Source organism: Eschrichtius robustus, chromosome 16, assembly GCF_028021215.1.
Source record: "Eschrichtius robustus isolate mEscRob2 chromosome 16, mEscRob2.pri, whole genome shotgun sequence".
In the NCBI taxonomy this organism is placed as follows: domain Eukaryota; kingdom Metazoa; phylum Chordata; class Mammalia; order Artiodactyla; family Eschrichtiidae; genus Eschrichtius; species Eschrichtius robustus.
This window is the reverse complement of record NC_090839.1, coordinates 33,545,896-33,610,724: the sequence shown is the minus strand read 5'-3', so window position 1 is coordinate 33,610,724 and position 64,829 is coordinate 33,545,896. Positions and strand designations below refer to the sequence as shown.

The following is a 64,829-nucleotide window of genomic DNA, read 5'->3' as shown; positions in this document are numbered from 1 at the left end:
TCTCACCCCTGGGTTTGAGGGTCAATTGAAGTTTGGCTGGTGAAGCTGGAATCCAGGTTCTGGGCGAAGATCGGGTCCAGGTCTGCTCCACGTTTCCTGTACTCTTTGGACTTGTTACCTAGGGTGTGTTCTTCTCAAGGTGAAGGTCAAAGGTCCCAGGTGGCCAAGCAGAAATACACAAGGCCTTCTAAGGCCCAGGCTTGGAGCTGGCACTCTGTCATATCTGCACTTCATGGAGAAGACATGTCAGATGGTCAAGTCCAAAATCAATGGGGTGACGAAGTATGTGCCTCCTATGGTGGGAAGGAGTAGGAGTGACTATTTGCTAAACAATCATTCAAGCTCTCACGACCACCAAAAGTTGCTGGCATTCCCTCCATAACTATTACTTTCCATCTTATCATGGGGAACATCACCAATTTAATTCTAAAGGACTCACTGGAGCAATTAATAGTCAGTCAGTGATACAATATGTGTAATGGAGAAGTCAGTGTGGGCAGCTATAAGCAGGAAAATGCCATTTTAAGGTTTTTTTGTTTGCTAGTTCTGTTCAAACCTGAACTCTGAAGGATGGGGAGGAGGGAATTTTTGCATCTGAAATTGATAGCTTCTTGCCCAAAGATGAAGGGTTAGTCCTCTTTTCAGATAGAAGTTGACATAGCCAATCTGCCCAGAGATGGATAGGGTCTTCAGGGCTCCCAGGAAGATGCCTCTCCCATAGAGAGCTTTGAAAACAAGCTATTCTCCTCCTCCTCCTTTGAAAGTACCTGGGGAGGATTCCCCAGGAACTTGGGGAGAGAAGGGGGCTTAGGGCTTCAGTTCTCGTTACAGAAAGATGCTTTTTGTCTCAAGGTTGGAGGGAGAAGCAGATGCCTGTACCACTTCTAAACCAACTCAAACATCTTGAAAGAACCACAATTCTTTGGAGAGAGAGAGGAAAGGTGGGGAGGGAGGGAGGGGTGGAGGGGGGAGGGAGAGAGAGACAGAAAAAGAGACAGAGATGAGAGGAAAGGAAGGGGGGATGCATGGGATGATGTGCTGGAAGCAGATGTTCCGGCTCATGGGAGCAGATTATTAAATTTGCAGAAATTTGCAAGCCAGTTGATGTCCTGAATTAAGCCATGGTGGGAATATTTATACCATGGGGATTTGCAACTGCTACAAATCAGGGCTTTCCTTCCTGAAGAGTAGACTGTTAACTATTTATGAGCACATCACTACCTGCATGGGGTATAATGTTCTACCTTAACTACTGGGGGCAGTTAGGTAGAATGAATTATTTGCCCCCCCACCCACCACTGCTGTGAGTTCAATACCACATGGGATCAGCTGCATTGTTTGCGAGGCTGGGCTAGAATATGTGGCAGGCCCTATACATGGCCTGAATTCCCACCTCCGAATTTCCAGGTAGAGGAGCTAGAGAATGCACACCGCTACTACCCTTTCCTGGTATGCTGGGGGAGTCTGGAGGCACAGGGACTAGTCTTTCTTGTCACTCATGGGCTCAGGGGCAAGGCAGAGGTATCTCATCATTGCCCTGTTTCAAAGTGTGTCTCTTCCTGAAAGTTGATACCTGAAGGTGAAGCCAAAACCGGCCTCTGTACCCTGACACCAAATTAAATCTCAGAGATAGAGTTTTGGGTGAAGTAGAAAATAGCTTTATTGCTTTGCCAGGCAAAGGGAGCCATAGCAGGCTAATGCCTTCAAAACTGTGTCCCTGGGCTTCCCTGGTGGGGCAGTGGTTGAGAATCTGCCTGCTAATGCAGAGGACATGGGTTCAAGCCCTGGTCTGGGAAGATCCCACATGCCACGGAGCAACTAGGCCCATGAGCCACAACTACAGAGCCTGTGCGTCTGGAGCCTGTGCTCTGAAACAAGAGAGGCCGCGATAGTGAGAGGCCCACGCACCGCGATGAAGAGTGGTCCCTGCTTGCCACAACTAGAGAAGGTCCTCGCACAGAAACGAAGACCCAACACAGCCAAAAATAAATAAATAAATAAATAAATTTAAAAAAAAAAACAAAAAACAAACCAAAAAAAGTTTGCCTTTGTTCATAAAAACAAAACAAACAAAAAAAACTGTGTCTCAACTTGGAGAGGGTAGTGAGAAGTTTTATAGTAATAGTTCAAAGAGGGCGTGATCAGCTTGTGGACATTCTTCTGATTGGTTGGTGGTGAGATAAGTGGTAGTCAGCATCATCACCTTCTGGTTCCAACTGGTCTGGGGTCTACTTGCTTGTGGGCAGCACACCGTCATTAACCGTTAACATCTCCCACCTGGTGGGGGTTTCAGTAACTGCAAAACAGCTCAAAGATATTGTTGTGTGTATCCCTTGATGGGGAACCAGGACCTTGCCCCAAGGCTGCACTATTGTTTCTCTTGATTGTTTCTCCCTTGTCTCACATCCCCTCCCTTCCCTAATTAACAACTGCTTAAATCTGCCCATTGGAACTCAGAGAAGTTCATGGAGGCTGAATGAAACCTATTTCTTGTAATGAAAGAAATGCGGAACACAGAAAGGCTTTTGTGCCCAGGAGCCCCACAGGGCCCTGCTCAGTATCAAGGGCCCCATCTATCAGGGAGAGACACCTGATACATCTGACTAAATGCCTCACTATGGAAACAGGTAGGAAGGAGTACAGGTATTTATCTTTAATGTTCAGTTGAAGTTAATTTCAGAGCATTGGCATATATATTTTATCTGATTTTTTCCAATCAAAAGGAATCAAAGGATGAGGGTTTAGTTTTATGCATTGTAGTGTCAATCACTAAAATTAGCCACTCATGAATTATGTTACCAAAGATCCTTAGTATAAAAAGGCAGACTGGTGTCACTTAACTGACAACCACAATGACAAAGATGACAATTAACATTTATTAAGCACTTTCTGTGAGTGGGGTACTGTGCTTAGCACTTTGTATGGATGATCAATTTAATTCCTATAGCCATGAATTATCTATTAGCATGCCTGCTTTACAGATAAAAATCTGAGCCTTGGGGAGATTACGTACCTTGCCAAAGACACAGCTAATAAGTGATGGAGCTAGTTACTAATCTGGGTATTTATAACTGCTTACATGTCCATGCCCCTGAGATTTTTGCTTTGATTCCAAGTGAAGTTGTCTGTGTTTAGAGGGGTGTGTGTGTGTGTGTGTGTGGTGGGTATGGTGTGGGGAGAGGATGTTAGGAGACAGGTGAGACATTTTAATATAATAGGGTCTCAGCTAATATTGTCTTTAAGTTTCTTGCTTATTCATTTGTTCTTATGTTAATTTTTCATTTCCCCAGTAGAATGTGAGCTCTAAGATACCTATAACTCAATGTTTTCTTTCTTCACCCCTCTGTCCTGGTTTTAAATTTTCCATCCACTTACTTTCCATTCTCATTTTGCATTAGTTTTCTCTGCCACCTCACATCATAATTATCCCTCTTTTTGTGGGAGTTCTTGGGGAGGGTGGTCATTAGATAGATGAACCCAGGGATCTAATTCCTGTTTCTGATTTCAAGTGCTTAGCTACACCATTCTTCCTGGAGGAGGAAGGTGGATAAATGGTTGAGGGGGATTTGAGGTTTAGAGAAAGAAAAAAGAGGACTGGGGGGGGGTGGATGGTCACCTTGGAGAAATTCCTGTTGTTTTTAGTAACTCAGTGCTAGCACCAAGGGTCAGAAAAGCTATCTGTTCACAGTGGGGATTTGAACTGCTAATAGCATGAATTGCAAGTAAGGCTAATTCATTAGAGTCAGTATTTGTTGAATGTCTACTATGTCAGACATTTTGCTAGTCATTTGCTAGTCACTTCATATACTCTCTTTAAATTCATATCAAATCCATTGAGGCCTGTAACCATACCCTTATGTGAAAGAAAGCTAAATCAAATATCAAAATATTTTAGCTACTTCCCTAAGGTCATTCACACCAAGTCAGGGAAAGTAGATCCTGCTACCTTTTACTGTATCAATTCCATGTTATTTGTGAACAGTTTCTGGAGACCTTCGTGATGAAAGCTACATGCTGATGGTGTTTTCTTTCCATCCACTTTGACATATGTTGGCATCAGTGATTCTGTAAGATATGGCATCTTCCCCCAGGGAACACCTGTACTGTGTATCTGGAAAGAAAAGTGAGATGTGGTCTTAGCAACTGCCTTATCCATTTAAGTCTGGGTTTATAGCCTAATCAGAAATTCCATCCTGTTTACCCCACTGTTGTGAGCTGAAGGAAAACCCACATTTTGTTGGGTTTTGTAGAAGATGGTGTCACCCTCAAATGTGACAAATATCACATTGCACCACTGTTTATTTTTCTAACAAGTTGAGTGGATAGATGGCTTCTGAGAGCACTGGGCAGAGAAGTGTTAACTCAAAGGCAGATCTGTTCTAAGTGAATTCAGTAAGAATGTTTAGAAGCCTTCATGGTCACATGTAGGCCACAGTGCCATGGGCTCCTGTGGCCTTTAGAAGCCCTTCCTTGCCTAGCATGTTCTCATCGGTATGTTGTTTCTTTTGCCCCTGATTTGCAGCCCCTGATCACTCAGCCTAGCTTCCTCCAGGTGCAGATTGGTGAGAAACATCTCAGCAATGCATTGTTTCCCAGCATTTATCAAGAGCCTGGCTGAAAAAATTGCTGAGGCAGCACTAGCCAGAGGATGTTTGGGCTGCTCCTTCATCCAATTCCTCTCTGATCAGGTCCAAGAGCTGTGCACCTGGGCTGACCCACTGCTGCAGGCCCCCGAGAGGGCTATTGCTATACTTCCCTTCCTCGCAACTCTGACGCTTCCCCCAGTGATGCATTAAACAATCCAAGAAACGCTTCTCCTGTTTTTCCTATAAATTACTATCTAGGGATAGAGACATGATTAAATATAGGTTTCATATTTTTGAAAACACAATCTCATGGGAGGTGTTGTGTACTTTCATTAGGAGGTCCATAATTCTGGTTGTCCTTTTTTTTTTTGATGACCATTGCCTAGATTGATGTATGAATTTAAAAGCTTATTTTGACTGCTCTGTGGAGAGAGGCTTGGATAGGGTGACAGTAGAAGCTGAGGAGGCTCTGGCAGTCGTCTGGTGAAGGTAGTGGTGGTAGAGATGGGATGTATTTGAGGCTTTTTGGAGGCAGAATTGATAGGACTTAGGTATTGGATGTGGGGGGATTAGAGAAAAGAAGGAGCCAGGGACGATGGTCTAGCTTCTGGGCATAGTTACTGGCTGGATGGTGATGCTATTTCTTGAGACAACTGGGGAAGGACTTAGTTTGAGTATAAAATGAAGAATCTTCTGTTTGAACACCATTTTGAATGCCATTTGGTATACCTCAGTGGAAGTGTTGAGGAGGCAGTTGTATCTGTATCTAGAGCCCAGAGGAGAGAGGAGATCCACAAGATGAACATTTGGGAGACTTCAGCACAGATGGCAGTTAAAGCCTTAGGGGTATGAGATCACATAAGGAAAGTGGTGATGTAGAAGGGAAGTGGTCCCAGGATACAGTATCCTGAAGAAACCACAGCATGTGAAAGGAAGGAGCAGCCAGCAAACCAGGAGGAAAACCAGGAGAATGTGGTATTGCAGATGCCGAAGAGGATGATGTTCTAATAATGAGTGGTGCTAAGAAGTCAAATGAGATGGGGACAGAGAAAGGACCACTGGTCATTGCATCTGGCAACATGGAGACTACAGTGAACTTGTCAAGAGCAACTTCTGTGGACTAGGGAAGCAGAAGCCAGATGGGGAGTAGGTCAAAAAGAGAACCAGAGACAAGGAGGTGGGGATAGTGTGTGTAAACAACACCTCTGAGAAGTTTCATTGTGAAGAGGAACAGAGAATACTTTCTTCCTTCTTAGCAATTGGCTTCTTTTTATCATATGAGAATGGTGTTGACTGGGTTTATTCTCATGTTTGGTTACTAGAATGCAGCACTAAATTTGTGGCCCAGTCATAAAAAAGAGTTTAGACTTCATGGTGTACATTTTCAGCCCTGATTCAATTTTATGTCCCTACACTTGTTTTTATTCTGTCTTGACTCTGACTTTTAACTAAGTCCATCTTCTTGATTGATTGATTGATTTTTTTTGACAGATCCTGCCTCAGGTTTATCTGTACAAATAACACAGGAGGACATCAGCCCCATGCAGGTAGCAGCCCAGAGGTCATACCAGTCCTTCTGTCCTTGAATCAGCAGAGACCTCTACTTTGGAGCCTTCTTGGAGGCCTGGCCACCTTTGGGAGCCTGAGTCTGAGCTGAAGCCAGAGCAAGAGCCATAGCAGCAGCCTGGGCCTGGTTTGAGCCTTGAACTTTGGCCAGCAGAGCCTGAGACCCTTGGTAAAGCAGGCACAGTAATGTTTCCTGAGATTGGGGTGAGTGATGTAGGCAGGTTGACCAAGCTTGGGGCTGCTGCCCTTTGGGATTTTGGGCTTGACCTCCTTGGGTTTTACGAGTGCCTTGATAGCCTTGGCACGTTCACTCATGGCCTTGGCGTTGTTGGCTTGCATCTTCTTAGGGCCCTTCTTTGTACTTCTTGGCAAAGTCCATGTTCCTCAGGAACTTGGGGTCCACTCCCTTAAGAGATTCATATCTTTGTGACTGGGGCTTCTTGATGCCATTCCTGTGCCAGTTTTGGGAATGGTTGTGCATGGTGTGGTTTTTGGACTTGGTCATGTCTGCACTGAAGCCCGTGGATCTCACAGTGCCTGGGATTGAAAAAGAAAGAGCCATCTTGTTGATTTATGTACTATACCTTAAATATTTCCCAGAGAAATCTGAGCACATAAATAAATTAATAGGCTCTAAGGCACTGTCTGTGTCAAGTAGCAGCCTCACTAAGTTCAATGTACTTTTTTTTATTTTGATAGATAGTAACTAATCCAATTCTTGGCCCTAATTCCACTTTATGTCGTATCAGGGCATTAGTATCTACATTGTCATCAGAAACTGAAGCTTGTTCCTGCTATGGTGTTGAGTGAAGTTGGTGGTGAGATGTGAGCTAGAGACTGGGCCCATTGTGTCATTTGACTTGCAGCAGCATCTGCACACGTGAACACATCCACTCCAGAAACTCTAAGGGCTGAAAGTTAGCACCTCTCAAGCTTTATTATGCATCTGAATTGCCTGGGAATAGGGTAAAAATGTATAGGGGATCAGATGCCACCCCAAAATATGCCACTTTAGCATAAGGATTATTCTGAGCTGAAGACAGTTGAGAAACACCACATGCCAAACAAGCTCTTTGCCCTCTTCCTCTATTTGCTTAAGAGCAGGATTTATATTTCCATGTGTTAGGGTGTCTCCCTCTCTCAGCAGGAAGAGGAAGACAGTTCCAGACTCTTAGCAGCCCAGGAACAATACCAAGAGGAATCTACATAACAAACTTTACTAAAACAACCCTTATCTTCCATTAGTTTCCCCCCATATATATATACCTTTCCACAGCTTGCCCCCCTTAAAACCTCAAACCCCTTCTCCTTTGTCTTCTCACTTCTGTACAAATTTATTGCTCCTTATTAAGATGCTAATATAAGCCCCAAGTTCTATTCATCTTCTCAAGTCCTTCATCGCTGAGTTTCTCCTACATGCACAATGCATATGTTAATAAACTCTGTTTTTCTGTCTTAAATTGTCTTTTGTCAGTTTAATTTCCAGGGCTTCAGTCATAGAATGTAAGAGGGTGGGGAATAATTTGTTTTCCTCTGCTCCAATACAAATTCTGATTCAGTAGATTTAAGGTGGAGCCTGAGAATCCATTTTTTTCTTTTTTTTAAATTTAATTTTATTTATTTCTTTATACACCAGGTTCTTATTAGTCATCTATTTCATACACATCAGTGTGGACTGATGTCAATCCCGGTCTCCCAATGCATCCCACCACCACCCCCACCACCCCCACCACTTTCCCCCTTGGTGTCCATACGTTTGGTTCTCTACATCTGTGTCTCAATTTCTACCCTGCAAACCAGTTCTTCTGTACCATTCTTCTAGGTTCCACACATATGCGATAAGATGCAATATTTGTTTTTCACTTTCTGCCTTACTTCACTCTGTATGACAGTCTCTAGATTCATCCATGTCTCTACAAATGACCCAATTTCGTTCCTTTTCATGGCTGCGTAATATTCCATTGTATATATGTACCACTACTTCTTTATCCATTCATCTGTTGATGGACATTTAGGTTGCTTCCATGACCTGGCTATCGTAAATAGTGCTGCAATGAACATTGGGGTGCATGTGTCTTCTTGAATTATGGTTTTCTCTGGGTATATGCCCAGGAGTGGGATTGCTGGGTCATATGGTAATTCTATTTTTAGTTTTTTAAGGAACCTCCATACAGTTCTCCATAGTGGCTGTATCAATTTACATTCCCACCAACAGTGCAAGAGGGTTCCCTTTTCTCCACACCCTCTCTAGCATCTGTTGTTTGTAGATTTTCTGATGATGCCCATTCTAAATGGTGTGACGTGATACCTCACTGTAGTTTTGATTTGCATTTCTCTAATAATTAGTGATGTCGAGCAGCTTTTCATGTGCTTCTTGGCCATCTGTATGTCTTCTGTGGAGAAATGTCTATTTATGTCTTCTGCCAATTTTTGCATTGGGTTTCTTTTTTTTAAATATTGAGCTGCATGAGCTGTTTGTATATTTTGGAGATTAATCCTTGGTCCGTTGATTTGTTTGCAAATATTTTCTCCCATTCTGAGGGTTGTCTTTTCGTCTTGCTTGTAGTTTCCTTTGCTGTGCAAAACCTTTTAAGTTTCATTAGGTCCCATTGGTTTATTTTTGTTTTTATTTCCGTTACTCTAGGAGGAGGATCAAAAAAGATCTTGCTGTGATTAATGTCAAAGAGTGTTCTTCCTATGTTTTCCTCGAAGAGTTTTATAGTGTCCAGTCTTACATTTAGGTCTCTAATCCATTTTGAGTTCATTTTTTTGTATGGTGTTAGGGAGTGTTCTAATTTAATTCTTTTACCTATAGCTGTCCAGTTTTCCCAGCACCACTTATTGAAGAGACTGTCTTTTCTCCATTGTATATCCTTGCCTCCTTTGTCATAGATTAGTTGACCATAGGTGCGTGGGTTTATCTCTGGACTTTCTATCCTGTTCCATTGATCTATATTTCTGTTTTTGTGCCAGTACCATATTGTCTTGAATACTGTAGCCTTTGCAGTATAGTCTGAGGTCAGGGAGCCTGATTCCTCCAGCTCCATTTTTCGTTCTCAAGATTGCTTTGGCTATTCGGGGTCTTTTGTGTTTCCATACAAATTGTGAAATATTTTGTTCTAGTTCTGTGAAAAATGCCAGTGGTAGTTTGATAGGGATTGCATTGAATCTGTAGATTGCTTTGGGTAGTATATTCATTTTCACAATGTTGATTCTTCCAATCAAAGAACATGGTATATCTCTCCATCTGTTTGTATCATCTTTAATTTCTTTCTTCAGTGTCTTATAGTTATCTGCATACAGGTCTTTTGTGTCCCTAAGTAGGTTTATTCCTAGGTATATTATTCTTTTTGTTGCAATGGTAAATGGGAGTGTTTCCTTAATTTCTCTTTCAGATTTTTCATCATTAGTGTATAGGAATGCAACAGATTTCTGTGCATTGATTTTGTATCCTCAACTTTACCAGATTCATTGATTAGCTCTAGTAGTTTTCTGGTGGCATCTTTAGGATTCTCTATGTATAGTAATTATCACGTCATCTGCAAACAGTGACAGTTTTACTTCTTCATTTCCAATTTGTATTCCTTTTATTTCTTTTTCTTCTCTCATTGCCGTGGCTAAGACTTCCAACACTATGTTGAATAATAGTGGTGAGAGTGGACATCCTTGTCCTGTTCCTGATCTTAGAGGAAATGCTTTCAGTTTTTCACCATTGAGAATGATGTTTGCTGTGGGTTTGTCATATATGGCCTTTATTATGTTGAGGTAGGGTCCCTCTATGCCCACTTTCTGGAGAGTTTTTATCATAAATGGGTGTTGAATTTTATCAAAAGATTTTTCTGCCTCTATTGAGATGATCATATGGTTTTTATTCCTCAATTTGTTAATATGGTGTGTCACATTGATTGATTTGCATATATTGAAGATTCCTTGCATCCCTGGGGTAAATCCCACTTGATCATGTTGTATGATCCTTTTAATGTGTTGTTGGATTCTGTTTGCTAGTATTTTGTTGAGGATTTTTGCATCTATATTCATCAGTGATATTTGTCTGTAATTTTTTTTTTTTGTAGTCTCTTTGTCTGTTTTTGGTATCAGGGTGATGGTTGCCTCATAAAATGGGTTTGGGAGTGCTCCTTCTTCTGCAATTTTTTGGAAGAGTTTGAGAAGGATGGGTATTAGCTCTTCTCTAAATGTTTGATAGAATTCAGCTGTGAAGCCATCTGGTCCTGGACTTTTGTTTCTTGGAAGATTTTTATTCACAGTTTCAATTTAATTACTTGTGATTGGCCTGTTCATATTTTCTGTTTCTTCCCGGTTCAGTCTTGGAAGGTTATACCTTTCTAAGAATTTGTCCATTTCTTCCAGGTTGTCCATTTTTTTGGCATAGAGTTGTTTGTAGTAGTCTCTTAGGATGCTTTGTATTTCTGTGGTGTCTGTTGTAACTTCTCCTTTTTCATTTCTAATTTTATTGATTTGAGTCTTCTCCCTCTTTTTCTTGATGAGTCTGGCTAATGGCTTATCAATTTTGTTTATCTTCTCAAAGAACCAGCTTTTAGTTTTATTGATCTTTGCTATTGTTTTCTTTGTTTCTATTTCATTTGTTTCTGCTCTGATCTTTATGGTTTCTTTCCTTCTGCTAACTTTGGGTATTGTTTGTTCTCCTTTCTCTAGTTCCTTTAGGTGTAAGGTTAGATTGTTTATTTGAGATTTTTCTTGTTTCTTGAGGTAGGCTTGTATAGCTATAAACTTCCCTCTTAGAACTGCTTTTGCTGCCTCCCATAGGTTTTGGATCATCGTGTTTTCATTGTCATTTGTCCCTAGGTATTTTTTGATTTCCTCTTTGATTTCTTCAGTGATCTCTTGGTTATTTAGTAACGTATTGTTTAGCCTCCATGTGTTTGTGTTTTTTACGTTTTTTTCCCTGTAATTCATTTCTAATCTCATAGTGTTGTGGTCAGAAAAGATGCTTGATATGATTTCAATTTTCTTAAATTTCCTGAGGCTTGATTTGTGACCCAAGATGTGATCTATCCTGGAGAATTTTCTGTGCACACTTGAGAAGAAATTGTAATCTGCTGTTTTGGGATGGAATGTCCTATAAATATCAATTAAATCTATCTGGTCTAATGTGTCATTTAAAGCTTGTGTTTCCTTATTAATTTTCTGTTTGGATGATCTGTCCATTGGTGGAAGTGAGGTGTTAAAGTCCCCCACTATTAGTGTGTTACTGTCGATTTCCTCTTTTATAGCTGTTAGCAGTTGCCTTATGTATTGAGGTACTCCTATGTTGGGTGCATATATATTTATAATTGTTATATCTTCTTCTTGGATTGATCCCTTGATCATTATGTACTGTCCTTCTTTGTCTCTTGTAACATTCTTTATTTCAAAGTCTATTTTCTCTGAGTAGACTTTGAGTATTGCTACTCAAAGCAATGATTATTGCTACTCCAGCTTTCTTTTGATTTTCATTTGCATGGAATATCTTTTTTCCATCCCCTCACTTTTAGTCTGAATGTGTCCCTAGGTCTGAAGTGGGTCTCTTGTAGACAGCATATATATGGGTCTTGTTTTTGTATCCATTCAGCAAACCTATGTCTTTTGGTTGGAGCATTTAATCCATTCAGGTTTAAAGTAATTATCGATATGTATGTTCCTATTACCATTTTCTTAATTGTTTTTGGTTTGTTTTTGTAGGTCCTTTTCTTCTCTTGCTTCTCCCACTTAGAGAAGTTCCTTTAGCATTTGTTGTAGAGCTGGTTTGGTGGTGCTGAATTCTCTTAGCTTTTGCTTGTCTGTAAAGCTTTTGATTTATCCATTGAATCTGAATGAAATCCTTGTTGGGTAAAGTAATCTTGGTTGTAGTTTCTTCCCTTTCATCACTTGAAGTATATCATGCCACTCCCTTCTGGCTTGTAGAGTTTCTGCTGAGAAATCAGCTGTTAACCTTAATGGAGTTCCCTTGTATGTTATTTGTCATTTTTCCCTTGCTGCTTTCAATAATTTTTCTTGGTCTTTATTTTTTGCCAATTTGATTACTGTGTGTCTCGGCATGTTTCTCCTTGGGTTTATCCTGTGTGGGACTCTGCACTTCCTGGATTTGGGTGGCTATTTCCTTTCCATGTTAGGGAAGTTTTCGACTATAATCTCTTCAAATATTTTCTCAGGTCCTTTCTCTCTCTTTTTGCCTTCTGGGATCCCTATAATGCAAATGTTGTTGCGTTTAATGTTGTCCCAGAGGTCTCTTAGGCTGTCTTCATTTCTTTTCATTCTTTTTTCTTTATTCTGTTCCGTGTCAGTGAATTCCACCATTCTGTCTTCCAGGTCACTTATCCTTTCTTCTGCCTCAGTTTTTCTGCTATTGATTCCTTCTAGTGTATTTTTCATTTCAGTTATTGTGTTGTTCATCTCTGTTTGTTTGTTCTTTAATTCTTCTCGATCTTTGTTAAACATTTCTTGCATCTTCTCGATCTTTGCCTCCATTCTTTTTCTGAGGTCCTGGATCATCTTCACTATCATTATTCTGAATTCTTTTTCTGGAAGGTTTCCTATCTCTACTTCATTTAGTTGTTTTTCTGGGGTTTTATCTTGTTCCTTCATGTGGTACATAGCCCTCTGCTTTTTCATCTTGTCTATCTTTGTATGAATGTGGTTTTTGTTTCACAGGGTGCAGGCTTGTAGTTCTTCTTGCTTCTGCCATCTGCCCTCTGGTGGATGAGGCTCTCTAAGAGGCTTTTGCAAGTTTCCTGATGGGAGGGACTGGTGGTGGGTAGAGCTGGCTGTTGCTTTGGTGGGCAGAGCTCAGTAAAACTTTAATCCACTTGTGTGCTGATAGGTGGGGTTGGGTTCCCTCCCTGTTCGTTGTTTGGCCTGAGGCAACCCAACTCTGGAGCCTACCTGGGCTCTTTGGTGAGGCTAATGGCGGACTCTGGGAGGGCTCACACCAAGGAATAGTTCCCAGAACTTCTGCTGCCAGTGTCTTTGTCCTCACGGTGAGACACAGCCACCCCTGCCTCTGCAGAAGGCCCTCCAACACTAGCAGGTAGGTCTGGTTCAGTGTCCTATGGGGTCACTGCTCCTTCCCCTGGGTCCTGATGCCCACACTACTTTGTGTGTGCCCTCCAAGAGTGGAGTCTCTGTTTCCCCCAGGCCTGTCAAAGTCCTGCAATCAAATCCCGGTAACCTTCAAAGTCTGATTCTCTAGGAATTCCTCCTTCCGTTGCCAGATGCCCAGATTGGAAGCCTGAAGTGGAGCTTAGAACCTTCACTCCAGTGGGTGGACTTCTGTGGTATGTGTTCTCCAGTTTGTGAGTCACCCAACCAGCAGTTATTGGATTTGATTTTATTGTGATTACACCCCTTTTACCATCTCATTGTGGCTTCTCCTTTGTCTTTGGATGTGGGGTATCTTTTTTGGTGAGTTCCAGTGTCTTCCTGTTGATGATTGTTCAGCAGTTAGTTGTGATTCTGGTGTTCTTGCAAGAGGGAGTGAGAGCACATCCTTCTACTCTGCCATCTTGAACCAATCTCCCTGAGTGTCCATTTCTAAAAAGCTTTCAGGTGATGCTGATGCCCCTGGTCCATGGATCATAATTTGAACAGTAATGATATAGGCCACCAGGGACTGCCTGCAGGACAACACACCCAGCCCTTCTGGATTTCTTCAATGTACCTTAATCTTAACTGATTGACTATAATCATCTGTGAGAAGTGACAGCCACCAGGACTTAATCTGAGAGCCCACCTGGATTTGTAAAAGTCCACTTTGTATTAGAAGGAACAGGCTTATTTGTGAGAATTACATAACTTTCCAATCTTGTCTACTTAAAACTGAGGGCCAGATTTCATCTTGGGTTCCCTGATTAGATTTGCATCAGTAGTAATTCTCCTGAGTATTTGCCTCCTCTCTTCCTTTGAGGAAACACATGCTTGACACTTCTAATGTTTTGGGGCAGAGCACTGTTAACCACTTGCTTTGGAGGATCTTTCAGCTAAGAACAGCTTGTTAGTGGTGATGGGGTGGGGATGACAGTGAGGATTAACTCATTAATTATGCAGAGTGATGCAGGCTACATAATGACTGACAAGGCATTGGATAAAAGAATGACACAAGATATCTTTCAGTGACAAGCTTTGGATTAGACACTCCATTTCTAGAGGCAAGATTGACTCAAGAAGCCCAGAGTGCCAAGAAATGTTGGCCTGAGATAGGAGTAGTGGCTATTCCACTTCCCTACCACCTCTCAGATCCACTGGTCCCAACTTTGTCCTGAGAGGGCATGGAACTTCCTCTGCTCTCCTCATGCAAGTCTAACCTTGTTAAAGCAGCTTTGCTCCAGGAGGATTTGTAATTTAATCTGTTACAGTGTCACCATGGCAAAATATTTATGTCTCTTAAATGCCATTAGCCCAGGGGGCCAGGATTTGAAACACTGCTTTACCCAGTGCCCTAGCTAGTGATTAACAAAAGATTGTGTTACGGGACACACAGGGCATACTGGCTGGTTCCAGGGCAAAGAAGGCTTATGTGATCTCGGGTGGCCTCAGCCTGCAGTGGCTTGAAGCAGGGTTTCAGTTCCTGGCCAGTGATTGAGTTCGGTTTGGGATGGTGAGAGCAACGAATCCTAGCCACTAGACCAGTGGTCAGTGACAAGGCCCTGGCCCTACGGCTTTGCAGAAAAGAATTTCCCCCAAAGACGGAAAGTAGTGAAACAAGTAAAGTATTTATTAAAAGAAAAAAAGAGTACGTGTGGATAGACACACAGGTGGATTCAGAGAGAGAGTCGCGCCCTCATAGCAGTTTGAATCACTTTTATGGGGCATTTCTTCCATGTTTCCTTGGACCAATCATTTTGATTTGCCTGGTTCAGAGTCCATATTTGTTGTATCTCAGGATTTTCCCATGTGTGAGCATGCATCTCTTAGCCAAGATGGATTCTACCAAAGAGGCCTATGGGTAAGTGAGCTTTAGTTGGCATCACTCCCCTTTTGACCTCCAGGAGCTTTTCTGCGCATGTGTAGTCGGGGAGGTCTCCTGACTTCAAGAATGAGGAATATGTGGTCTCTTATCTTCTATCTGGGCAGGGCCCTGCCTCCTCTTTCAATTGGTCTGTTATTCCCATCTCGTCTCAGAGTGTCGTCCACAAGAAACGAACTCAACCGTTTGGCCTGGGGGCCCATCTGTCTCCTGCCTCATATGAACCTAATGTCCATTTCTCTTCCTTTAGGAGGGGCTGAGATTCCATTAAAGAATTGGGGACCACCAGATCCCTTCTGGCCTCACTGAACACATTATTACCTCCCAGGGGCACTAAAAGAGAAACCCAAAGGGATTGGAGAGTGTGCATTTGCATCTCCTGCAGAGCAGTAAGGGAGGGGTGTGTGTGATGTCAGGGTGGGGTGAAAGGACAGGGGATGAATGGTGAATATAAGGGAGAAGTGGGGGAAGAAGCAGGGCTCTCCTCTTCTCCCCTTCTCTCCTCTCTCCACTCAGTCATTCATTCAATAATTTTGTGGAGGGACCAAAGATGCAGAGAGTTGATTTATCCACCTCAATTCTTGGGGCATGCACTAGTTCATACAAGGTCTCTCTTTCCTTTCATTTCACTTCTCTTCATTTCATTTTTCCTTCTCATCCCTGACTCCACATATTTTCCTCCACATTATAGGTGTTTTAGATTGGGTTTTCTAGAAGCAGAGCTTGAGACCGAGATTCTTGTTCAGTGGTTTATTAAGAAGGAGCTCTCAAGAAATACTGGTTAGGTGAGCAGCGTAGAGAAGCTGCTAAGGAAAGACCAGGTGATGTCTAGCTTCAGCCTGATCCCATGGGGAGCTATAAAGCATGAATAGCATCACAAAGTGTTGGTTTTCCCTTCCTTATTCTGCTCACCTTACCTTGAAGCAAGGGAGCAAGCCTGTAATATGTGGGGTTGAAGGTTGCCATGAGGCAGCTCTCCTCAGCTGAGGGCAGTTCTCCAAAGAAATGGGGCAGCTGTGTGACATTGGCAGTCAACACTCACAGCAGTGGGGGAATGGGCACTCCATGTCCTTGTGGTGTGTGTCTATTTATTATTGTAAAATACTTAGTGTTCATTCAAGAACCATTTATTGAACCCCTATTCTGTGTCTAGTGCTATACTAAGAACTAGGAGTTATAGTTGTGATGAAAACAGACAGGATCACTCCCCTAGGTTAGAGTTAAATGGAGGAAATAGATATTAAACAACTATTTATAGAAATAAATAGCCAGAATCCACACATAATAAGTACTGGGAAGGAGAAGCTCAGGTGTGACAAGAGATCATAAGGACAGGTGTACTCTGGGGAGGACAGAACGGCCTTCTTGAGTATATATGGATATGACTTAGACATAAGTTGGCATTAACCAAGCAGAAAATGGGAAGGCAGGTGCTCCAAAACAGTTGGAAGAGCATGAGGAAAGTTCTAAGGTAGAAAAGAATTCTGTGAGTTCAGGAAATGGCTGGGGCACAGTGAGCAAAGGAAGGGGGAGAAGGGGACACACAGCATAGGATGCTGGGCCTCGTAGGTCATGTTTAGGACTTAGGGTTATCACTGAAGCTCAGTGAAAATCCATCAAAGTTTTCAGCAGGAAAGGGAGCTGATCACTATGGCAATTAAGCGGGGCAGGGTGACCAGTTTGGAGAAGGTGAATGGAAGCTGAGAGGCTCATAGAAGTCCAGGGAGAGATGCCCACAGCCTGGACTAGACTAGAGTGGTGGCAGTGGGCATGAGGAGAAGCAGCAGATTTCAGAAGAAGTAGCCATGAGTCTTGCTGATGATTTGGGAGTGGGGAGTGAGGGAAAGGCAAACCTGACAACCAAATCCCATGTGAATTGAGGTGCCATTTTCTGAGGGTGAGATGCAGGGTAGGCAGCTGGGAGAATGTGTTTAGAACTCAGGGGAATGTGCCGAGCTGGAAATTTAAGTCCAGTGGTCATCAGCATGTAAGTGATACTTGGAACCCTGGGAGAGAGTATAGCTAGGGGAGAAAAGAAAAGAGAGACCACAAGCAAGGCCCAGGCAAGGGAGGGAAAACAGCAAAGTTTCAGGAGAAACCAGAGAGATAGGAGTAACAAAACTGTGGCACCAATGAACTTACTGGAGAAGCTTCAGGGAGGAGGGTCAAGTCTGGGGAACTCTGTTGGGTCAAGTCAGACAAGCCTGCAAATGTGGCTACAGGGAGATGCTGTGGAACTGTGAGGTCTGCTGGCAACTTTCTCTGTGGGAGGCTTGGCTGGGAGGTGAGGGAATGAAGTGATGAAGACAACTCATTTAAATAAATTTGGTTATTTGTGGAGAAATAGGGCAGCCTCTGGACTGGGAGTCAAAGAGGAAATTGTTTAAGATGAAGGAAATGTTTGAGTGCTAGGAAGGAGCTGGTCTATGGGAGAGAAATCTAGGGTATAGGAGAGTGAGGGGTTAATTACAAGAGGAAAGTTTGCAGTGGTGGGAGCAGGTAGGAGGCAGTCTACAGTCTCCATTATTTGGCCATTGTTGGGCCCATTCACATCAGTGTCCCATGCTAGGGGAGTGAGGAGCAGGGAAGAAGAGGTGGGAGCATTTTAAATGGCATCCAGGCCTGAGTCTGGGGTAGCAGACCCCCTCACTCTCACAACCCCCTGGATCCTCAGTCCTGTTCTTTGCTGCTGACCCTGGGCAAAAGGTTATCATCCCCAGCTAGTCCTTAGGACCCTGCTTCCCATCCTTCACCCTCTCACCCTCCCCAAACACAGCTTCCTCATGCTGTCTTCAGGGTGACTTTTCCAAATAGCTACCCCCTAGCTTCTCCATTTCCCCTGTCAAATGATTTCTCATGTCTGCTCTCTATAAAAAGAGACTTTATTTGAAAGGATTATTGAAGGGAAGAGAAGGTACTATTGAAAGGGAAAGGGAGTGGGGCAGAGGGAAAGCACTCTGACCATAAAATCTGTGTGTCTCAATCTTTTATAGGGAGAAGAATAGAAAGCACAGGGGTAGGGACATGGGATAAAGGGGAGTGACATCAGACGGTGTATCAGAGGATATTTTACCCTGAGGCCAGGACATTCTCAATAGGGGCTGTATGCTGGTTCAGGCTGAGGGTGGGCCAAAGTTCAGGGACCTGAGGGAAGGAGATGATCTTAAGCAATGTTTGGTTAACAAGCATTTTGTTCCTATTGATGATTGGGGGCAAGCAGTTCAGCCAATCACTTATGAGACAAAGAATGGGAATCTGGAGGGTCTGTGTCTGGCCAAGGTGGAGGTAGCATCTGTGAGTCTTATCTAAGTCTTATGGGAAAGGGATGGTTGGGCTGTGTCTGAAAAAAATGTACAACCTAAAAGTTGAGAATTATATCTTATTTGGCAGATTTTCTGAGGACTAAACCCAGAAAACAGCTTCTCAGATCACTCTAAATGACTGCGCCAAAGAGGTAAAGGAAGAGCCAGGATATATAGGAGTTTTGCAACAAAAACCAGGTAGAACTTCAAAAGATTACTGTTAATTAAAGAAAACCAGACATCTTAAGTTAATGAATTTAGTGCTTTTCTATGTATGGAAAGATGCAAGAGTCTGGGTTCATTGAAATCATTCTTTTGATATGCATCTTAGCTATCTAGGGCTAATATCCTGCTTCTCTCCATCCTGAATCCCCTCAAGATGCAGGGGTGGCTGCAGTGGCTGAGGGATTAGCAGCAGGCAACCTCCTTGTCTCCATCCTGAGTTCCCTTAGAGCTCACTGTCAATAGTGGCTATAGTGGCTGATGGCTTGATGACCATTCTTTGTTTGCTGACATGGCAGGTAACATTTTTCATCCACAGTGCCTCCCCTTGGTCATAAATTCAACAAAGTTTGGGAGGCTTTTTATGACAAATTTTGTCCCACAGTGCTAAGATGGTTCATTCCTAGATCAGGCAAGGATTCTGCTGATATGCCATTCAATGTGCTGATCTTTTTTGGATCAGGCCCTGTTGATAATCTAAAATTCTTTGGCTCTCCTATCTTACTAGTCTATTATGATCCAGGAAATGTTTTGCCTTGTTGCTTCTTCCCATATCTAGATTTTCACTATTACAATTACCTTATGTGGAGTTTTTTATATATAATCAACAGTCTCAAGACTTTTAGCCATCATTAATTTTGCTAGAGTCCTAGTTACACATTGGGTAATGCAAAAGACAGTCTTATAAACTAGACAGGATAAGTAATAAAGTCATAATGCAGCAGAGAGAGACACAAAGAATAAACAATTTGGAAACAAAGAGAACAAATTAAAACAATAATTAGTATAACTAGTTGTAATCTGGTTGCAGTAAACCATCAAGTCCACAGGGGAGCCAGCTGGAGAAGCCAAATTCTGGAATGATCAGGTAGAGAGAAAAAGATACATGTTTTATCTTTCTTTACAAAGGTATACTTATCAACTTGTGTGGGTCACAGCATAAGAGGAAAGGTTTTTCTGGAAAACAAAGATTAAAAGTCAGTATATATCAGGACTTCCCTGGTGGTGCGGTGGTTAAGAATCCTCCTGCCATTGCAGGGGACACGGGTTTGAACCCTGGTCCGGGAAGATCCCACATGCCGCGGAGCAACTAAGCCTGTGTGCACAACTACTGAGCTCGAGTGCCACAACTACTGAAGCCTGCATGCCTAGAGCCCGTGATCTGCAACAAGAGAAGCCACCACAATGAGAAGCCCGTGCACCGCAACGAAGAGCAGAGCCCGCTCGCCGCAACTAGAGAAAGCCCATGTGCAGCAATGAAGACCCAACGTGGCCAAAAATAAATAAATAAACAAATAAATAATCTTATAAAAAAAAGTGTATTTCAGAAAAAGTCATAAAATTATAAATCATACTTATCAGTTCATTCAGTACCATGTAATTAATTCCTGATGATCTGGATGAAATCTTCGGATTTCCATTAGAGTTTTGTAAATTTTTACCCAGTTTAGTGGTATGATCTAAAAGTTATCAGAACTTATATTTGTAAAAAAAAGTTCTTTTTATGAATTTTCTTTGATATCTTCATTTTATGAGTATCAGAGTAAAACACTGACTGTGTATAAACGACAAAAGACTACATGGTGAGAGATCTGATCACAGTGCAATTGACAAGAAACTTGGATATTTCTCGGACATACATTTTAAGATAATAACTAGAATTGTGACTGATAACATTATCCCAGAGCATATCATATTTTTAAGAATTCCATGTAAATTTTAGAATACCTGTATTAATGACATTTATCCATACAATATAACCAAACGTTCATCTCCAATCATTTGACAATGCTTCTTAGGTAATTTAACATACCAAATAAGCCAAAATAATATTAATTTAATATTGCTCTCTGAGATGTCTCAGGGTTCCTTTGAAACATCTCAGAGTTAGCTAGAGGTCAAAATAACTTGTTAGAATTTGATATTTGAGAAGTTTGTCAAACATATCAAAAAGGTCTCAAAACACTTGATCAGATAGGATCATAGATCACTGTGGAACAATACTTGTTCACTTAACCAAAGTGACAAAAGATTTAAGAAACAAAAAACCAAGTACAGATCACTGAGAGGCAAAGAAACTCACACAATCTGTTATCAAAAGCAGTATTCCAAGAAAACTTTGTTCTCTTAACAGAGAGATAGGAACCAAGTCCAGTCTTGTACCAGCCTACTTTTAATAACAAAGCCCATTTACCTAATTAAATTTAGTCTAATTCCAGCCTGACTATGTACAAAACTTCTTTTACAGGGTTCCCTTTCTGCAAACCTTCCACAACTTTTTGTATCCATATTAGTTTGTCCCTTATTTTTTTTATCCAGAAATAACCAGCTCTAGGAGAGAATTATTCTTTCCCCTTAACAAAATATATTTCCATACCTTCATTGCTGAAAACACACATTCTACTTTCTTTGTATATGGAAATGTTCCCCTTATTATCTTTAGTAGCTTTAATTACATACTACAAATTTTAACCCTTAAAAATCTTAATCTCTAGCAAAAACCAACAAGCAGCAAGTAATTGTAAACTGTTTGTCATACCAGCATTTTCTGATTGGAGTATCCCATAACCTCTAGAAACATATAACATAATTTCTTTCCTCAATGAGGTACAATATACGTGTCTAATAAACCCAAATACCTTTAGTTTCCCTCTTGTAAGGAGACAAAAGTAGGTAAATTTAGACCTGTTTAGCAATTAATGTTCCAGTATTTTATCTTATTTGAAATGACCTAGATATTCAGTGAATTCCCATCATTTAGCAAAACTCTTTACCAAAATCTGGAGAAACTAGATTAGACAGACATACCCAAAGCGTAAGTATTCCTAAAGAGTTCAAATTCTTTTCTCATTTACATTTATTTTATTTATGAAAATTCTTATCTCAAATTCTTATTCTTATCTGAAAATTCTTATCTCATTTACATTTATTTTATAACCTATGAAAATATTACCAAACCGAGCTAATTTTGTTGTTGTTATTGACAAACTCTGTTACAGAAATATCATGAACGTATTGACATTCAGGAAACCTAGGTACAATAAAAGTAAAACATGTCTATATTGATTAAACCAGTAAGCTTAAACTAGCTTAAGCTAGCATACCAGATGTTAATTTAATATTGAGTATTTCCTAGATCAGGTGAACCTGAAATTTATTCTGGCCAGTTTCTTTCATATTTAGAAATGTTTAGTTTGTAAGTGCTTACTTTCAAGTCAACTAAATAGAGCTCTTTTATACATTTAATTTTGATAATATTTTCCAGAGGTACAGACATCACATATAATGTACACACAGCCATATAAACAGACAAAACTAGAGATCTCATAGCTTCCCTTTAAAAACTTTGTTATGGGGAATTCCCTGGTGGTCCAATGGTTAGGACTCTGCTCTTTCACTGCCAGGGGCCGGGGTTCAGTCCCTGGTTGGGGAACTAAGATCCCGCAAGCTATGTGGCATGACTAAAAAATAAATACATATATAAATAAATTTAAAAAATAAAAAAATAAAAACTTAGTTATGAATCAGGTATTACAATATAAACTTACTATTTTATAAATAACAGTAGGAATAAATTAAATTTGCTTGCTCAGATGACTAAGACTTTACTGTTTGTGTAAAAGACTTAAGATTTGTATTTGTCCTTGATAAACCCTTAAGGAGGATATGAATTAGATTTTGGTTGAGGGAGCCTTTGGTTTGAGTTTAAAAAGCCACTTTTTCCCTTTTTTCCCCTTGGTTTCAGGTTCTACCTGATTGAGGTAATTAGGTTCAGTCTCAGGTCACTGTGTGCTGTATTTACACTTCTGATTTGTAGAGACTTGCAAGACAAAGACAGTTGCTTTTAACTCCCCAAGGAACTTGTCTGTCACATAAATGATATTAAAAGATTGATTTGCCCAAATGTATTTTCTTTAATTTGTTTTTCTATATCAGTGAGATTTCCAACTAAACTGAAATTTCAGAGCTCTGTGTTTTAGAACTTTAGGGTGGGTTTAATTTATCATGCCTTCAAAAACTTGTATAAGGCATTCAACCAAGGCTCTCTTTCTGAGTACACAAGTTAGACCCAGAGCAAAATCTCTATTATTATTAGCCCCCAAATATTAGCTCTCGGCTTTACTTTATCTTATATGGGCTCAGGTAACCCTATTGGTTTTCTTTAGTATGTTTAATTAATATTTCCCTAGGGGCAGATTCATATGCCCTCTTTTATAATACCAAGCAGGGGAAGCATTCTCCAGTGAAACATGTCTATCCCACAATATAATTAAGCAAAAGTGATGGAACAATCTTGTCGTGGTCCAAACGCGGGTTGGAAAATAATTTCCAGACATAAGGCAGAATGTAAAGAAGATAGAATTTATTAGAGGGAAGGGTCACTGCCAGAACAGCAGGCTGACTTCCTAGTAGTCTGGGAGAGTTGAGCCTGAACATGTGCTATTGATAGGTTTTTATAGGCGTCGCCCAGGTGGGCTCAGGAATTTCATAAGCTTGGCAACATGGTGGGGAGGGTGATTAAGAGTCCAGTAGGGGGTGTAACGCTGAAACTTTTTCAGGCAGGGTCGTCCTTTGTCCTTGAAGCACCATTGTCCTTGGAGCATCACCTATCTTATATAAAGCCCATTTAAATATACCAATTTTTATAAACTTTCATCTCAATTTTATCAACTTTTATACTTTTACCGTTAGTTTCCATTCAGATCCAATCAACAAGTGTTGGTCTTACAAGGAGTCCTAGAAACCTTTCTTTTTATCCTGACCTTTTAATCTATTTTTGTATAAAAGGTTCTGGGGGGGTTGAGCCAAGGTACTCTGGCCCTTTTGTCAATCCTTTAACTTGATTAATTGGCCTAAATATTGCCCCAAGTAATTGTTGATCAGGTATCTCTGTAATTTTCTCCCAGCCTTTTAAATATATATATAACTGGGGTAAATAAAGAAGACTTGTTTGGAGCCCTTTAATGTTGGGGGTCAATGGGGGGGGTCCCTTTGGCCCATCCAATCTTAGGTAGTATTGTATCAAACCTTTGATTTAATCCCATTAACACCTGTTTTATTTATCCCATTTTAAAATAACCATCTAAAGATTTCTTTATCCATTTGAAATAAGTCCCTTTAAAATTTCTACCGTGTTGGGAAAAAGTGTCTAGACTTTCCCTTCAGTTTTTTTTCTCCTTATTTTCCTGTTAATCAACCTAATTAACGTTAATTATTCTATTTTTTTATAGTAATCTTTTATTTATTTATTTATTTATTTTTATATTTATTTTTGGCTGTGTTGGGTCTTCATTTCTGTGCGAGGGCTTTCTCTAGTTGCGGCAAGCGGGGACCACTCTTCATCGCGGTGCGCGGGCCTCTCACTGTCACGGCCTCTCTTGTTGCGGAACACAGGCTCCAGACGCGCAGGCTCAGTAGTTGTGGCTCACGGGCCTAGTTGCTCCGCGGCATGTGGGATCTTCCCAGACCAGGGCTCGAACCCCTGTCGCCTGCACTAGCAGGCAGATTCTCAACCACTGCGCCACCAGGGAAGCCCCTATTCTAATGTTTTTATTAGCATCTGTAAGATCCGCTGAGAAGAGGAGAACACAAATAAGGCTTCCCAAACTGGTTTTTCTTGCTTGTTTTAAACTAAGGGAGTTCTTAAGCTAACCATTTTATATATATATAAATTTAATATAATTTGATTAATTTTCCTCATAGGTACCAATAAAATAGCTGGTTATAATGAGCAGTCTATAGAAATTTACCAATTTAGAGTTTTTTCAGTTTAAAGGATCCATCATTTGGCCATTAATGAGATATATCTTAATAGTGACTCAAACCAATGAGACACAAGAGGCTTCCCCACAAGAGAGTGTGAAGGATGCTGCCTAAACTAGATCCAGAAAGTTTACTCCCAAAAATACTTTAAGAAAGTAAAAGCCTTTGTTTTACAGGCTGACACAATGAAGGTTAAGATGGCAAAAAGCCCCTGAGAGTTGGTACAGTCACACAAAAGAATACTCAGAATCCCAGTCTATTCAGTTGGCTACCAAATGTATACCATAGGTGTACCTTTTTCATGGCAGAGACCAAATTCTCAAAATACACACATGCGCGTGCACACATACACACAACTCCGAAGATCAGGTAGAACATTTACATGTCAAAGACACAGGAAGAGAAATGCAAGTTCCCCCTAGAAGGGCTTTGTTTCTTTAAAGTCAGAATTCTGAAAAGATGTTTTATCAAGACAGTTTTTTCTAACTTAACTGTGTACACTATAAAATAGCCCCATTTTAGTCATTTTCAGGGCAAAATTTTCTTTAATTCCCAATTAAGCAAGTACTTGTAAGTGTAAGTTTTGTATGTACATAAACTTGGCCGGGGTATTGGAGGCAGGCAATATGTTGTCCCTTTTTCTTTTGTTTTGAAAACCTTGTTCCCCATTCTGAGGTTGGTTTGTTGAAATAAAATCAAAATCACTTGTGAGAATAATGTGATGGGCCAATGTGCTGCTTGTGCTTGTGCTTGAGCTTAACTGCTCTACATTATACCCCAGAGTCATTTCAGCTCCTCTTATGTGTCTTGGGTTCTTCCTCTGTTATCTTTTTTATTTTTTAAAGGAATTCCTTTTATTTTTATTATTTATTTATTTATTTACTTATTTACTTATTTATTTATTTAGTTTTGGCTGTGTTGGGTCTTCATTTCTGTGCGAGGGCTTTCTCTAGTTGCGGCAAGCGGGGCCCACTCTTCATTGCGGTGCGCGGGCCTCTCACTGTCGCGGCCTCTCCCATTGCGGAGCACAGGCTCCAGACGTGCAGGCTCAGTAATTGTGGCTCACGGGCCTAGTTGCTCCGCGGCATGTGGGATCTTCCCAGACCAGGGCTCGAACCCGTGTCCCCTGCATTGGCAGGCAGATTCTCAACCACTGCGCCACCAGGGAAGCCCTGGGAGAGATCTTTGAAGCTGCACTTCTCAGGTGGCTTTGATCCTCCCAGTCCTAGAGATAAAGACAAGATGAGGGAGATATTAATATTATTATTTATACTTATGTAACTTACATTTGGGGACTCTTTTGTAAATTGCTTAAGGCACTACTGATTTATATGTAATTTCACCTCTCGTAGCATCACTTCTGGGTGGAAGATAAAGGCTTTAGGTAGTTCCAAGAGTGCTCATTAAGCCAAGTCTAATGGGAACAAATGTTCCCTTTACAGTTTGGCTTTTATGGGAAATTACATCTTTAGTAGAAGCTTGTGTGCTTTAGTGACCTAGGATGGTGGTTTTTGAAAGATTTCCCTGTTGAAAACATATATGGAGAATGTATCGGTGTGAGTCACAGGCAGCTTGGAAAAGCGGTGGCCTGGACTGTGGTTTTGACAGAGGGTCTCCACTAGGAAAAAGGGTGATTCAAATATAAAATATATCATCATTATTATTTTTAAAATAAATTTATTTATTTTATTTATTTATTTTTGGCTGTTTTGGGTCTTCGTTGCAGTGCGCAGGCTTCTCATTGCAGTGGCTTCTCTTGCTGTGGAGCACGGGTTCTAGGCATGCGGGCTTCAGTAGTTGTGGCACGTGGGCTCTAGAGCTCAGGCTCAGTAGTTGTGGTGCACGGGCTTAGTTGGTCCACGGCCTGTGGGATCTTCCCGGACCAGGGCTCGAACCCGTGTCCCCTGCATTGGCAGGCGGATTCTTAACCACTGCACCACCAGGGTAAAGCCCCATAACAGCATTATCATTGACATTTATGGAGCACCCATTGGAATGGTGGTTTTCAAACTTGAGTGTGAATCAGCATCCCTTGGTGGGCTTTTTAAAATCGGATTGCCGGGACCCAGTGTTGAGTTTCTAATTTGTTAAGTCTGGGGTGTGGAATGAGAATTTGCAATTTTACCAAGTTCCTAGGTGATGCTGATGTATGTAAAAGATACATTTTGAGAATGACTGAAGTAGTATATTGGATCTCTAAGATCTAAGATTCTGAAAAACACAAGCAGTGAGATTTCTCTAAATTGTCAAATTTGTAAACTTTGATTAGAATTGTTTCAATCAGTGTGTCCAAGAAGTAGATTTATCTGATGCCTTTTTTTAAAAAAAAAAAACTTTTTTATTTTGAAATACCTATAAATTCACTAGAAGTCTCAAAGAAATTTACACAGAGATTCCATGTGGCCTTTACCCAGCTTCCTCCAAAATTAACAGAATTATAGTACAATATCAAAACCAGAAAATTGACAGTGGTACAAACCACAGAATGTATTCAGATTTCACCAGTTATATATGCACTCCTTAGAGTGTGTTTGTGTATAGCTCTAAGTAATTTGATCACATGTGTAACCTCAAGATACTAAACTTATACCATCATTTCAACACTCCCTCATGATAATTCTTTATAGCCCCACACACACATACCCTAATTCCCATCTCTAACCCTTGGCCACCACTACTCTCTTCTCCATTTCTATAATTATGCCATATATATATATATATACATGTTTTATATATTTGATATTGGTTTTCTTCATTCAGCATAATTTTCCTTAGGATTCATCCAAGTTTTTGTGTATATCAGTAATTAATTTCTTTTTATTGCTGAGTCGTATTCCATGGTATGAATGTGTCAAAGTTTTTTAATCATTCACCCTTTGAAGGACATCTGAGTAATTTCTGGTTTGGACAATAAATACAAATACAACTGCTACAAATATTTGTGTGCAAGTTTCTGTGTGAAAATACGTTTTTGTTTCTTTTGGATATATGCCTAAGACACAATTGCTAATCATAAGGTAATCCCATTTTTCAGTTTTTATTTATTTATTTATTTTTTCGGCTGCACCACATGGCTTGCGGGAATCTCAGTTCCCTGACCAGGGATTGAACCCGGGCCACAGCAGTGAAAACCTGGGGTCCTAACCACTAAGTGACCAGGGAACTCCCCCATTTTTCAGTTTTAAAAGGAAATTCCAAATTATTTTCTAGAGTGACTGTACCATTTAACAGCCTCACCAACAATGTATGAGTGATTCAGTTTCTCTGCATCCTCACTAATATTTAGTGTTATCACTGTTTTTTATTTTAGCCATTCTGATAGGTATACAGTGATACCTCATTGTGGTTTTAATTTGCATTTCTCTAATGCCATACGATGTTGAATATCGTTTCATGTATTTACTTGCTACAGAATCTCCTTCAGTAAAGTGTTAATGATGTCTTTTGCCCATTTTCTAATTCGATTGTTTGCTTTTTTATTGTTGATTTTTGAGAATTCTTTATAAATTCTAGATACTAGCTCTTTGTCAGATATGTAGTTTGTAAATATTTTTCTCTCTTTTCATCTGCTGCACAGGGAGTTTTACAGAACAAAATTTTAAATTTTTTATAAGGTCTAATGTATCAATTTTTGCTTTATGAATTTTCTTTTTATGGTTTGTGCTTTTAGTGTCAAGCCCAAGGACTTGACTTTTTGCCTAGTCCCAGGTCCTAAAGAGTTTCTCCTGCTCTTTTTCTAGAAAAAATATATAAATGGAGGTTTATTTTTTTGCCAATAGATTTTCAATTCCTTCAGTACCATTTATTGAAAATGAATACATTGGATTCCTTTTGCTACTTTGTTAAAAATTAGGCATATTTATGTAGATTTATTTCTGTATTGTCCACTATTTTTTTTTTTTTAAGAAATTCACGTTCTTATTTATTTATTTATTTTATTGATTGATTGATTGATTGCTGTGTTGGGTCTTCGTTTCTGTGCGAGGGCTTTCTCTGGTTGTGGCAAGCGGGGACCACTCTTCATTGCGTTGTGTGGGCCTCTCACTATCGCGGCCTCTCCTGTTGCGGAGCACAGGCTCCAGACGCGCAGGCTCAGTAATTGTGGCTCACGGGCCTAGCCGCTCCGCGGCATGTGGGATCCTCCCAGACCGGGGCTCGAACCCATGTCCCCTGCATTGGCAGGCAGATTCTCAACCACTGCGCCACCAGGGAAGCCCTGTATTGTCCACTATTTTCCATTGATCTATGTATCTACCTCTCCACCAATACCACAGTCTTGATTACTATAGCTTCTTTCTCAAAATTATTTTGTGTATTAAAAAAAAAAAAAGCAACTCTTTGAGGAAGATGCGGTCACCACTGCAGTGGAGCCCGGGGACTCCCGCTCCTGCGCCTGACTCACCGCTGTTTGCTCTCGCCCAGGAACAGGTAGGTCAGGAAGTTGCACCGCAGTCATGGCTTAGCGGAAAGACTTCCCTGGAGCCAGAGGTAGCGATTCACCAGATTAAAATCACCCTCACCAGCCGCAACACGAAGTCTTTGGAGAAGGTATGTGATGACCTGATCAGAGCCGAGAAGGAAAAGAATCTCAGAGTGAAAGGACTGGTTCGGATGCCTACCAAGACTCTGAGAATAACTACCAGGAAAACTCCTTGTCATGAAGGTTCCAAATGAGGATCCACAAGTGACTCATTGACCTGCACGGTCCTTCTGAGATTGTTAAGCAGATCATTTCCATCAGTATTGAGCCAGGAGTCGAGGTTGAAGTCACCATTGCCGATGCTTAAATCAACATTTAAAAAAAATTTTATTAATTAATTAATTTATTTTTATGGCTGTGTTGAGTCTTCGTTTCTGTGCAAGGGCTTTCTCTAGTTGTGGCAAGCGGGGGCCACTCTTCACCATGGTGCGCAGGCCTCTCACTATCGTGGCCTCTCTTGTTGCGGAGCACAGGCTCCAGACATGCAGGCTCAGTAATTGTGGCTCACGGGCCCAGCTGCTCCACGGCATGTGGGATCTTCCCAGACCAGGGCTCGAACCCATGTCCCCTACGTTGGCAGGCAGATTCTCAACCACTGCGCCACCAAGGAAGCCCAAATCAACATTTTTAATAAATTGATAATCAGTTGTTTTAAAAAAAGAGCAAAATAAGCTCAAAGCAAACAATAAGAAGAAAAAATAAAAAGCAGAAATAGATTGGAAAAAAGAAAACAATAGAGAAAATAAGTGATATAAAAAGCTGGTTCTTTGCATACAAATGGCCAACAGGCACATGAAAAGTTGCTCAACAGTGTTAATTATTAGAGACCTGCATTCAAAACTGCAATGAGGTATCACCTTACACTGGTCAGAATGACCATCACCAAAAGACTACAAACTATAAATGCTGGAGAGGGTGTGGAGAAAAGGGAACTATCCTACACTGTTGGTGGGACTGTTAAGTTTGTACAGCCTATGGAAAACAGTATGGAGGTTCCTCAAAAAACTAAAAATAGAGTTGCCATATGATCCAGCAATCCCACTCCTGGGCATATAGCCAGACAAAACTATAATTCAAAAAGTTACATGCACCCCTATGTTCATAGCACCACTATTCACAGTAGTATTCACAGGGAAACAACCTAAATGTCCATTGACAGATGAATGGATAAAGAAGATGTGGTACCTGTGTACAATGGAATACTACTCAGCCATAAAAAAAGAGTGAAATAATACCATTTTCAGCAAGATGGATGGAAGTAGAGATTATCATACTAAGTGAAGTAAGCCAAAAAGAGAAAAACAAATGCCATATGACATCACTTATACGTGGAATCTAAAATGTGACATAAATGAACTTTTATGGAACAGAAACATACTCACAGACATAGAGAACAGAGTTGTGGTTGCCAAGAGGAAGAGGGGGTGATGGCTGAGGGATGGAGTGGGAGTTTGGGGTTAGCAGATGCAAACTATTATATATAAAATGGATAAACCAACAAGGTCCTACTGTATAGGACAGGAAACTATATTCAATATTCTGTGATAAACCATAATGGAAAAGAATATTTTAAAAAAAGAATGTAAAGAACTGATTCTTTGAAAAAATAAATCACAAATCACCAATATCAGGATTGAAATAAAGAATATCACAACAGATTCTGCAGCCGTTAAAGGGTAATAAGGGAATAGTGTAAACAACTTCACAATCATAATTTGACAATTTAGAAGAAAGGGATCAAAATTCCCCAGAAACCACAGACTATCATAACTCAGCCAAGATGAAATAGATAGCCTAAATAGCCTATAACTATTAAAGAAATTGAATCTATGATTTAAAATCTTCCCCCAAAAAGAAATCCCACATTAAGATGGCTTCATTGGAGTTTTAACAGACATTCAGAGAAGAATTAACATGAATTTTACATAATATCTTCCAGAATATAGAAGAGGAGGGCACTTTCCAATTTGTTTTATGAGGTTGCTGTTACCTTACTACCAAAACTCAACTAAGAGAGCACAATAAAAAAAATATAGAAAATTAGAAGACCGGTATCTCTCATACAGTCAAACACAAAATCCTCAACAAAATTTTAGCAAATTGAGTACAACAGACTATAAAAAGGACAATATTCCCTGACAAAGTGGAATTAATTTCAGGTATGCAAGGCTGGTTTAATATGTGAAATCAATCCATGAAATCCATTATATTACAAACTAAAGAAGAAAATTCGTATGATAATATCAATTGATGAAGAGAAGGAATTGAACAAAATTTAACACTCTTTCATGATAAAAAAATTTTCTCAGTCTTCATATTAAAATTTTCTTGAGGTAAGTACTTAGATTTTTTTTGTGTGTGGGCATACGTTTCCATTTCTCTTTTATTTATTTATTTATTTGTTTGTTTATTTATTTATTGGCTGCACCATGCAGCATGCAGAACTTCCCTGCCCAGGGATCAAACCCATGCTCCCTGCATTGAAAACATGGAGTCTTAACCACTGGACCACCAGAGAAGTCCCCATTTCTCTTATTTTCTTTAGATTTTATTTTTATTTTATAATTTAATTTTTATTTTATATTGAGGTATAGCTGGTTTACAAAGTTGTGTTATTTTCAGGTGTACAGCAAAGTGGTTTAGTTATATATATACATATATCCATGTTTTTCAGATTCTTTTCCCATATGGGTTATTACAGAATATTGAGTAGAGTTCCCTGTGTTATACACTAGGTCCTTGTTGATTATCTATTTTATATGTAGTAGTGGGTATATGTTACTCCCAAACTCCTAATTTATCCATCCCCCCACCCTTCTCCTTTGGTAACCATAAGTTTGTTTTCCACGTCTGTGAGTCTGTTTCCATTTTGTAAATAAGTTCATTTAAATCACCTTTTTTAGATTCAACATATACGTGATACCATATGATATTTGTCTTTCTTTTTCTGACTTATTTCACTTAGTATGATAATCTCTAGGTCCATCCATGTTGCTGCAAATGGCATTATCTCATTTTTTAAAAAGATATTTTGATGTGTACCATTTTAAAAGTCTTTATTGAACTTGTTACAATATTGTTTCTGTTTTATGGTTTTGTTTTTTTTGTTTTTTGTTTTTTTGTTTTTTGCCACGAGGCATGTGGGATCTTAGCTCCCTGACCAGGGATTGAACCCTCACCCCCTGCATTGGAAGGCAAAGTATTAACCACTAGACCACCAGGGAAGTCCTTATTTCATGGGTTTTTTTTAATGGCTGAGTAATATTCCATTGTATATATGTACCACATCTTCTTTATCCATTTCTCTTGCCTCAGGCCCTCCCTCCTCCACTAGCAGAGGCAGTGGGGAAGGGAAGATCTCCTCCTCTAAAGGCGCAGTGGGAAATGGTTCCTCGATTGGGGGAGGGGGAGGTGAGAAGGCACCTCCCAGAGCGCCTTCGGCGTCATTGGCCTCCCCAAGCACGGGAGGAGGCGGTAAGGGAAAGTCTTCTGGGGGTGGTGGGGGAATCTTGCCCACCTGGCCCATCTGTGCACTTTGGGCCCCAGTGGCCGAGGAAGGTTTGCTGTCACCAGGCTGGAAAGGATTCAGTTTGGGCTTTGGGGCCACCACCAGCTGAACTTCTTCTGCGGGGCATAAAAAACTGGAGCCAAGACAGAGATCACGTGAGGCGGGTGGAGGGCCCGGTGCAGGCCGGAGAGTCTCAGGTGGCTGTCTCACAGCCGTGTCCATGGACTCTGCATCTGTAGATGTAGTTTTGATGTATTTGTGGGGAGGAAGGTGATCTCCACGTCTTACTTCTCCATCATCTTGAAGTGTTGGAAGTTTTTAAAATCACACTTTCAATTTCAGTACTTGTGATTGGTCTGTTCATATTTTCTGTTTCCTCCTAGTTCAGTCTTGGAAGCTTGTACCTCACAAAAATTTGTCCATTTCTTCTAGGTTGTCCATTTTATTGGCATATGGTTGCTTTTAGTATTCTCTTATGATCATTTGTAGTTCTGTGGTGTCAGTTAACTTCTCCTTTTTCACTTCTAATTTTATTGATTTGAGCCCTTTCCCCTTTTTTTTTTCTCTTGAGTCTGGCTAAAGGTTCATCAGCTTTGTTTACTTTTCAAGCAACTAGCTTTTAGCTTTATTGATCTTTTCTATTGTTTTCTTCATCTCTATTTCATTTATTTCTGCTCTGATTTTTATGATTTCTTTCCTTATGCTAACTTTGTGTTTTGTTTGTTCTTCTTCCTCTAGTTGCTTTACATGTAAGGTTAGATTATTTATTTGAGATTTTTCTTCTTTCCTGAGGATCATTGTGTTTTTGTTTTCATATTTCTCTAGGTATTTTTTGATTTCCTCAATGATCCATTGGTTGTTTAGTAACATATTGTTTAGCCTTCATGTTTTTGTGTTTTTTACAGTGTTCTTCTTGTAGTTGATTTCTAATTTCATACCATCATTGTTGGAAAAAATGCTTGATGTGATTTCAATTTTCTTAAATTTACGAGGTTTGCTTTGTGGCCCAGCAAGTGATCTATCCTGGAGAATGTTCCATGTTCTTGAAAAGAACATGTATTCTGCTGCTTTTGGATGGAATCCTCTATAAATTAAGTCCATCTGGTCTAATGTATCATTTAAGGCTTGTGTTTCCTTATTGATTTTCTGTCTGGATGATCTGTCCATTGATGTAAGTGGGGTGTTAATGCCTCCCACTATTATTGTGTTATCATTGATTTCTCCTTTTATGGCTGTTAACATTTGTCTTATCTATTGAGGTGTTCCTATGTTGGGTGCATATATATTTACAATTGTTATATCTTCTTGGATTTATCCTTTGATCATTATGTAGTGTCCTTCTTTGTCTCTTGTAACAGTCTTTATTTTAAAGTCTATTTTGTTTGATATGAGTATTGCTACTTCAGCTTTCCTTTGATTTCCATTTGCGTGGAAATGGGGTTCTATCTTGTACCTTTGCCTGGAACATACTCCTCTGCCATCTCATTTTGTCTAACTTTCTGTGTTTGTGGTCCCACAGGCTGCAGGATTGTAGTTCCTATTGCTTCTGGTGTCTGCCCTCTAGTGGGTTATGCTGGTCTAAAAGGCTTGTGCTGGGCTTCCCTGGTGGCACAGTGGTTGAGAATCTGCCTGCTAATGCAGTGGACACGGGTTCGAGCCCTGGTCTGGGAGGATCCCACATTCCGTGGAGTAACTGGGCCCGTGAACCACAACTGCTGAGCCTGCGCGTCTGGAGCCTGTGCTCCACAACAAGAGAGGCCACGATAGTGAGAGGCCCACGCACCGTGATGAAGAGTGGCCCCCACTTGCCGCAGCTAGAGAAAGCCCTTGCACAGAAACGAAGACCCAACATAGCAATCAATCAATCAATCAATAAATCTTTAAAAAAAAAAAAAAAAAAAAGGCTTGTGCAGGCTTCCTGGTGGGAGGGACTAGTGCCTGCCCACTGGTAGGTGGAGCTGTGTGTTTTCCCTCTGGTGGGCAGGCCATGTGAAGGGGTTTGTTTAGAGGTGGCTGTGGGTGAAAGAAGACTTTAAGCAGCTCTCTGCTGATTGGTGGGACTGTGTTCCTGCCCTGTTGTTAGGCCTGAGGCATCCCAGCACTGGAACCCACAGGCTGTTGGGTGGGGCCAGGTCTTGGCATCAAAATGGTGGCCTGCAGGACAGCTCATGCCAATGAGTATTTCCCAGTACCTCCACCACCGGTGTCTTTGTTCCTGCAGTGGGCCACAGCTGCCCCCTACCTCCCCAGGAGACACTACAGAACCAGCAGGTAGGTCTGGCCCAGGTTCCTGTGAAGCCACTGCTTTGTCCCCCTGGATCCTGGTGCATACAAGACCTTGTGTGCACCCTCCAAGAGTGGTGTTTCTGTTTCCCCCAGTCCTGTGATCAAGCCCTGCTGGTTTTCAAAGCCAAATGGTCTGGGGCTCCTCTCCTGATGCCAAGCTCCCAGCCTGGGGAGCCTGACGTGGGGCTCAGAACTCTCACTCCTCTGGGAGAATCTCTGCAATAATATTATTTTCCAGTTTGTGGGTCACCCAACTGGCAGGTATGGGATTTGATTTGATTATATCATGAAAGCGCCCCTCCTATTGTCTTGTTGTGGCTTCTTCTTTGTGTTCGGATGTAGAATATCTTTTTTGGTAGGTTCCAGTCTTTTTTTCATGGTTGTTCAGCAGTTAGTTGTGATTTTGGTGTTTTCTTGAGAGGAGGTGAGATCAAGTCCTTCTACTTCACCATCTTGTCTGAGAGCCCATTTCTCTTCAGTACTTAGATTATTAATTTCAGATCTTTCCTCTTTTTTTATGTAAGTATTTAGTCCTATAAATTTCCCTCTCAGCACTGTTACCTGCATCCCACAAATTTGGTACATTGTGATTTCATTTTCATTAAACACAATTTCGTTTTTTCTTGAATATTTCTTTAGGAAATGTTCTTTAGGAAGAGTTCATTTTTTGAAAATTTTTAAAGAATTTCCTGTTTGATCCATGTATTATTTAGTATGTTGTTTACATCCATGTTTTTGGAGATTTTTGTTTTGACTTTCTACTATTGATTTCTAGCTTTTTTCTTATTATCAGAGAATATACTCTGTCTGATTTTATTTCTTTTACACTTAAGGTTAGTTTATAAAGCCAGGATGTAGTCTATTTTAGTGAGTGTTCCATAGTCACTTGTAAAGCATGTGTATTCTGGTATTATTGGGTACAGTGTTCTATAAATATTAATTAGTTCCTGTTGATGGAAGGTGTTGTTCAGTTCTTCTATAGCTTTGTGGATTTTCTCTCTAGTAGTTATATCAATTACTGAGAGGAGAGTCTCCAACAATAATAGTGGATTTGTCAGTTTCTCTTTACAGCTCTATCATTTTTTGCTTCACGTATTTTGAAGATCTGTTTGTGCACCTGGGTGTGTGTGCTTACACACATAGGACTGTAGTCTCTTGTTGGTAGATTGACTTTTTAAAATCATTATGTAATGTCCCTCTCTGTCCCTGGTAATTTTCTTTGTTCTGAAGTCTACTTTGATATTTATATAGCCACTCCTCCCTTTAAAAAATTAACACTTACATGATGTTTGTTTTTCTATCCTTTTACTTTCAACTTACCTATGTCATTATGATTGAAGTGAGTTTTTATAGCATATAGTTGGGCCATGTCTTTTTATTCACTCTACCAATCTGTCTTTTAATTGATGTATTTGGGCCTCTTACATTTAAACTAATTATTGATATATTAATGTTTAATTTATTTACTGCTTGTGTCTTCTGTTTCTTGTTACCCTGTTATCTTTCTACTGCATTCTTGTGGGTTATTTGAACACTTTTCAGAGTTCCACTTTGATTTATTTATATATATATATATTTAGTATATCACTTTGTATAGTTTTCTCAGTGATTGTTCTAGTTATTATTGTATACATATGGAAGTCATCACAGCTGACTTGTGTCAACATTTTACCACAATGTGTGGAGTGTAGAACTCTTACTTCCTTTAAATCCTTTTACCTTCCACACTGAAAAAATGTAATTGTCTTAAACATTTCCTCTGTATACACATCAGATATTATAACTTTTATAACACTGATGTGTATAATCTAACATCATTGTAAAAATCAGTGTTATAACTTTTGCTTCAAGCATATAATATGACTAAAGAAATCCATTAGATGAAGGATAGTCTCTTATGTTTACTACTTCTACTTTTACCCATTCTGCTGTTCTTCTTTCCTTTCTGAAAGTCTTAGCCCTCTGTTATCTTTTTTTTTTCTGTTTTAAGAGCTTCCATCAGCCATTCTTTAGGAGTAGATCTGCTAGCAACAGATTCTCATTTCTTTGCCTGAGATGTCTTTTTTTCCACTTTAATTCTGAAAAATAGTTTCACCATATATAGAATTTTGGTTGACAGGTCTTTCAGCTCTTGAAAAATGTGCCACTTTCTTCTGGATTCCATTGTTCTGATGAGAAACCTGTTCTTGTTCAAATTGGTGTTCCCTTATAGGCAATATATTGTTTCTCTCCTGCTTTCTAAGATTTTTCTTTCTTTGTATTTAGTTTTCAGAAGTTTGATTATGACGTGTCTTGGTGTGAATTTTATTTGGTTTATCCTATTTGTAGTTTGTTCAGCTTCTTGGATCTACAATTTTATGTGTTTTGCCAAATTTGGGAAATTTTTATTTCTTCAAATACTTTTTCAGTCCCATGTTCTTTCTTCTGTCCTGGGACTTCAATGATATGAATGATGGATATTGTTATCCTCCCACAAAGCCTGAGGTTCTGCTAACTTATTTTCCAGTCTATTTTCTCTTCATTATTTAGATTGATTTGTCCTCAAGTTCACTGATTCTATCCTTGTCATCTCCACTCTACTACTGAACCCATCCATGAGTTTTAAAATTTTGGTTATTGTATTTCTGAGTTCTATAATTTCCATTTGTTTCTCTTTATACATTTTATTCTTTGTTGACATGTCCTTTTTTTATTTACTTCTAGAGAATTTGTAATTCATTGTCAAAGCATTTTTATGATGACTACTTTAAAATCCTTGTCAGATAACTCCGTATCTGATTCATCTTAGTATTAACATTTGCTGTCTTTTCTCATTCAAATTGTGATTTTCCTGAGTAAATGTTTTTCATTTTATCATGGACATTTTGATTCTTCAGTTAGGAGACTCTTGATCCTAAATCTTCTCTTTTAGTGAGCAGTCACCCTGTTTATGTTTGGTGTATAAGTTCTGATCTACTTTTGTGAGCATTTGTATCAATGACAGTTTAGTTTTCTGAGCCCTTTGAATTCTATTTTTATCTGCTTTGTTCTGGTGTTGCTGGGGCTCCTGCTTAATCTTAGCTGGTGCCAACTGTGGGGTTAGAAAGTACTTCTGTGGAACATCTAGTGTTGTGCCACCTTGGTGGAGAGCAAGGAAAAGCAGAGCTCTGGTGGGTTAGACTGCCTGCAGGGGCTGCAGCTGTGGACTTGGTCTAGTTGGACCTAGTTGTCCACTAGTTCTCTGTGGGCTTCCCACCCCACCCCTTGGCCAGAGAGAGCAGGCTTTTCTTGGGTTTTGTTGTCTATGTCTATTAGTGGTTCTGAGTTCCATACCTCTCTGGCACCCAATCTGGACGTACATGGGAGATAAAAAGAAAACCAAGCAGACTCACTGCATTGTGGTTCCTCAAGTCTTGGGGGCTCCCAGCCAGTCTGCCTTCTTCCTTCCAGCTTTCAGAATTCTTTTATCATTGTCTACTGAGTAATTTTCAAGGTATTTAGTTGTATTCAGAGAAGTAAACCAGGGAAAAATGATTTTATGCCATCTTCTTCTGGGATAAGAAACCTATTTGGATGACTTTGATGTTTTAAAAACACCCAGGAAAATGAATAACCATTAAGTACATTTTGTTTGGTAAACAAAATATTTCAAAACATAGAACCCAATAGAGGGAAATAGTAAGTTGGTTTTATGGGTAGAATTATTGTGTTCTCCCCTGTCCCTTCTCCCACCCCCACCAAAAGGTATGATGAAGTCCTAATCCTAGTACCTCAAAATGTGATCTTATTTGGGAAAAGGGTCATTGAAGATACAATTAAGTTATGATGAGGTCATACTAGAGTAGGGTAGCCTTCTAATCCCAAATGACTGGTGTCTTTATAAAAAGAGGGAAATTCGGACATAGACACAGAAGGAAGACAGCCATATGAAGAGACTGTTAGTAGAAATATGGAGGCAGAGATTTGAATGATGCATCTACAAGACAGGGAACACCAAGATTGCTGGCTATGACTAGAAGCATAAAACATATCCTCTCATAGAGTTCTCAGAAAGACCAAAAGTACTGACACTTTGACTGTGAACTTCTGGCCTTTAGAACTGTGAGAAAACAAATTTCTGTTGTTTTAGGCCACCTAGTTTGTGATACTCTGTTATAACAGCCTTAGGAAATTAATGCAGTTGGGAATTAATGACCTTGTATGCTTAAACACTGGGGATTTAGAGAGACAAAAATATGGGGACACCATGCATCACAAAGTTAGGACCCACTGTTTAAGTACATGTTCTTACAAAGAGACAGAGAATTGAAAGCAAGATATGGGAGGTGTCATTGCTGGCTTGTGGCACTCCAGGGAGGCTACACTGGACGGACCTGGACACCCAGTCTCCACTGCCTGCTTTTAAATGAACTACATAGCACCAGGTATCTCCCCCTAACTATGGTGAACTAGAAACAGACACCCCCTTCTGTTTTCTGGGCAATTGTAATCGCCTTGGATTCTTGTACAACTCACAAAGTCATGAGGTTCCCCCTTACCAAATGGTTGTATGGAATTTCTCACCACGTGACACTACCAATACCTTATTGTGCGTTTGTGGCATAAGGCAACTGTTCATTAGTTAAAGATAATTCACATGGACGAATTTTTGGCCTCACTCTTTTGGAAAATCCCTTCAAATGAAGAAATAAAGCAGGAAAGATATCCCTCTTAACAATCATCAAAAACAGGAGAATATATCTTTATATGATCCTTTATACTTTTTCTGCAAGTACTTTCACTTTGAATCTTCACTTTAGAAACCAATATGCTTGGACATGTCCACTCTCTGCTGACATGTGGGGACCTCTCACAATTGTATTATTTTCCAAATTAAAAGATTCAATTGAATGAGTCACAAATATCTTTAAAGCTGCTACAGAGTCTGGGTTTTTTTGTTTTTTGGTTCCAATTTGGATGGAGACATTTAAGACCACAGCCCCTACTTTGATAAAAACACGTATACACAACTTGGATCTGATATGGAAATTTTCAGGGCCACCTGGGGCAGATGGAAGAAAGCACTTAATGAGCACCAGCTGTGTTCCAGGCTCCCTGATGGATGCATTTCACTGAACACACATCTGTTACCATGTAGTCCTGTGGCAGAAAGATGCAAAGGGAATCATTTCCCTTAGTTAGACTACAAAGATCCAAACACAATTAATTTTATTTATTTATTTGGGGGAATTAAGTATCTTTCTTTATTAAAGTATAGTTGATCAGTATAGTATATTATATGAGCTTCAGTTTGCAACATAGTGATTAAATATTTTTGTAGATTATACTCCATTTAACGTTATTATAAAATATTGGTTCTAGTCTCTGCATTGTACAATATATCCTTGTAGCTTATTTACTTTATACATAGTAGTTTGTATCAATACCTCTTAATCACCTACCCCTATCTTGCCCCTTCTGCATCCCTCTTCCCACGGTAACCACTAGTTTGTTCTCCATATCCATGAGTCTGTTTCTGTTTTGTCACATTTATTCATGTGTTTTATTTTTTAGATTCCACATATAAGTGATAACACATAGTATTTGTCTTTCTGTTTGACTTATTTTACTAAGCATAATACCCTCCAGGTCCATCATGTTGTTGTTGCTATGAACTTTGGGGTGCATACATCTTTTGGAATTTGTGTTTTCATTTTCTTTGGATATATACCCAGGAGTGGAATTGCTAGATCATATGGTAGGTCTCTTTTTGGTTTTATGAGGAACCTCCATACTATTTTCCATAATAGCTGTACCAGTTTACATTCCCACTAAAAGTGTACTAGGGTTACCTTTTCTCTACATCTTCACTGTGGTGGCCCCCAAGCTGTAAGCTTATTCAGCTTTCTGCTTTCCGGAGAACTGCTTGTCTCTTTCTTGGTATGCACTCCTGACGCTGCGGTATTGAGCGTAAAAAAGGAAAATGGCTTGTGGCCAGTTTCGTTCCAGGTGCCTGCTCTGGATCTAAGAGCCCCTGGTTGTTCCCCAGAAGAAGGACGTGCTGCCCTGAGGAGGAAGTCTGTATCTCCAAAGAATGGCCCATAAGGCATGCTGACACATAGATAGTGGCGCATAGATAGTGGCGACAGAATTATGTGGAAATACAAGGTTTACTGATTTATTGTCTAATATTCGTTCCATACTAAACCTATATATACATTCATGCTCTTTGAATAAACTCGCCTTGCAACCATCAGTTGTCTTGGCCCTTCTGACCCCATACTGGTGCTTTTCAGTTCCTTACCCCTCACCGCCAGGAACTTCTAGCTTTCTGCAGCCGGTCTGCGGCACTTCACCAACATTTGTTATTTGTGGTCTTTTTGATGATAGCCATTCTGACAAGTATAAGGTGATATCTCTGTGGTTTTGATTAGCATTTCCTTGATGATTAGTGATGTTGAACATCTTTTCACGTGCCTATTTGTCATCTGTATGTCTTCTGTAGAAAAATGTCTATTCAGGTATTCTGCCAATTTTTAATGGGGTTGTTTGTTTTTTTTCATATTGAGTTGTATGAGCTGCTTATATATCAGAATGAGAAAGCAAGAAAACAATCCCATTTAAAATTGCATCAAAAAAAAAAAATACCTAGGAGTAAATTTAACCAAGAAGGTGATATACTCCAACTACAAAATAGGAAAACTACAAAATATTAATGAAGGAAATTGAAGATGACACAAAGAAATGGAAAGATAGCCCATGTTCATGGGTTGAAAAAATTAATATTAATAAAAATGTCCATACTACCCAAAGCAATCTACAGATTTAATGCAATCCATATCAAAATACCCAGAACATTTTTCATAGAGCTAGAACAAATAATTCTAAAATTTATATGGAACCACAAAAGACCCTTAATAACCAAAGCAATCTTGAGAAAAAGAACAAAATTGGAGTTATCAAACTCCCTGACTTCAGACTGTACTACAAAGCTACAGGAAGCATAACAGTATGGTACTGTCACAATATAGACACATAGATCAATGGTACAGAATAGAGAGCCCAGAAATAAACTCATGCACTTATGGTCAGTTAACCTACAACAAAGGAGGCAAGAATATACAATGGGGAAAAGACAGTCTCTTCAATAAGAGGTGCTGGGAAAACTGGGAAGCTACCGGTAAAAGAATGAAATTAGAATATTTCCTCACACCATATGCCAAAATAAAAAAAATGGATTAAAGACCTAAATGTAAGACCAGAAACCATAAAACTCCTAGAAGAAAACATAGGGAGAACACTCTTTGACATAAGTTATAGCAATATTTTTTTGGATTGGTATCCTCAGGCAAAGAAGCAAAAACAAAAATAAACAAGTAGGACCTAATTAAACTTAAAAGGTTTTATAGTAAACCATTGACAAAATGGAAAAAACCTACTGAATGGGAGGAAATATTTGCAAATGATATATCCTATAAGAGATTAATATCTAAACAGTTCTTACAGCACAATACCAAATATAATTTTAAAAGAACATGATATTTCCTCCTCTTATTAGAAATCCAGGGCCCACTTCCTTGGAGTCTTATGAAATGAGCCCTTTCTTTGGAAATACAGTGACTCAAGGGGTCTTGAAGCAGGAATAAAATTCTGGCTCTGTTCATATTGTTCATCCCATGTAATAGATTCTCAAGCCCTCCCAGCAGGGAGAGCAGCAATGGCTCCTGAGAGCCTTGTTCTCCAGACAGAGTTTCATGGTGTGAAGATCAACCCTATGTTCTTCCTGCCAAAAATTAATCCAATAAACTGCATCTTGAACAACATCCCCAGCCCCAGCTCCACCTAGTCTGACCACCCCTCATAACTCTGTCTGAGTTGGAGAGAAGTTAGACGTATGGGGAGGGAGCATCTTCTGAAGTTGTCTGACTAAGGACAGATGTGTTGAGACCACTTTGCTAATCACAAACAGAAGTATGGCTTTTGGTCCTCAGCTGTGAATAAGCAACACTACAAAATTTCTTAGAAGCCCCCAATGTTTTGTTAACCACCCCAGTGGCCAGCTCACAAGCCCCAGGTATTTCCAATGAACTGGGCTGGTTACGAGTCATCCCTGGTTGGCTCTCATTGCCATTGTGTGATTATTTGAAGGATCATGATAAGATCTGGCAACTGGCTCAGATGAGGTCATCTTCTGAGATTAAACGGTCAGCAAGCACGCTCCAGAAGGAGAGGTTCTCAAATAAAAGTTACTATTTACAGATCCTCAGAGTCTTCCAGTATTGTCTGTTGGAACCTTCATCTGAAAAAATCCCAATAGCTGCAACTTCCACTCTCCTGGGCCTGGCTGAGTCCTGCAATATTCTCCTCCCAACTCCTCTCCTTTGTCTCTCCCCACTGCTTCCAGTTTGTACAAGTATAAGATTTGGGAGCTTTGCATATTATTCTCCCTATTGCTTTTTTGGGGATGGGGTGAAATATAAGTCAACATGGATTAGTCTCTGGAGCAATTGAGTGGTTTAAATCTCAACATGGGAATTTTAGGCCCTTGTCAATCAAATTCTAATATTCATTTGGATGGGTATGGCACTCTGGCCACTGATGCCTCAGCCCTCCCTTCTCTCTGCCAGACCCAGACACATCATCCCAAACCAGCACCAGGATTTCTCTTGCTCAAATACCTCCCAAGTTGTACAATTGCCTAAATATAAAATCCAGACTCTCCAGCCAAACATTCAAACTCGCCTACTCTCTCCCACTCCCTCTCCATAGGAGACCCTAACCTACCTTTCCAACTATCTTTCCCACTTATTCTTTATTTTTAAAATCAAATTGCTTTTTTTGTTTTAACATCTTTATTGGAGTATAATTGCTTTACAATGGTGTGTTAGTTTCTGCTTTATAACAAAGTGAATCAGCTATACATATACATATATCCCCATATCTCCTCCCTCTTGCATCTCCCTCCCACCCTCCCTATTCCACCCCTCTAGGTGGTCACAAAGTACTGAGCTGATCTCCCTGTGCTATGCGGCTGCTTCCCACTAGCTATCTATTTTACATTTGGTAGTATGTATAAGTCTATGCCACTCTCTCACTTCATCCCAGCTTACCCTTCCCTCTCCCTGTGTCCTCAAGTCCATTCTCTATGTCTGCGTCTTTATTCCTATGCTGCCCCTAGGTTCTTCATAACTTTTTTTTTTTTTTTTTTTAGATTCCATATATATGTGTTAGCATACGGTATTTGTTTTTCTCTTTCTGACTTACTTCACTCTGTATGACACACTCTAGGTCCATCCACCTCACTACAAATAACTCAATTTCATTTCTTTATATGGCCAAGTAATATTCCATTGTATATATGTGCCACATCTTCTTTATCCATTCATCTGTCGATGGACACTTAGGTTGCTTCCATGTCCTGGCTATTGTAAATAGAGCTGCAGTGAGCATTGTGGTACATGACTCTTTTTGAATTATGGTTTTCTCTGGGTATATGACCAGTAGTGGGATTGCTGGGTCGTATGGTAGTTCTATTTTTAGCTTTTTACTATGGAGAACAGTATAGAGGTTCCACATTGCTTTTTTTGGAAATCACTAGAGATGTATTAATTCCCATATCCCAAAGTACTGTCCAAGTTCTTATCCTCCTAGAGGTCTCTGAGTTGTTTGGCACCTGACATCTGCTCACCAGTCTTGCTTTCCTAAAGGTCTCCCTGCCTTGCCTGCTATTCTACCACTCTCGCCTGGGTTTTGTTTGTTTGGTTGTTTGGTTTCTGTCTTTTTTTTTTTTTTAAACAGCAGCTACACTCCATCCACCCTTTCCCTATCTCTACCTCCTTCTTCTATCCATTTAACCCAGATTTTACAATAATCATAATGATACTAGCTACCATTTCCTTAGGCTCTGCCCTGGTGCCAGGCATTGTAATCAGTGAGGCTTTACGGATGCTATCTCATTTAATTCTCTTAACTGCTCTGTATATTATGTTCTATTATCATCTCCAGTTTACAGATTAAGGAACTGAGGCACAGATTAAGGAACTGATCCAAGGTCACACAGCTAGTTATTGGCAGAGCTGGGCTTGAACTCAGGTTTGACACCATAGCCGATAAAGTTTATTACCAGCCTGGAAACTGCTCTTGGCCTTCTTTACCCTCCTCTCTCCTTCTCCCCTCTGGTGTTGTCTTCTCCCTTTCCCTCCTTCCTTCCCCTCCCCTCTTCTCTCCATGTACAATCCACCTTCCTTTGGGAATCTCACTGGACCTTGGAGCTTTTGCTCTCCTTCCTGAATGAGCTCTCCTCAAACTAAATCTTCAGCCCTCAGTGCTTTTTTAAGGTCCAAATACACCTTCACCCTTAGAGCTTTCCAATGGTTATATCTTACCTCACGAGCCCTGTGGGAGCCATGGTCTCCCCCATCCTGCCTGGCCCCATGATCCTGAGTTACCCATCTATCATCATTCTCCTCTTCACCATTTAGATTCAAGACTTCTCTTTCCCTTGGATCCTCCACTCCCCACCTCTGTCCAACCCAAACTTCAGACTGAGCCTTCGCCTCCCTTCTCAACGATTCTACAGGCTTCCATTCCATCCAGTCTCACCTCCATTTGGTTAGGTCAGACATTGTCATCACTTGTTTCATTACTCATGGGCCTCTGGGTTTAGAGCCTCCTGTTTTCCAATTCCATCTAAACTCACATTAGTGACGCCAAATTATTTTTCATGAGACAGAGCTCAAGTTGAATTAATAAAAGCTAACTCTTATGTAACACTAAATGCCAAGCCCTATTGTAAGGGCTTTATCCATTTAGTTCTCATAACTCTAGGAGATTGATACAATTATTATCCCCGTTTTGTAGATGGGAAACTGAGGCTCAGAGAGGCACAGTAACTTGTCCTATATTTGAATCCAGGAAGTTCAACTCATAACCACTACATTGCACTGTCTCATGTCACACTTCTGCTCAAAAATATTCCGTGACTCGCCACTGCACATGAAGTGCAGCACAAACTGCTTCAAGGGCCCCTATGAGCTAGTCTCAATTTACCAATCCAACATTAGCTCTTTTTACCACTCTTTCTGTTTCCAATGCTTCAACCAAAATGCCCTCCTTTCTGCTCATCACATCCCCTCCCTGAGAGTTTCCTGTTTTTGGTTTTGGTCAACATCAACTCTGTGCCAAAGATGCCCATCCTCCATTGCCATAGCCAAACCATGCTCACCCTTCGAGGCCTGTCTCAAATGTCACTGCCTCCATGAAGACTTGCCCCATTTTCCTCCCATGCAGGCAGGAGCAACCTTCCCTTCTGAGATGGTGACATCTCTCTTCCTGCCCCTTCCCCATGGCCTCAGACACTTCCTCCTCCACATCACAGTTGCTTATTTTCCTGCTTGACCTCTGCTAATGGATTCTTTTTTTTTTTTTTTGATTCCCATAGGTTTATTTTTTATTTATTTATTTATTTTAACGTCTTTATTGGAGTATAATTGCTTTACAATGGTGTGTTAGTTTCTGCTTTATAACAAAGTGAATCAGTTATACATATACATATATCCCCATATCTCTTCCCTCTTGCATCTCCCTCCCTCTCACCCTCCCTATCCCACCCCTCTAGGTGGTCACAAAGCACCAAGCTGATCTCCCTGTGCTATACAGCTGCTTCCCACTAGCTATATATTTTACGTTTAGTAGTGAATATATGTCCATGCCATTGTCTCACCATGCCACTGTCTCACTCAGCTAACCCTTCCCCTTCCCCATATCCTCAAGTCCATCCTCTAGTAGGTCTGTGTCTTTATTCCCGTCTTGCCTGTAGGTTCATCATGACCTTTTTTTTAGATTCCGTATATATGTGTTAACATAAGGTATTGGTTTTTCTCTTTCTGACTTACTTCGCTCTGTATGACAGACTCTAGGTCCATCCACCTCACTACAAATAACTGAATTTTGTTTCTTTTTATGGCTGAGTAATATTCTATTTTATATATGTGCCACATCTTCTTTATCCATTCATTTGTTAATGGACACTTAGGTTGCGTCCATGTTCTGGCTATTGTAAATAGAGCTGCAATGAATATTTTGGTACATGACTCTTTTTGAATTATGGTTTTCTCAGGGTATATGCCCAGTAGTGGGATTGCTGGGTCGTATGGTAGTTCTATTTTTAGTTTTTTAAGGAACCTCCATACTGTTCTCCATAGTGGCTGTATGAACTTACATTCCCACCAACAGTGCAAGAGGGTTCTCTTTACTCCACACCCTCTCCAGCATTTATTGTTTGTAGATTTTTTGATGATGGCCATTCTGACCAGTGTGAGATGATATCTTATTGTAGTTTTGATTTGCATTTCTCTAATGATTAATGATGTTGAGCATTCTTTCATGTGTTTGTTCGCAATCTGTATATCTTCTTTGGAGAATTGTCTATTTAGGTCTTCTCCCCATTTTTGGATTGGGTTGTTTGTTTTTTTGATATTGAGCTGCATGAGCTGCTTGTAAATCTTGGAGATTAATCCTTTGTCAGTTGCTTCATTTGCAAATATTTTCTCCCATTCTGAGGGTTGTCTTTTCGTCTTGTTTATGGTTTCCTTTGCTGTGCAAAAGCTTTTAAGTTTCATTAGGTCCCATTTGTTTATTTTTGTTTTTATTTCCATTTCTCTAGGAGGTGGGTCAAAAAGGATCTTGCTGAGATTTATGTCTTAGAGAGTTCTGCCTATATTTTCCTCTAAGAGTTTGATAGTGTCTGGCCTTACATTTAGGTCTTTAATCCAATTTGAGTTTATTTTTGTGTATGGTGTTAGGGAGTGTTCTAATTTCATACTTTTACATGTACCTGTCCAGTTTTCCCAGCACCACATATTGAAGAGGCTGTCTTTTCTCCACTGTATATTCTTGCCTCCTTTGTCAAAGATAAGGTGACCATATGTGTGTGGGTTTATCTCTGGGCTTTCTATCCTGTTCCATTGACCTATATTTCTGTTTTGGGGCCAGTACCATACTGTCTTGATTACTGTAGCTTTGTAGTACAGTCTGAAGTCCAGGAGCCTGATTTCTCCAGCTCCATTTTTCTTTCTCAAGATTGATTTGGCTATTCGGAGTCTTTTGTGTTTCCATACAAATTGTGAAATTTTTTGTTCTAGTTCTGTGAAAAATGCCATTGGTAGTTTGATAGGGATTGCATTGAATCTGTAGATTGCTTTGGGTAGTAGAGTCATTTTCACAATGTTGATTCTTCCAATCCAAGAACATGGTATATCTCTCCATCTATTTGTATCATCTTTAATTTCTTTCATCAGTGTCTTATAATTTTCTGCATACAGGTCTTTTGTCTCCTTAGGTATTCCTAAGTATTTTATTCTTTTTGTTGCAATGGTAAATGGGAGTGTTTTCTTGATTTCAGTTTCAGATATTTCATCATTAGTGTATAGGAACGCTAGAGATTTCTGTGCATTAATTTTTTATCTTGCTACTTTACCAAATTCATTGATTAGCTCTAGTAGTTTTCTGGTAGCATTTTTAGGATTCTCTAGGTAGAGTATCATGTCATCTGCACACAGTGACAGCTTTACTTCTTCTTTTCCGATTTTGATTCCTTTTATTTCTTTTTCTTCTCTGATTGCTGTGGCTAAAACTTCCAAAACTATGTTGAATTATAGTAGTGAGAGTGGACAACCTTGTCTTCTTCCTGATCTCAGTGGAAATGGTTTCAGTTTTTCACCATTGTGGATTATGTTGGCTGTGGGTTTGTCATATGTGGCCTTTATTATTTTGAGAAAAGTTCCCTCTATGCCTACTATCTGGAGGGTTTTAATCATAAATGGGTGTTGATTTTTGTCAAAAGCCTTCTCTGCATCTATTGTGATGATCATATGGTTTTTCTCCTTCAATTTGTTAATATGGTGTATCACATTGATTTTCTGTATATTGAAGAATCCTTGCATTCCTGGGATAAATCCCACTTGATCATGGTGTATGATCCTTTTAATGTGCTGTTGGATTCTGTTTGTTAGTATTTTGTTGAGGATTTTTGCATCTATGTTCATCAGTGATATTGGCCTGTAGTTTTCTTTCTTTGTGACATCTTTGTCTGGTTTTGGTATCAGGGTAATGGTGGCCTCGTAGAATGAGTTTGGGAGTGTTCCTCCCTCTGCTATATTTTGGAAGAGTTTGAGAAGGATAGGTGTTAGCTCTTCTCTAAATGTTTGGTAGAATTTTCCTGTGAAGCCATCTGGTCCTGGGCTTTTGTTTCTTGGAAGATTTTTAATCACAGTTTCAATTTCAGTGCTTGTGACTGGTCTGTTCATATTTTCTATTTCTTCCTGGTTCAGTCTCGGAAGGTTGTGTAATTCTAAGAATTTCCCCATTTCTTCCAGGTTGTCCATTTTATTGGCATAGAGTTGCTTGTAGTAATCTCTCATGATCTTTTGTATTTCTGCAGTGTCAGTTGTTACTTCTCATTTTTCATTTCTAATTCTATTGATTTGAGTCTTCTCCCTTATTTCTTGATGAGTCTGGCTAATGGTTTATCAATTTTGTTTATCTTCTCAAAGAACCAGCTTTTAGTTTTATTGATCTTTGCTATCGTTTCCTTCATTTCTTTTTCATTAATTTCTGATCTAATCTTTATGATTTCTTTCCTCTGCTAACTTTGGGAGTTTTTTGTTCTTCTTTCTCTAATTGCTTTAGGTGTAAGGTTAGGTTGTTTATTTGAAATGTTTCTTTTTTCTTAAGGTAGAATTGTATTGCTATAAACTTCCCTCTTAGAACTGCTTTTGCTGCATCCCATAGGTTTTGGGTCGTCATGTTTTCATTGTCATTTGTTTCTAGGTATTTTTTAATTTCCTCTTTGATTTCTTCAGTGATCTCTTGGTTATTAAGTAATGTATTGTTTAGCCTCCATGTGTTTGTATTTGTTACAGATATTTTCCTGTAATTGATATCTAGTCTCATAGCATTGTGGTTGGAAAAGATACTTGATATGATTTCAATTTTCTTAAAATTACCAAGGCTTGATTTGTGACCCAAGATATGATCTATCCTGGAGAATGTTCCATGAGCACTTGAGAAGAATGTGTATTCTGTTGTTTTTGGATGGAATGTCCTATAAATATCAATTAAGTCCATCTTGTTTAATGTATCATTTAAAGCTTGTGTTTCCTTATTTATTTTCATTTTGGATGATCTGTCCATTGGTGAAAGTGGGGTGTTAAAGTCCCCTACTATGATTGTGTTACTGTCAATTTCCCCTTTTACGGCTGTTAGTATTTGCCTTATGTATTGAGGTGCTCCTATGTTGGGTGCATGAATATTTACAATTGTTATACCTTCGTCTTGGATCGATCCCTTGATCATTATGTAGTGTCCTTCTTTGTCTCTTGTAATAGTCTTTATTTTAAAGTCTATTTTGTGTGATATGAGAATTGCTACTCCAGCTTTCTTTTGATTTCCATTTGCATGGAATATCCTTTTCCATCCCCTCACTTTCAGTCTGTATGTGTCCCTAGGTCTGAAGTGGATCTCCTGTAGACAGCATATATATGGGTCTTGTTTTTGTATCCATTCAGCCAGTCTATGTCTTTTGGTTGGAACATTTAATCCATTTACATTTAAGGTAATTATCGATATGTATGTTCCTATAACCATTTTCTTAATTGTTTTGCATTTGTTATTGTAGGTGTTTTCCTTCTCTTGTGTTTCCTGCCTAGAGAAGTTCCTTTAGCATTTGTTGCAAAGCTGGTTTGGTGGTGCTGAATTCTCATAGCTTTTGCTTGTCTGTAAAGGTTTTAATTTCTCCATCAAATCTGAATGAGATTCTTGCTTGGTAGAATAATCTGGGTTATAGGTTTTTCTCCTTCATCACTTGAAATATGTCCTGCCACTCCCTTCTGGCTTGCAGAGTTTCGGCTGAAAGATCAGCTGTTACCCTTATGGGGATTCTCTTGTGTGTTATTTGTTGTTTTTCCCTTGCTGCTTTTAATATTTTTTCTTTGTATTTAATTTTTGATAGTTTGATTAATATGTGTCTTGGAGTGTTTCTCCTTGGATTTATCCTCTATGGGACTCTCTGTGCTTCCAGGACTTGATAAACTACTTCTTTTTCCATATTAGGGAAGTTTTCAACTATAGTCCCTTCAAATATTTTCTCGGTCCCTTTCTTTTTCTCTTCTTCTTCTGGGACCCTATAATTCAAATGTTGGTGCGTTTAATGTTGTCCCAGAGGTCTCTGAGACTGTCCTCAATTCTTTTCATTCTTTTTTCTTTCTTCTGCTCTGCAGAAGTTATTTCCACTATTTTATCTTCCAGGTCACTTATCCATTCTTCTGCTTCTGTTATTCTGCTATTGATCCCTTCTAGAGAATTTTTAATTTCATTTATTGTGTTGTTCATCACTGTTTGTTTGCACTTTAGTTCTTCTAGGTCCTTGTTAAACGTTTCTTGTATTTTCTCTATTCTATTTCCAAATTTTGGATCATCTTTGCTAATATTATTCTGAATTCTTTTTCAGGTAGACTACCTATTTCCTCTTCATTTGTTAGGTCTGGTGTGTTTTTACCTTGCTCCTTCATCTGCTGTGTGTTTCTCTGTTTTCTCATTTTGCTTAACTTACTGTGTTTGGGGGTCTCCTTTTCGCAGGCTGCATGTTCATAGTTCCCGTTGTTTTGGTGTCTGTCCCCAGTGTCTAAGGTTGGTTCAGTGGGTTGTGTAGGCTTCCTGGTGGAGGGGACTAGTGCCTGTGTTCTGGTGGATGAGGCTGGGTCTTGTCTTTCTGGTGGGAAGGTCCACGTCTGGTGATGTGTTTTTGGGTGTCTGTGGCCTTATTATGATTTTAGGCAGCCTCTAGGCTAATGGATGGGGTTGTGCTTCTGTCTTGCTAGTTGTTTGGCATAGGGTGTGCAGCACTGGGTCTTGCTGGTCATTGAGTGAAGCTGGGTCTTGGCATTGAGATGGAGATCTCTGGGAGATTTTCACCATTTGATATTATGTGGAGCTGGGAGGTCTCTTGTGGACCAGTGTCCTGAACTTGGCTGTCCCAGCTCAGAGGCACAGCACTGACACCTGGCTGAGTACCAAGAGCCTTTCATCCACACGGCTCAGAAAAAAATGGAGGAAATAAAAGAAAAAGAAAGAAAGAAGATAAAATAAAATAAAATAAAATAAAGTAAAATAAAATAAAGTTATTAAAATAGAAAATAAGTAATAAGAAAAATTTTTTTTAAGTAATTAAAAAAAAACAAAAAACAAACAAACAAACAAAATGGACAGACAGACCCTAGGATAAATGGTAAAAGCAAAGCTATACAGACAAAATCACACACAGAAGCACACACATACAGACTCACAAAAAGAGAAAAAGGGAAAAAAATATATATATCTTTGCTCCCAAAGTCCACCTCCTCAATTTTGGATGATTTGTTGTCTATTCAGGTATTCCACAGATGCAGGCACATCAAGTTGATTGTGGAGATTTAATGCTCTGTTCCTGAGTCTGCTGGCAGAAATTTCCCTTTCTCTTCTTTGTTTGCACAGCTCCTGGGGTTCAGCTTTGGATTTGGACCTGCCTCTGGGTGTAAGTCGCCTGAGGGCCTCTGTTCTTTGCTCAGACAGGACGGGGTTAAAGAAGCAGCTGCTTCAGGGGTCCTGGCTCACTCAGGCAGGGGGGAGGGAGGGGTTCGGAATGCGGGATGAGCCTGCGGGGGCAGAGGCCGGAGTGACGTTGCAACAGCCTGAGGCGCGCTGTGCCTTCTCCCGGGGAAGTTGTCCCTGGATCACGGGACCCTAGCAGTGGCGGGCTGCACAGACTCCGGGAGGGGAGATGTGGACAGTGACCTGTGCTTGCACACAGGCTTCTTGGTGGAGGCAGCAGCAGCCTTAGCGTTTCATGCCCGTCTCTTCGGTCCGTGCTGATAGCCGCTGTTTGCACCCGTCTCTGGAGCTCCTTTAATCGGCGCTGTTAATCCCCTCTCCTCATGCACCAGGAAACAAAGAAGCAAGAAAAAGTCTCTTGCCTCTTCGGCAGCTGCAGACTTTTTCCCGGACTCCCTCCCGGTTAGCTGTGGTGCACTAATCCCTTCAGGCTGTGTTCACGCAGCCAACCCCAGTCCTCTCCCTGAAATCCGACCGAAGCCCGAGCCTCAGCTCCCAGCCCCCGCCCGCCCTGGTGGGTGAGCAGACAAGCCTCTCGGGCTGGTGAGTGCTGGTTGGCACTGATCCTCCATGCGGGAATCTCTCCGCTTTGCCCTCCACACCCTTGTTGCTGCACAATCCTCCGTGGCTCCGAAGCATCCCCCCTCCGCCACCCACAGTCTCCACCCGTGAAGGGGTTTCCTAGTGTGTGGAAACCTTTCCTCCTTCACAGCTCCCTCTCACTGGTGCAGGTCCCATCCCTATTCCTTTGTCTCTGTATTTTCTTTTTTCTTTTGTCCTACCCAGGTACGTGAGGAGTTTCTTGTCTTTTGGGAAGTCTGAGGTCTTCTGCCAGCGTTCAGTAGGTGCTCTGTAGGAGTTGTTCCACATGTAGATGTATTTTTGATGTATTTGTGGAGAGGAAGGTGATCTCCGCATCTTACTCTTCCGCCATCTTGAAGCTCCCCCTGCTAATGGATTCTTGAATGCAGAAGTTAGTGTGGGTCATCTGTGTCTTCCCTTCTGCACCAACCCTGTGTTGTTTACACACCTGGAGCCCAAGAAGCAAATGACCAATCAGAGTTTGCTTTAAGAATGTTATCTTGCACTACTTCACACTTATTAAGATAAAAAAAAAAAGCCCAGAAAATAACGAGTTGTTGAGGAGGTGGAAAAATTGGAACACTTGTGCATTACTGATAGAAATGTAAAATGGTGCAGCCACTTGGGAGAGTGTTATGGTGATTTCTCAAAAAATTAAAAATAGAATTACAATATGATCCAGTAATAATTCCATTTCTGGGTATATACCCAAAAGAATTGAAAGAGGTATTTGTACACCCATGTTCATAAAAGCTTTTTTCATAATAGCCTAAAGATGGAAGCAACCCAAATGTCTATTTTTTAAAATAAATTTATTATTTTATTTATTTACTTTTGACTGCATTGAGTCTTCACTGCTGCACGGGCTTTCTCTAGTTGTGGTGAGCAGGGGTTACTCTTCATTCTGGTACACGTGCTTCTCATTGTGGTTGCTTCTTTTATTGCAGAGTACGGGCTCTAGGCACACGGACTTCAGTAGTTGTGGCACTTGGGCTCAATTGTTCCGTGGCATGTGGGATATTCCTGGCCCAGGGATTGAACCTGTGTCTCCTGCATTGGCAGGCGGATTCTTAACCACTGCACCACCAAGGAAGTCTCCCAAATGTCTATTGATGGATGAATGGATAAACAAATATGGTACACACATACAATGGAATATTATTTAACCTTAAAGAGGAAGGAAATTCTGACACATGTTACACAGGTGAACTTTGAGGACACTACGCTGAGTAAAATAAGCCAGTCCCAAAAGGAAAATACTGTATGATTCCACTTATATGAGGTATCTAGTGTAGTCAAATTCATAGAGACAGAAAGTAGAATGGTGATTGCTGGGGCTAGGGGCAGGGGGAAATGGGGAGTTATTGTTTAATGGGTGCAATATCAGTTTTGCAAGATGAAAAGAGCTCTGGAGATGGATGGTGGTGATGGTAGCACAACAATGTGAATGTTTTTAATGTCATTGAACTATACACTTAGAAATGGTTAAAATGGTAAAATTTACATTATGCATATCTTTCTGCAATTAAAAAGAAGAGAGAATGTTATCTTAAAAGCAAGTTGTATTGGAGTAGGGAGGCTGGAAGAAGTGAGACTACCTACAGGGTGCTGCAGATATTTCAAGGTAATATGGAGGGGCAGGCCATACCTATGATCAGCGATGGTGGGTATAGATGGTAGAGCAGGGAGACAAGGATCTGAACACAATTCCACTACTTCCTAGGCTTGGAACATTGGACAAGTCATTTAATCTCTCTGTACCTCATCTATGAAATGGGTCATCCCAATAATAAATGCTTAGTTCAGTGCCAGGCACACAACAAAGGCTTAGAGATTACTAGATCTCAGCACCTCAGCATACATAGTGCCATGCTGCTCACAAGTGTGGGCAGAGGACCAGTTGCATCATTATCACCTGCAAGCTTGTTAGAAATGAACATTCATAAGTCCTGCCCCAGACCTACTGCATCAGAATCTCCAGGGGTGGAGCTCAAGAATCTGTTTTAACCAGCCTTCTGGGTGATTCTTTTGCCTTAGTTGAAGTTTGAGTAGCCCTGGGCTGGTAGTACTGATGTTATGGCAACCATTACTCAGAACTAAAGAAAAACTTAGAGTCTAGGCTTAGCAACAGCTGGTTAAATTAGACTAATCTTCAGAGAACAGAATTTGGCAGAGGGAAGGCCATGGCTCTCACAGTAAAACTTGGTCCTTGGACACAAACGTGGTTTATAAATCTTCAGGCGGCTGGCCCTGTGATGGGCAACTTCTGAGCACAGTGAGGGAGAGGACTGTCTGGCAAAGCAGTGTGCATTAATGCACAGGCAGAGAGGGTTCTTGCAATTTGCCAGGCAGTCAAGTGAATCCATTGTCCCTAATTGGGGGCCTGTTCCCAAGGGGGGAAGCAAGGGAGGAGTGGAACAGAGATAAGGTGTCCATTCCACCTTTATCTCAGGGAGCTAGAGCTGAGATACAGTCTCTTTACATGGCCAAGAAGGACAGAAAGTACAACCTGACAACAATGAACACTGGTGCAGCCCTGGGAAAGTCAGTTCAGGGGGGCGATATAATTGAAATGCATGTTGCCTTTTGAAAGAGTGTCCAAGAAGTGCCTTGTCCTCAAGACCTCCTCCGATCAGGGGTGTATACCTGGAAGAACAAGAAGGCCAGATAGAAAAGACATCGGGTTTCTGACTCCATGTCTCAAGAATGAATGTTACAGCTGCTCCATCTTCCAGGGGCTGGAGATGTTGATGTTATGTAGGCCAAGACACAAGACTTCAGACTCCATGAATCCTGCCCATTTAAAGCAAGGGACGCATAGCCCACCCATGAAGGTTTAAAGACGGATCTGTAGTCACTGGAGGAGGCACAGTGTTCAGCTAGGGACATCATGGCTGGGAGGTCCTGGGGGAATTCCCAGAAGGCATTTTGCAAAGGACATACCTTCTCTGGCATGGGTGCCTCTTGTCAAAAGAGCTTGCTGTGGAAACTTTGTGAGTGGTTCACAAGACAGGGTTCATTCATGCCCATGCCCCCTGTCCCCCAGCTCTGGCACAAAATCAAGGCATTCACCTCCATGCCCTTTTGGCAGCAATGGGGACCCACAGCAGGAGGCCATGTAGTAAATGGAAGGAAGGTTTAGCTAACTTGGGAGGCATCACTGGCTGTTGTGACTCTGGGCTGCAGGGACGCTTCAAAAGTTAAAACTAACCATTTGTACAATTCAGTGGCACATAGTAGATTCACAATGTTTTGCAACCACTACCTCTATCTAAAAGAAATTTTGAGCCTAAGTGAGAAGAGGAAGTTAGATAGATCCACCCATCACATGGTGTGGGAAGCAGGTGCAGAACTGCTGTTTGGGGGAAGAGAGTGAGGTTGTTTGAATATATTGGGAATAAGAAGCAAATCTCAGATGATCCCGCGGACATGGCAGGAGCTTTAGCCCTGAAGTTGGGGAGAGAAATGCAGCTGTGTGATAATTGACAGTTAATCTCTGAACATGAAGGGATTGCTGGAGGCGGGGAGTGGGAGGTGTTGGAGAGCAACTGAGAGAAGGAAGAGGATCCCGAGCAAAGGCTGAGAGTCCTTCACATTTATAGGAGAGAAAATGGGCCAGGGTAGGAGGCTGCCAGTCTTCTACACAAGGCCAAATGAGGTGTTCTTTGAGACCAGGCATTCCTTCCCTTTGTGCTGACCTGAGAGATGTTGGGAGAGTGGAGAGGGGTTGCCAAAGCATGGCAGTGACTTTCCAAGATGTCAGTGTCAGCACTGTCAGTTCGTGCCCATGGTCCTTTCTTCTGCATTCCCCCAGCTGTATTGGACCTCACTATGACTTCATTCTTCAGACTTTCTTTGAACAGAGATGCATTTCGTGAGCCAAACAGAGCAATAATGGTCCCAGTGGTTCCTGCAGCCAGGAGAAGAGGGTCACTGACCCCAGGCCTTGGGCTTTGGAGGCTCCTTTTTAGCCCTCACCATGGCCCTCTCCGAGTGGGAAGAGCCCACCTGGCCAAGCATCTGGAAGACCTTGCGCCCTTCCTTTGACACCAGGAGTATGTACTCCCGGTATCTGGATTCTGGAATTCCCAACTCAGATACCCTAAGCATGCTTGCCAGGCCTGTCTTCCCAGTTGTGCACTGCACTGCCCTTGTGCACAGCCCTAGGTAAGAGGGAGACCAAGGGGCAGCTTTTGTGCAGGGTGTGGTTAGATCTGAGGTGTGAAGATTGAGGTGTCCAAGCACATGTGTGAGAAGCCCCTCTGAGATTGGGTGAGGAGGGAGGGGCCGCAGATCTCCCTGATCTGGTATGGAGTTCTGGGCGTCTAACCATGTCTTGCAGGCCTTTATGAGGGTGTGTATGTTAGTGTAGCACAGTGTAGCATTTAATAGTCGATTTATCATTTTACATATTTAGATGTGGGGTGAGCAGTTCCTCCTTGATCCTCTTGCCTTGAAGTCTCCTGCAGGCCTGTCTGCAACCTTCTTCTTGGGCCTAGCCATAATTTTCAATATATTTTCTTCTCCTTAGAGCCTGAAATGTGTTATCAAAAAATCTTTTTTTTTAAACCTTAAAGCCTGAGTTATGAGTTGGGTAAGTGATAACTGCATGTGTCTTTCTGGTTTCTCCGCCACTCCCTTGCACAACACCCTTTCCTGGAGGGCTGGGAAGACAGATTCTTGTTTTTGTGTGTGTGTGTGTGTGTGTGAACAATCTTCCCCACCTCGGCCTAGAAACTGAGGGCTTGTGCTCATGTGCTGACAAGCCCTTTTAGGTGTTGGGGCCTCTAGAAATCTTCATCCAGCCTCAGGCTTAGATTCCAACTTCTCAGGGGATCGTAACCAACCATAACATCATGACAATCATCACCATCTCAACCACTGTCACCTGCCTCCCCTCATCTTCACTGCACCCTTCCTCAACCATTGCTACCACCACTACCATTGCCCCTCCAGCACCACTGCCTCATTACTTCCAATACCTCCCCACCACCACCCTTGCCACTGTCATTATAAATAACACCACCACCACTATCAGCACCACTATTGCCATCAACACCACCACCACCAACATCACCACCACCACCACCACCATGCAATCATTCGATCAGCAAACGCTTATTAGGAATCTACTTTGTGCCAGACACTGTTCTAGGCACTTGGGATACATCAATGAACAAAAGAGAGAATGCCACTATATAGAGCTTACATTCTAGTAGGGGACTAGGGGGAAACCAAATAAACCATAAGCATGATAGATAAGTAAATTATCTAATATAGCAGACTTAATAAATGGCATGGAAAAGAAGTAGAACACAGTAATGTGGGTCAGGAGTGGGAGGCTGCAGTTTCACATAGGGTGGTCAGGGACAGTATCTGAGTAAAGACATGAGGGCTGAGGGGGTTAGCTGTGCTGACTCATATCATTTACTGAAGGATTACTATGTTCTTTTTAACACACCCACTATTTTATAAATAAATCTCTAAAAAGACTGAAATGGCAAGAACTAAACTCCTTCAAAAGTGTTTTAACTCAGGCTCCAATCATACCAACATTTCATGAGCTAGAGAAAAGCTTTGCTATGGTTTCCTTTCCAATGCTGCCTCCTTGTGCTGACTAAAAGCAGTGCAGGGTCAACACATTCTAACGTGGTCTGGAATTCAAGAATCCATGGCTCTTACCTTGAGCGAGAAATCCCCACCTACCCCCAGACATCAACACAGTAGATATTCCAAAATATAGAAAAAATATTGCAATGCAAGCATATTTTAAATTCTCAAATCCAATACGGGTAAGACGAATCTAAAAAATCCATGTTACAAACATATAAATAAAATTCTATTTTGTTAACTATATTAACATTTATCAAATGTATTAATAATATTAATATAATATGTTTTAACCAAATAAGATTTATCCTCTGGATCAAGGAAAATTCTCATCATGATTACATCAAGAAGAAAACTCAGAGAGGACTGTATTGTTAAGGAGAATTGAAAAAATTACAACTTATTCAGCATTTAGTATATGTCAGACACTATGTTGGTGCTTTAGATTTATTCTTAATTAAATTTATCAGTATTCTATGAGGGGAGTATTATCCCCACTTTATCAATGACTTACATGAGACTCAGTAGGACTATGAAGACTAGCTGGTAGATGGACATTGAAGTTGAACTACACTTTATTTAGTCCCAGATCTAAAGTTCTGGTAAATAGGTGTGATAGGTTCTTTATAAAAAGTGTGCATTTTAAACCAAGGATCAACCTGCTACTTAGTATTGAGTAAAAATGAAGAGCTGGGCACATTTTTAAAAGGATAAAATACATCCATCTCAACCCAGACATACGTACCAGGATTCATGGGAAAACACTAGAAACATTCTTGTTTAAGTTAGGGAGGAGACAAGCAGTCCACTAGCATCATATTATTTAATGTTCTTCTGGAGGTCAATGCAATTATAGATAAAAGAATAATTTTAGGAATTTAAAAATTAGAAAAGGGAAGATAAAACCATCAATATTTTGGAGATGGTATATAATTGTATACTCAGAAAACTCCAAAAAATCGAATGAAAAAATCTTGCAGGTAGCAAGACAATCAGTAAAGTGGCAGGTACAAAATTACATGTAGAACAAAATAGCCTCTAAATAGCAACTAGTTAGAATATAGTAGAAGAAGAGGTTCCATTTACCACATCAGTAAAAAAGATGAACGATCTGGTTTAAATTTAAAGTGAAAGGAGGGGTCTGGGCAAGATGGCGGAAGAGTAAGACATGGAGATCACCTTCCTCCCCACAAATACATCAGAAATACATCTACATGTGGAACAACTCCTACAGAACACCTACTGAACGCTGGCAGAAGACCTCAGACCTTCCAAAAGGCAAGAAACTCCCCATGTACCTGGGTAGGGCAAAAGAAAAAAGAAATAACAGAGACAAAAGAATAGGGATGGGACCTGAACCAGTGGGAGGGAGCTGTGAAGGAGGAAAGGTTTCCACACACTAGGAAGCCCCTTTACGGGCGGAGACTGTGGGTGGCAGAGGGAGGAAGCTTCAGAGCCACGGAGGAGAGTGCAGCCACAGGGGTGCGGAGGGCAAAGCGGAGAGATTCCCGCACAGAGGATCACTGCCGACCAGCACTCACCAGCCCGAGAGGCTTGTCTGCTCACCAGCCGGGGCAGGCGGGGGCTGGGAGCTGAGGCTCGGGCTTCGGTCAGATCGCAGGGAGAGGACTGGGGTTGGCAGCGTGAACACAGCCTGAAGGGGTTAGCGCACCACAGCTGGCCGGGAGGAAGTCTGGGAAAAGGTCTGGAACTGCTGAACAGGCAATAGACTTTTTCTTGCCTCTTTGTTTCCTGGTGCACGAGGAGAGGGGATTCAGAGCGCCGCCTAAACGACCTCCACAGACGGGCGCGAGCCGCGGCTATCAGCGCGGACGTCAGAGACGGCCATGAGACGCTAAGGCTGCTGCTGCCGCCACCAAGAAGCCTGTGTGCGAGCACAGGTCACTATCCACACCGCCCCTCCTGGGAGCCTGTGCAGCCTGCCACGGCCAGGGTCCCGTGATCCAGGGACAACTTCCCCGGGATAACGCACGGCACGCCTCAGGCTGCTGCAACGTCATGTTGGCCTCTGCTGCCGCAGGCTCGTCCCGCATCCGTACCCCTCCTTCCCCCCGGCCTGAGTGATCCAGAGCCCCCGAAGCAGCTGCTTCTTTAACTCCATCCTGTGTGAGCGAAGAACAGACGCCCTCAGGCAACCTACACGCGGAGGCGGGTCCAAATCCAAAGCTGAACCCCGGGAGCTGTACGAACAAAGAAGAGAAAGGGAAATCTCTCCCAGCAGCCTCGAAGCAGCGGTTTAAAGCTCCACAAACAACTTGATGTAGCTGCATCTGTTGACTACCTGAATAGACAACGAATCATCCCAAATTGAGGAGGTGGACTATGGGAGCAGGATATACTATTTTTTCCCCTTTTCCTCTTTTTGTGAGTGTGTATGTGTATGCTTCTGTGTGAGATTTTGTCTGTATAGCTTTGCTTTCACCATTTGTCCTAGGGTTCGGTCCGTCCTTTTTTTTTTTTTTTTTTTTTTTTTACTTAAAAAATATTTTTTTCTTAATAAATTTTTTCTTAGTAATTTTTTCTTATTTTTTATTTTAAAAAATTAAAATTTTTTTTCTCTTAACAAACTTTCTTAATTTTTTCTTATTTTTTATTTTAATAGCTTTATTTTATTTTACCTTACTTTATTTTATTTTATTTTATCCTCTTTCTTTCTTTCTTTCTTTCTATTTTTTCTCCCTTTTATTCTGAGCCATGTGGATGAAAGGCTCTTGGTGCTCCAGCCAGGCATCAGGGCTGTGCCTCTGAGGTAGAAGAGCCAACTTCAGGACACTGGTCCACAAGAGACCTCCCGGCTCCATGTAATACCAAACGGCAAAAATCTCTCAGAGATCTCCATCTCAACATCAAGACCCAGCTTCACTCAATGACCAGCAAGCTACAGTGCTGGACACCCCATGCCAAACAACTAGCAAGACAGGAACACATCCCCATCCATTAGCAGAGAGGCTGCCTAAAATCATAATAAGGCTACAGACACCCCAAAACACACCACCAGATGTGGACGTGCCCACCAGAAAGAAACGATCCAGCTTCATCAACCAGAACACAGGCACTAGTCCCCTCCACCAGGAAGCCAACACAACCCACTGAATCAACCTTAGCCACTGGGGACAGAGACCAAAAACAACAGGAACTACGAACCTGCAGCCTGTGAAAAGGAGACCCAAAACACAGTAAGATAAGCAAAATGAGAAGACAGAGAAACACACAGCAGTTGAAGGAGCAAGGTAAAAACACACAAGACCTAACAAATGAAGAGGAAATAGGCAGTCTACCTGAAAAAGAATTCAGAATAATGATAGTAAAGATGATCCCAAATCTTGGAAATAGAATAAAGTACAAGAAACATTTAACAAGGACATAGAAGAACTAAAGAGGAACCAAGCAATGATGAAAAACACAATAAATGAAATTAAAAATACACTAGAAGGGATCAATAGCAGAATAACTGAGGCAGAACGGGTAAGTGACCTGGAAGATAAAATAGTGGAAATAACTACTGCAGTGCAGAATAAAGAAAAAAGAATGAAAAGAACTGAGGACAGTCTCAGAGACCTCTGGGACAACATTAAATGCACCAACATTCGAATTATAAGGGTCCCAGAAGAAGAAGAGAAAAAGAAAGGGACTGAGAAAATATTTGAAGAGATTATAGTTGAAAATTTCCCTAATATGGGAAAGGAAATAGTTAATCAAGTCCTGGAAGCACAGAGAGTCCCATAGAGGATAAATCCAAGGAGAAACATGCCAAGACACATATTAATCAAATTATCAAACATTAAGTATAAAGAAAACATATTAAAAGCAACAAGGGGAAAACAACAAATAACACACAAGGGAATCCCCATACGGTTAACAGCTGATCTTTCAGCAGAAACTCTGCAAGCCAGAAGGGAGTGGCAGGATATACTTAAAGTGATGAAGGAGAAACACCTACAACCAAGATTACTCTACCCAGCAAGGATCTCATTCAGATTTGATGGAGAAGTTAAAACCCTTACAGACAAGCAAAAGCTGAGAGAGTTCAGCACCACCAAACCAGCTTTACAACAAATGATGAAGGAACTTCTCTAGGCAAGAAACACAAGAGAAGGAAAACACCTACAATAACAAACCCAAAACATTTAAGAACATGGGAATAGGAACATACATATCGATAATTACCTTAAATGTAAATGGATTAAATGCTCCCACCAAAAGACACAGACTGGCTGAATGGATACAAAAACAAGACCCATATATATGCTGTCTACAAGAGACCCACTTCAGACCTAGGGACACATACAGACTGAAAGTGAGGGGACGGAAAAAGATATTCCATGCAAATGGAAATCAAAAGAAAGCTGGAGTAGCAATTCTCGTATCAGACAAAATAGACTTTAAAATAAAGACTATTACAAGAGACAAAGAAGGACACTACATAATGATCAAGGGATCGATTCAAGAAGAAGGTATAAGAATTGTAAATATTTATGCACCCAACATAGGAGCACCTCAGTACATAAGGCAAACACTAACAGTTGTAAAAGGGGAAACCGACAGTAACACAATCATAGTAGGGGACTTTAACACCCCACTTTCACCAATGGACAGATCATCCAAAATGAAAATAAATAAGGAAACACAAGCTTTAAATGATACATTAAACAAGATGGACTTAATTGATATTTATAGGACATTCCACCCAAAAACAACAGAATACACATTTTTCTCAAGTGCTCATGGAACATTCTCCAGGATAGATCATATCTTGGGTCACAAATCAAGCCTTGGTAATTTTAAGAAAATTGAAATCATATCAAGTATCTTTTCCAACCACAATGCTATGAGACTAGATATCAATTACAGGAAAATATCTGTAACAAATACAAACACATGGAGGCTACTCAATACACTACTTAACAACGAAGTGATCACTTAAGAGATCAAAGGGGAAATCAAAAAATACCTAGAAACAAATGATAGTGGAGACACGACGACCCAAAACCTATGGCATGCAGCAAAAGCAGTTCTAAGAGGGAAGTTTATAGCAATACAAGCCTACCTCAAGAAACAGGAAACATCTCGAATAAACAAGCTAACCTTGCACCTAAAGCAATTAGAGAAAGAAGAACAAAAAACGCCAAAGATACCAGAAGGAAAGAAATCATAAAGATCAGATCAGAAATAAATGAAAAAGAAATGAAGGAAACGATAGCAAAGATCAATAAACTAAAAGCTGGTTCTTTGAGAAGATAAACAAAATTGATAAACCATTAGCCAGACTCATCAAGAAAAAAAGGGAGAAGACTCAAATCAATAGAATTAGAAATGAAAAAGGAAAAGTAACAACTGACACTGCAGAAATACACACAATCATGAGAGATTACTACAAGCAACTCTATGCCAATAAAATGGACAACCTGGAAGAAATGGACAAATCCTTAGAAATGCACAAACTGCCGAGACTGAACCAGGAAGAAATAGAAAATATGAACGACCAATCACAAGCACTGAAATTGAAACTGTGATTAAAAATCTTCCAACAAACAAAAACCCAGGACCAGATGGCTTCACAGCTGAATTCTATCAAACATTTAGAGAAGAGCTAACACCTATCCTTCTCAAACTCTTCCAAAATATTGCAGAGGGAGGAACACTCCCAAACTCATTCTACAAGGCCACCATCACCCTGATACCAAAACCAGACAAAGAGGTCACAAAGAAAGAAAACTACAGGCCAATATCACTGATGAACATAGATGCAAAAATCCTCAACAAAATACTAACAAAAAGAATCCAACAGCACATTAAAAGGATCGTACACCATGATCAAGTCGGGTTTATTCCAGGAATGCAAGGATTCTTCAATATACACAAATCAATCAACGTGATACATCATATTAACAAATTGAAGGAGAAAAACCATATGATCATCTCAAAAGATGCAGAGAAAGCTTTCAACAAAATTCAACACCCATTTATGATAAAAGCCCTGCAGAAAGTAGGCATAGAGGGAACTTTCCTCCACATAATAAAGGCTATATATGACAAACCCACAGCCAACATCATCTTCAGTGGTGAAAAACTGAAACCTTTTCCACTAAGGTCAGGAACAAGACAAGGTTGCCCACTCTCACCACTATTATTCACCATAGTTTTGGAAGTTCTAGCCACAGCAATCAGAGAAGAAAAAGAAATAAAAGGAATCCAAATCGGAAAAGAAGAAGTAAAGCTGTCACTGTTTGCAGATGACATGATACTATACATAGAGAATCCTAAAGATGCTACCAGAAAGCTACTAGAGCTATTCAATGAATTTGGTAAAGTAGCAGGA

General features: G+C 40.5%; 2 pseudogenes; one reads left to right on the top strand and one right to left on the bottom strand.

Annotated features, from left to right (window-relative positions):
- Positions 1-6,186: 6,186 nt before the first annotated feature.
- LOC137750264 (large ribosomal subunit protein eL29-like) lies at positions 6,187-6,657 on the bottom strand (annotated as a pseudogene).
- Positions 6,658-15,085: 8,428 nt separating this feature from the next.
- On the top strand, positions 15,086-29,206 carry LOC137750376 (small ribosomal subunit protein uS10-like; annotated as a pseudogene).
- Positions 29,207-64,829: the final 35,623 nt, after the last annotated feature.